At 37.6% G+C, this 72,089-nt stretch overlaps 2 long non-coding RNA genes across 2 annotated transcripts; one reads left to right on the top strand and one right to left on the bottom strand.

The window, feature by feature from the left end:
* Nucleotides 1-49,790: 49,790 nt before the first annotated feature.
* Nucleotides 49,791-54,215, top strand: LOC127100878 (uncharacterized). Its single transcript, XR_007794524.1, has 3 exons — nt 49,791-50,687; nt 53,391-53,535; nt 53,631-54,215. It is a non-coding gene; the product is annotated as an uncharacterized LOC127100878 (long non-coding RNA).
* On the bottom strand, nt 51,963-53,641 carry LOC127100879 (uncharacterized). The gene is made up of 2 exons (XR_007794525.1): nt 53,493-53,641; nt 51,963-52,724 (listed from the first exon to the last, which is right to left on the bottom strand). It is a non-coding gene; the product is annotated as an uncharacterized LOC127100879 (long non-coding RNA).
* Nucleotides 54,216-72,089: the final 17,874 nt, after the last annotated feature.

The following is a 72,089-nucleotide window of genomic DNA, read 5'->3' as shown; positions in this document are numbered from 1 at the left end:
AAACACACAAGCAGGCAAACATGGAACCCGAATGTCAATCGCTGGACTTACATCAGCTTCCGAACCAAACAAACCCACACTGGAAACCAGATGCCACTTGAAGGACTTATACCGGACTCCAAGCACACAACAAGAGGATACGGAATGCCAATCGCTGGGCTTACATCCGTCTCCTAACATACACAAGAAGAATAACAAACAACAAGTTACTAAGGAGTCGAGAACTCGAGCCTAACAACTATCAAGCAAACACGCACACAAAAAAGGAAAAGGGTGAACACACAGACTAACAGGGAGTCGGGAACTTGAGCCTGATAGCTGTCAAGCACAACACACTCAAAAAAAGAAACGGGTGAACACACAAACTAACAGGGAGTCGGGAACTCGAGCCTGATAGCTGTCAAGCACAACACACTCAAAAAAAAGAAAAGGGTGAACACACAGACTAACAGGGAGTCGGGAACTTGAGCCTGATAGCTGTCAAGCACAACACACTCAAAAAAAGAAAAGGGTGAACACACAGACTAACAGGGAGTCGGGAACTCGAGCCTGATAGCTGTCAAGCACAACACACTCAAAAAAAAGAAAAGGGTGAACACGCAGACTAACAGGGAGTCGGGAACTTGAGCCTGATAGCTGTCAAGCACAACACACTCAAAAAAAAGAAAAGGGTGCCCGGAGAGATCTCGTGCGACCTCCTGCCTATGTACCTCATCTGGTATGAGGATCAGGGCAATGTAGTTCCCCTGAACAGGGGAGAAACTTTCTCCTAACCAGAGACCGGGAAATGACCAACTAGAAGGGAGACTGACTCGAGCCTAATAGTTATCATGTATTCCACAATGGTCCTAGGTTGAGTTTTCTATCTACTTGCACAGGCTGCAAGCTAATCTTAACCAGGCAAAGCAAAGCATGCAAGCATAATCAAAACACAGCAAACATTCACAATTAGCACACACTATATACAGACAAAGTGGGCTCACACAAGGGTTAGGCTGCAAAAGCAAGCCAACTGTAGTAGGTGATGTTAGCTCTTAACCCTAACATTGAGAGTTAGGGTGAAGCAGATGAAATAGGAAGTGAGGGGTGTGCCTCACAGCTCTTATCCCTGGCCAGGGAGAGCTTCAGACAAAGGAAGTGTGGGTTCAGAAAGTGGGAACCCTTCTACACTTATGACTCTGACTCAACTGTACAACTGTACAAGGATCTTGGGTTAATATCCACAATGCATCAACACCAGTTGTGTGAGCAAAGGGATGACTCAACAAGAATAGCAGGAGATGGATTACACATCTCTTGTATCTGCCAATTGCCTTATCAAAGGTCTTTTCCTGCTTGGGGACAAAAATAAACAATCACAGGCATTGCCTCTTAAGGAGGACTTCAGACAGGTGCCTGGCCAAGTAACAGGCCAGGTCTTCCAGACTACATGGAGTTAGAGACATTATACCTCAGTGCTCAAGCTAGCAAACAAAGCTAAAGCAAGTTCACAAGGGAACTATAGCAACTAAAGTACCTGAAATCAATCTAACATAATCAGTACACAGCTTAAACAGTCAAACAGACAATTACAAGTCAACAATTAACTGTACACAAGCAGACAAACAAACAAAGCAATGCACAAAGGTGCAATCCACAAGGCCTAAGTACAAGTCCCAAAGCCTACAAAACAAGCTCAAGGTTAGTCATAAACAAGCAATGGACCAACTCCAATTGAGTGCACATCATCAAGTATAAGCAATTGTGCTCTTTGACCTGAAACAAAAGCTCAAACATTAAGCACTAACCACTAGGACAAGGCCTAGGGTCAAAATGGGAGCAATAAACCAAAACAGAACATGAAAATTATCAAAAACAAAGATCAATCAAATGAGAATCAAATCCAAGTGGTCTCATATTCATATCATCAACCAATATCATTTCATAAAGCATTTAGTGCAAAGCATGCAATTTAGAACTTCATAGGACCAAACAGAAAGATCCAATTAAAATCAACTCACAAACATTTCAATAAATCCCCAAAAAGTTCATGGTTAAACAGCATTCATAACACGATCTACACACCAAATTTCAAGTCATTTGGACCAAGGGAAGCAAGTTAATCAAAATCCATAAATCAAAGCATGTTCAAACAAGCTCATACATGGCACCAAATCATGCATCAACTTCAAGCAAGCATAAAACAGAGTAGGAACATGATAAATGCATCCAACCAAAGCCATGGCACACTTCAAGATGTCTAGAATACATGTGTAAAATTTCAAGTCCATCCAATACATATCAAGAATTTCACAAATCATTTAAGATCATGACTCATAAAACGTCCACAATTGGTCAAACAGAATAGAAATTCTCAAACAAATTGGAAATGCATCCAAAAATTCCACAAAAATTCACAAGTGAACCTAACATCCAGATGTATCATCATGCAAAAATTCACATCAATTCAAGTTCATATGGCATGTTAAAGAAAATCCACAAGTTGGACACGAAATGGTGTGACACACATTGTCACACCTAGATTGATCATCTCATATCTCACAAACCAGAAATGATAAAATCACAAACTCAAAGCCAAAATGTCCCTTAAGATCTCTAGTTTGTGCATGTAAAATTTCAAGAATTTTGGATCAAGCATCATTATTACACAATCAAAATGGTAAGCAAGGTGCAAGAATACATAAGCATGAGCAAACCCTAGGTCATTCAAAAAATCACACGTGCACAATTTTTTCAAAAATATTCATTAAATTTTAGAGATCATGATGAGAACAACAAAAAAAACCACAACTCAATTGGATTAATAATCATGGAGATATGATTTTTGGAATGGAAGGGAAAAATAAAAAAGGACATGAAAGCTTGTGTGAACATGGCATGGATTAAGGGAATAAAATGCCAAAGGCCAAAATGATTATGCCTAAACTCGGAATCGAACCGAGTGCACTTTTGAAAACCAGCGCGCGCTCAAATGTACCTGGACACGTGGTCCAGTGCATGGTGTTATAACACCCAAACGCATGCAGCATGGCGCAAAGTGGATCAAAACGCGTTCTGGAGAAGAAATTTCAAACATTCATCCATGTTCATCACAAACCCTAGACTCAAGAACATTTTGTCACGAAAATTAACAAACCGCATACCATTGGAACCGTCTTTCCAAGCACATCATGAATCTAAACTTATTTTATGCTAATTCTTCCTAAATCAAAAGATTCGATCCAAAACATATTTGTGCATCAATCTTAAAATCCACATAACTTTCTTGTTTCTCAACGAAATTCAATGGAACAAAGCGCAGATTACTCCACATCCAAAGATCTATCTAAAGCATGCATCAATTTCATGAATTATACAAGTCGAAAACTGACCTTGTTGGAATTGCAGTTATGAATTTGAGGTTTTCTGGCCTTGTGGTGCTGAAACAGATGATCTTCAAGGCTTGTATGAGTGAATGAAGCAAGGCTTTGATGTTAATTGTGCACGATCTTGTTCAATTCCACATTTGCCATTGATGAAGCTCACTTTGACAGTTCCAAATTCAGCTTGAAAACCTTGTGATCTTGCTTCCAACAGCCTCAATAATGCACATGGATGAAGGATTGATGAAGATCTTGGCAAGGTTTATGAAGAAAATTGCAGAAAAAGTGAGAGAGAAAAGATGAAAAGTTTTGGATCTAGATCTCAATTTCCAAATTCTGTTATGATTAGCAATGAAACAGTTATGATTTAGCTTTTATATGTGTTGTTAAACATGTTGCTAATCATGTTTAGTGTAATTGCAAAGGTTTAAGGGAAATCAAGTTTTATGCTAAATTGCAAATTGGCCAATTCACCCTTACATGTGCAAACCAATGTAACAGTGCCAAATTCACTTGGAGCAAGTTTAAAAACTTGTTTTAAGGCCAAGGCAATTGGAATTAAGTGAATGCCATGCTTATTTTTCAAATTCACCTTTTTCCCTCCAAATTCAAATTAAGTTCAAGTGAAAAATGCACTTTTTGTGTGATGAGTATTAATGAAATGTGATGCATGAATTGAATAGAGGGGATCAAAAGAAAATTGCTCCAAAAAGAACCACATGATTTGGCCATTTGGTTCAAAAGTTATGCACTTTTGAAATTCAACTTTTCTTGACAATGATTGATCCATAACTTGCCAACCACAAATGAGAAATTCATGTTCTTGGACTTTTGGGAAAGGTGAGAGCAAGATATACAACTTTCATGTTGGACAAAATTTCATTTGAAGCATTTTTGGACATGTAATTTTGAGGAGAAAACCTTTCCATTTTTGGCAATTTTGAATTACAAGTCACTTTCTATTTTTGGAAAGTTTTCATCTGACTTTATTTTCTTCATTCTTGATGTTTGAAATGTCAAATGAAACTTGTTTGGACATGAATGAAGTGTCTCTAACCCTCTCCCACCTCCAAATCCAACAGTTGACCTTTGGTTGACTTTTGTTGACTGATAGATGAACTGGCCATGCATTGATGAACTTGAGCTTCAAACTCCTGATGAAATGGCTCAAACATGAAACCCTAGCTTCCATAAGCTCAATATAACTATATGATGATCTCCCATCTCAATGAAGACCTCATCTCCTTAACAAGCCCTGATTGGCACAATGCAGATGATTAGGGTTGACCAGAGGTCAAAACCCTAATCTCAAGGAACTGATCATGAACAATGAATCTCTTGGTGATGACAAGACCATGATGATGATGTACCACTTCAACCAAGATAATGATCCACCTCCTTGAGGAACCAAGAAACCCTAATTTGAAGCACAAACCCTCAGATGGTTAGTGATCCATTCATAAAACCCTCAGGCTTGAATATGTTAACCTCTTTATCTTCTGATCAAGACCTAGGAGGATGGCTTGCTTGGTGTGGCCATATGATGTGCAAATATGCAATGCCTAATGACCTAAAAATGAAATGCAATATGCTAAGCTAGTCCCAAGAGAGGAGGGCAAATTTTGAGGTGTTACAAAACCTCAATGCAAAGAGATCAATAAATATATGGTTCACATTGGTTCTAGAGATCATATATGGGTCCTCATGAGCTTCATTTATCATTTCGATCAAGAATTCATCAAGACTTTGAAGCTTGTTTGCCTTGGAAGCCCTAATTCATCTGGGTATCTTGTGTGACTTCCTCAGTAAGTTTCTTCCAAATTTGATCAAGTATATCAATGGATACTTCATTATGCATCATATTATGCATATATGACCCTCCATGAGTTCAAAAGATCAAGATAACTTCAAGTTTGCAAGTTGGTTCATGGTGGTTGACCAGAGAAAGTCAACTAGTCAAAACTGGGGTTCACTAGACCCTATCTCCTACAAATTTTGTCATATGAAAATGATTCCAAGCGAAACTTTACTCTTTATGACATTCCAAACAAATTTCATGATGAGTTAAAGAGATAGTTTTTCTTGTAAAGTCATTTCTTATGGTAAATGATTATAGGTCATTTTGTCTATGCCCTAGTTAGGAGGTTAACTACCAAGGACCATAACTTGCTCAATTATTATGATATGAAGGCCATCCAAGTTTCATGATCAATTTCAAGATTTCCTTTCCAACTTTTATTCTTTGAGAAACTTCAAATTCAACATTCAAGGCCATGCGCCAAGAGGAAACATTATAGGTCATTTTGGGCCATTACCATTGAACAAACAATTTTCTTCAATTTCTAAAATGCATAACTCCCTCATGCCAAATCCAAATGAGGTCAAATGTGTGACCAAATTGAATAGGATTTAAAGAGATACAACTTTTGTGAAGGAAATTTTTCCATTTGAAGCTCATGGCAAAATTTATTCAAGGTGGAAGAAGTGAACATTTGACTTGGTACTTAGAAATATTTCAATTATGTTTGATTTTCCAAACTTCAACCTCAAAATTCATCATGATCCATGCTTCAAATGGAAAAGTGTTAAACATGAAAGTTGTTCCCCTTGATGTCATATTTCCAAAAAGTCCAAAATCACTTCATTCATCCAAGGTTTGAATGACTTGCGCATGGTTATTCTTCATGGTTCCATTTGGATGAATCTCATTACCACTTTTCAATTTCAAATGCTTGGCTTCATGTTTCACTTTCAGCATTGCTCACGATCATTTTTGGACTAAATTACATCATCTCATAGGCCTATCACACGCCCATGCAAGCATGCATCTCACCTTTCCAATTTTGGCCAATTTTTGAAGTGTGCAAAAAGTAATGAGCAAGCCAATAAATACAAGTGCCTTGAGCTCAGAAATGGATCCCTATTGCCCAAGCTTCATCCCCATTCTCTCCCAAACCCCATTTAAAGGATAATCTTGAAGTTTTCTTGAGAAACCGAGTTTCAATTTTCATTCTATTTTTGAATTGAAACTCTAAGAGTCCAAGCTTTTTAACCATCCAAATCATCTTCTGCAAGCTTTTAGAGTCATGCCAAGCCAAATTGGAAGCAAGATCAAGCCAATTTGAAGCTCCTCGAAGGTGAAGTTTCAGAAACTTTTCTTCGTCGATTCTCTCTTATTTCTCATCCATTTTGATTGATTGTTAGTTTGCTGAAGTCAGACCAATGTAGTCAGACCAATGTAGGCAATAAGATTGAGTTGCTTTGAGGTCAAATCGAAGCAACTCAGATCATGAACCTTAAAATTCAAATCCATGTATCTTTTAATATACTTGGAATTGGAAGAAATGGAGGTCAGATTCGTGCTCTTGAGCATTTTTCCTTCAAAAACATGTACTCACTTTCAATTATTCATTTGGTTGAGGGTGGACCAGTCCGGTGAGGTCCACTGGAGAAGATGACTAGAGCTAGGGCTCCAGTGGCGCGTTGGCAAGGTCCAAGCCATCTGATCATGTATCCACGTTTTAATCTCAGTCTTCCATCTTGATTACCACTTGTGTTGCGCGTTTGACTCAGGTGTTTGGTGCACTCTAGCGCGTGGCCATCAGATTTTCCACCTCAATTAATGAGGGAGATCTGATGGCCCTTGTTTTTTTGAATTTCTTTTTATTTTCTGATTTTTTATTTAATCCCTTTATTTTGTTTAATTCATATTAATTTCATTTTTAATCCAAAAAATATAGGACTTTCACCAAAAATCTTTAAATATTTTTCTCTTCCATATTCGTAATTAAAATCAATTTTTGAATTAATTTTGATATTTTTCATGAATTAAATGTTTTTATGCATATTTTTAATTGTTTAAAAATACTGCTGACTTTTCAAAAATAGTGATTTTTTTTCTAAGGTCCTTTGACTTAGGATAAATCCCTTGGCCATTTATTTGGTGTTTTGAAGGGATTTTAGGTTTTGACCAAATTAAAATGTATTTTAATTCATTTTAAAATTGTTTTTTAATTGATTAAATGCTTGAAAATATTGTTGAGACATTTTTAGGGCCTTGTGATGTTTGACTTTCTGTTTGGGCATTGGTCAAGGTTGATTTGATTTTTTTTTGGATCAAAACCATTGGATTTAGGGGATTGATGAAATGTACATTTCATCTCCCAAAATGAATGGATGGTTTTTATTTGATGAAAGTCCTCCCATGATCAATTTGTGTTTCTATCTTCCCCTCCCTCTTCCTCTTCATCCCTATTCTTCCCCCATTCCATCATTTGAAAAATGAAATCTCTAATGTCTAATGGCTAATTGATTCATCAATGACCTTGTGTCAGATGAATCAATATAAGTATGACTGAGATAGGTCACTCCCTCTTGACTGTTCTTTTAGTATGTGGTATGTTTTAGGAGGTTGGTTCTTCATACCAAATCTTTAACAGGCATAACATCCTTCATGGTATTGTGTGGAAACTTGACCTTTTTTCCTTACTATGGAAGATGTCTTGGTTTAAGGATCCATGCTTGTGAATGGATGGTTGAGTGTTCTCCAAAGAATGACTTAATCAATTAAAAAATCAAAACACTACTAATATTCAGTTAATCTTGACTAACATTTGACTAACTATTGTTAATATTGTTTTACTTTCAAGTCATTTACTTTATGCAATTTAATTTTTAGTCATTTATCATTCATTGACATTTTACATTTCATTTAACTTGTTTATGTTTATGTCATTTTCACTTTGCTCATTTGAGCCATATCTTGTGATTGCATATATATTTTGTTTATGTATTTTGATTTTGTTTGTGGTCTTAGGACCTTAAAACACCTAATAAACAACAAAAACCCTAAAAAATGTTTGGTGGATTGTTGATCTTAATATGAACTTCTGGACTTAGAACTAGGCAACATTCTCTATGCAAAAAGGACTTGGCCAATGCCAACATTCTGAAATCAAGTTATTGTGAACTGAGCCTTCATCTGATGCAAGTCTTAGGATGTGTTTGAGTTCATATGCTACATTGTTTGGTGCAAACTGTTATTTTGATCTTATGTCTAATGTTTTATTCTGAGATGATCAAGGAGTATTGCTTGATTCAAAGTCCAAAGGGAAAGTGGGTTTTCTATATGACATTCTTGTCTGTTGGATCGCATCCGATTAGCCAACCCTTTTTAATTCTTAAATTTTAATTTTATGCTTAGGATTAGTCCCTTCATCTCCTCCCACTTCTTAAATTTCAAAATCTCTCCCCCTTTTCAAAAACTTTATTTTCTTGTGATTTCAAACATAGACCTTATTTCAAATAGAAACTCTGGCCTTATGCCATTGAATTTTTGAACTTCTTTTTCTTAAATAAAACTTGTAAATAAACCTAATCATATTGACTTAAAATTTCAAAAGACAAAAAGAACTAATAAAGCCATTCAAACCTTTGACCCCTTTATACCATTCTCAGTTAAATGTTTGTTAAAAGCAATTCACCAACTTTGAAATTTTTACCACGAACTACGAGGTTTTGGTCCCTCATTTTTATGTTGGTACGTAGTGTCATACCCCAAATTTTGTCCTGTTCAAATTACACCACATTCATTTGCATTCATATAACCATTTCATCTAATAATGTTTTTGACCTTCATACATTCGGTCTTTGGTCTAACCTATGGTCTTGATCCCGACATACGTTTAAATCAAAACTCCGTTTGTGCTTCATTATCACATGACCACTTCGTTTGGTCATGAACCCTCACAAGATATACATTTGGCCAATGTGGTAGAAGGCTAAGGAAAGTCAAATTGGTTTGTTATTTGATTTAGTCAAAGCATGCATCCGAATATTAAGATATGTGCTAACTCATCCATATATATTTCGCTCATCTCATCCGATTTCATCATCCCGTTTTCTACCCAATAAGATCCATGTGAGTTGTTTTTTATTCTCCTTAGAAAATGAAGTTTGTTTAAAGTTTTTTATAAGAAGTTAAACCATGTATTAGAGTTTCCCATTCCAAGGTACAAATGCATTTAATTATGGGATTGGGTTTCATTTTAATAGAGTCTTTTTATTAATTTTGTTTTATTTTACAGTATTAAGCGTGCTTCTTCTTGTGACTATAGAGCTTCGTTTTACTTAGGGAGTGGTCCTGAAATTTAAACAGTTCATTTAATCCAATTCCAAAGAGAATATTGGTGCTCAAATTTGCTTTTAAAGGTACGTTGAACATCACTTGGAAAACAAAATAAAAATACAAAGAAACTATCATTGGGTGTACGAATACAATTGGTACATTTTTAAGACATTTCCCTCATTATGACGTCAACATATCCCTAATCTGTAGCATTTCGTTTACCCTTGATTAAAACTCCATTTTTTCAAAGCTCCCCATATTAAGCCATCTTCTCGCTTGGACAATCCTTGCCATCACGACCTGTTAAGAAAAAGATGAGTTAATCCAAAGCATCACCAAATGAGCCCTATTACACAGCGTTTCTAGTCTACGACAATCAAAGGCAAAAGGAGAACTAGAGTCAATAGCATCCATATGATAAAAACTTGCCATAGCATCCCAAAATAAATTCAGAGTTAAGATAGAGAATTTTAATAAAAAGAGATAAATTCAATTCAGTATAAAATACATTTGGGACCACAAATGCGATTTTACACAAAATATCCTTCCATCGAAAAGTGATGGCAACGCCTCTCAGGATGATCCCCACAAAATCAGGGATGCACCAATAATTCCCAATGGATTGATCCTAACAGAAAATACCAGCTCATCAAAATCCATATGTATCTCACCCCAATTTAATCTAAAAGGCTTTCCTATAAAAGGGTTGGAGGATACGATTCAAAGGAGTTTTTTTGGCTTCGTTCATACTACTGTTACGCTGTCAAAATACATTGGTAACCTCTACCCAAAAAGCAAGCGTAAGAACAACTCAGAGTTTCTCAGTGAAACTCCAAGCAAGTTAAATTTAACACACAACAAGAAGAAGTAAGGCGCGCAAAAAGGAGAAGAAGGAGAAGGACGTCGTAAAGCAAACAAGAAGAGAAATAGACTTATCTGAGGGTTGCCAGAGAGAACGTCACCGGACTAGCTCCGGTCATGTAGGTTTCTTTAAGATTTGATCCAAATTGTTGTGCCTTCGTGTTTGCCATGATTAACTGAGTAGAAACCCTCTATGTACTGATTGAATCGGTTGAAAATAATGAGCTAATTTTGGTTTTTAAGGATTCTAGGGTTTTTACTGTAGATTGCGCTGTTTTGTTTTTGAATGGTTATTTGTGAATGTCATGGTTGCATTTGGATTTAGGAAAGTTTGTTTGGGTAGGTGTAAGATCCTAATTTTGACCCTAAGATCCCTCATGGCATCATATCATTGCTCATTGCATTGCCTCAAGGATCATAGCATGTGTAGCTCCTTAAACCTAGGGTTGGGACTTGTGTGAGTTGGTTTGAGACCACCAAGCATGCTTGTGTAGCGGGGTATTCGTTACCTTTAGATTTATTGACTAAATCAAAAGTAAATCATACAATTCGAGTCGCCGCCGCACTTCTATTTATCCAAAGGATAGGTTAGAAAGCGAACAAAAACCGAGAAGTTTTATCAAATCAAAAACTAATAAAAATGTCAGAGATCTGGGTAAGGGGGTTGGTTATGCAATGGGAAGGTTTTAAGCACCCAAAACATCCTTAGTACTCTAAGGGAGCCCTTTTTGCAAAGTGCATTGTAGGTTGGTATTTTGTGAAAAATATTTGTGCAAACATGATTGGGGAGATGAGAAAAGATTATGCATATTTACAATTTTGTTGTTTGAATGGATAAACCCATTTCCTACGTACCATCACAAAGGTAGGATCAAAACCTCGTAGTTCGGGGTAAAAATCTCAAAATAAGTTGGTGAATTGATTTGTCAAAAGCCTTAAGGTCTTTTGTTATCAAAGGGAGAAAACTCAACCTAAACCACAATCCACTATGTGAGGAGAGCTTCAACATACTAGTGAGGGATCCACCCTATAATAAGTATGGAAGACTTATAGTCCAATCACTAAGGATAAGGTGAGGTTTACATCAACCACTATGATAACTCAAACCTATGGCTAATAATTATGAAAAGTTTTAACAAAGGTGGCCATTGGAACCACAAAAAAACAATTTGAGTGAGTTGTATTTACAAATTAGAAGTATTCACAGAATAAAGTCAAAGTTGACTTAAGGTTCAATTCAAAATAAGTATTATGAAAAGAGTTTGGAAAATCAGAGGCATAATGCCTAGGTTTCTTGTTTTGAAAATAATGTCAATGTTTGCACAAAATGAGTTTGGCTTGGGTTAGAGTGGAGAGAAGAAGAGAAGAGCTAGTCTTAAACATGAAAAGATGAGGGAAGAGAATAAAACCCTTAGAGTTTCTTTCTTGAGATCATAAAGATGATTCAAGTTGCTCCTTTCCTTTGGACTTAGCAATTAATTCAAGCAATCAAACAAATATTCAATCAAGCTCCTAGGATCTTCCAATTGGACTTGTTTCTCTCAAGCTGGACGCTCATGACAATGGTCCTTTTAACTATCTCAAGTTTGGAATCGCTATCACACAAGATCAAACAATCAAAAAGTTCACAATGCAATAAGATGAATGGACAAAGAGAGAGTTTAGATTAGGGGTCCTTTCAATTCAACTTCAAGATTTAAGCATTCTAAAGGTATGAGGCCTAGTTGCTCTTCATTCAATTTTAGCATTCTAAAGGCATGAGGCCTAGTTTCTCTTGAACTCCATTAAGCATAGGTGAGGTCCTAATTCTAAGTCCTTTCTCCTTTTGGATTGGGTTCACACAAACAAAGACAAAACAAACACAAAGCAACAATATATATTTACACAATAATGTGCTCAAGTGAGCAAATGGCAAATGGCATAAACATAAACATGAGCTAAAGTGAGCAAAAGGAAAAGACAATATGAATAAATGAGCAAGAAATTAAATTGCATTAAAGTAAATTGCAAGAATTAAATGCTTGAATTAAAAGTTAGTAATTAGTAGTTAGTGTTAGTGTGCGATAAGGCAATTTAGCGCTATGTTAAGCAATCGTAAGTGGACAAATGTAGTAGTCACACCTATCTGAGGCCGGTCAATAAAACTATAGGCAAATAAACACAAGTTAGAGATCATGACTAGTAAGCCAAGCTCCTACACCTTGTCATGCCGAAAGAAAAGAAGAATGACCTTGTATGGATTTTAGGTTTTTTGCTTGACCAAGAAGCAACCTATCTTGGACACAAAGCAATTCACTTGATCTTTGATCAAGTTGAATTTGATTTGGATCAAAGAAGGTTAAGTCTCTCATATGTCAAGGCTAACCACAAATCATTAACTCATTGGTCAAAAGAAAAAGAAGAAGAGAGAGAGATGAAGATGAAATGTAGAAAATGAAAATTCAAATGACATAACCAAAACACATTGATCAAACATGAATGGAATCAACATCAATCAATGGTAAACAGAAGTGAAATGAAGATTGGAAGTCAAGAAAGATCAAACAAATTTTTGGTATTTTTTGGAATTAAAATAATACATAAAATAAAATGAACAAAGTGAGGTCAAACATCAAATCCAATTCAAATCAACTTGGATAAGTCCAATTGGATCATCATAAGTCTAACATGGTCAAACAAGGTTTGACAAATTTTCTCAACATTTTTTGAAAACAGAAACTAGATTTAAACAATTAAAAATGAAGAAAAATAACACAAATGGACTAAAATCTCAAATCAATTAAGAAATTGATGAGAATATTTTTCATAGACTTATCATCATCCATATGTATTAAGAAAACATTTTTGGCATTTTTGAATATCTAAAAGTATTTAAAATGAATTAAAAACAATCAAAAACAAAATAGTTCACAAAAAATATTAAATGGAATCACAAAAATAATTAAAAAAACGAAATTATGAAACTAGAATTTAAGAGAAAAAATTTGCAATTCGTCCCATATTTTTGAGATTCCAAATAAAAGAATTATGAATTTTTGAAAATAAATAGATTTAAAGAAAATAAAACAGAAATTAGAAAAATAGAAAAATCAGGAAGCGTTGGATCCACATTCATTAATTGACGTGGCCAATCCAAGGGACATGAGGCGTGCACACATGGTGATCATGAGTCAACAGCATCACACCACGAATTAAAAAGAGTCAAACAAAAGCATGGCCAGGATTAGATCGTGGGAGCCTCATCCATGGGTTCAGGATCAACCACGTGGGGACGGTTGTGGAAACCACCGTTTTCTCCGGTGAGTTAACTAAATCCGTCTACCAGTTGCAGGTTTTGCAACCTCAACCAAATCAAACGATCTTTATATCAAATTAAAGCTGGGGTGATGTACATCACCCCTGTAACCTTGGATTGTTCTCTAGATTTCTATGGAAGGAGAAATCAGAGATGGAAAATCCAGGTACTTGATCTGCAGTGCATCATTTCATGAAATTAAAGCCACCGTTGGCTTGCCTCTCACACGAGGACTTCAGAAAACCAAGCAAACACAAGCAAAGCACAATGTATAGTGAGATTCGAAACAAAACAGTTGAGATGGAAACCTTTGAAGTGCAGCTTTGATGAGCACGATCCAACCAATCTCTTGCTTGCAGCTTTATCTTGAGGTATGGTATGAGTGCAAGGCTTAGGAATTAGTGTTGAAAATCAACTGATGTTGTTGAAAATCAAACTTGAAAAGTGAAATGAAAATGCAAAATTCCTTTGGTGTAAGGTTGGGATTCAATTCCAGCAGAGTTTTAGGCGCCTTCAGGTTGAGAATTGAATGAAGTAATGCATCTATTTATAGCTGAAGCTACAAGGAGAGTGAATGGAACTTGTGTGCATGATCATTGGGTCCTCCATGCATGGGCCTGTACATGCGCATGTGAGTCCCAAAACCAATTGGAAATGCAAGCTGAAATGATTTGGAGAAGGTTTGGACGTGCAGATTGAATGGCATTTTCTTGTGTAAGAAGATTCAACATGAAATGCATAATTGATCATAAATGTTCCTCTCTTCGAAAGTCCCATATGGAAAATCCAAACACAGGCATGTGAGTAATGGTTGGAAAGGTTTTGACATAAGGAACAAAAGCTATGTTGAACAAAAATCCATTTGGAGTTTGGAAAATTGTGAAAACTAGCCATGAAGTTTGATGCACAAAACATGTCTTTGAAAATTTTGCCAAAAGTGACCAACTTCAAGCCCTTCTGTTTCAATTATGTAAGCCTCAAATGGACAAACCTTCAACATCAAAGTTGTATATCGTTTCAAGATAATCAATTTGGACTTAAATTTTGAATCATTTGGATTTTTTATGAGAAAGTTATGGGCACCTGAAGTTGGAGTTTTTCAAGATTCAATGGCTTTGGTCCAAAGTGACCTATAATGTTTTGTATTATCACATGTGTTTCTTTTAGGATTATGAAATTTTTTCCAACATAACATTTTAATTATACATCTTAAAATTTCCAATTAATTTTGTCTCACCTCAAAATCATAAAAAATGAAGGAGTTAGGTACTTGGGAAGTTTACCCAAAAATAGGGTTTCAGTCAAAATGACCTATAATGTTTTGAAATGAATGATGACCTTACAAGTTTCAAATGGATTTTTGATAAACATGAAAGTTGTTCATATTGTTCTTAAGAACGTTTTGTATCTTGGGGTAATCAACATTTGACAAACACATCAAAAGTTAGGTCTCAGTGGGTTTCAAAATAGTCAGATGATTTGACTGGTCAACTTCTCAAGTCCAAACTTCAAATCTTAATGAATGAATGATTTGGGATACTCACATAGGCTCATATTTGCATAAAATGTTGAATTAAAGAACTTAACTTGATTGGATTTGATCATAGGTTGAGGTTGCTTCATGAGCAAGGCACAGTCAATGCACAGCTGAATTAGGGTTTCCTTGGGAAACAAGCCTCAAGCCTTTGGTTTATCTTGATCAAATTGACAAATTGAGATATTTGGGAGACATATATGATGTTTGAGAGCTTTGGGAACCATTTTCATGCTTGTTTTTATCTTCCTTTGGCCACTTCTTTGAGCATAGGAGCCTCCTAGGAGCCTTGGATCACATGACTGCTTAAGCTTCAAAACAAAACAAGTTAGTGACATACTTTTATGCTTTTGGTTAGTAAACAAAATAAGGAAAACAATAATATACAATTCAAGCATGCTTGGGGGTCTCAAACCAACTCACACAAGTCCCAACCCAGGGGTAAAGGAGCCAAGATGCTATGGTCCTTGAGGCAAATACAATGAGCAATGATATGATGCCATGAGGGATCTTAGGGTCAAAATTAGGGTCTTACATATTTCCCTATTTAAGGTCATTCTAGCCGGAGATATGAAGGTTAAAATCTTTGTCTCGACGAGGTAGAATGGGCTTAAATAATAACAAAGAGACGAATTTTGGTCCCTAAGAGACCTCATGATGCAGATGTATGCATGCAAAAGTTAATACTCTGTGGGGAAATATGGCCACAAAGGAAAAAGAAATCAGGAGAAACTGAAAGTCCGTGGGAGTATAGTACATTCCATACGGAAAACTCATTGGGAGACAGAGACTCCGAGGGGATGAAGGGAGTAAAATGCGTGAGCAGGTCACGACTTGAAAACTTGCTGGGAGACACGAGGGGATTCCATGAAAATAAATCAATGGAAAGACTCGAGCTGACACAAAGATGCATGTATTGGGGAATATGCCAATACAGCAAAACTATCCATAAAGGATACTTCGGATAAAAATCCGGACTCAGGTGGGGATGTCCATTAAGGACTCAGTTGAGGATGAAACGAATGAGGTATTACCAGTTACTGGGTAATAAAACTCAAAAAGAGACATGTGATCCAAACACCGGTATAAGGGTGAAAGAGCAACACGCTCATGGAAAAAGAATATCTAAGACCGGTATAAGGGTGAGAGATATCAATTATCCAAAACATCTGAGGAAAACCTAAAAGTAGGGCTGGAAATGAACCAAACCAACTCGAAAATAGTTCGAGACTCGATTCGATAATTAATTCGTTGGACTTGTTTCATGAACCAAATGAGTCGAACTTGAGCTCAAAACTAAGTTCGTAAAATAAATGAGCTGAACTTGAGCTATGTATAGTTCAACTCGTTAGATTCATTAGTCGACTCGGTTAAATCATATATCTCAATAGTATCATTTAAAAAAATAATATATAGATTTTAACCTTTTAACTTATCAAATTAAATATTTAAAAAAATACTTGTGACATTTTTTTATATAAAGTAAAATACTTCTAACTCAAAAAAAAAACATAATGCACCGTGACTTTTAATTTTAAAGTGCCATTTTAAACTACTTCTAAATTTGTTTTTTAAACTACCACTTTAAAAATAACGTTTTTTTAAATATTGTACCATTTATATGATTTAATTTGTGTTGCTATTCTGATATATGAATTTAATTAGCTTAAAAGTTATCCTCTTCCATCTTGCAGGTTATCCTTTCCTTACTAGCTATGACAGTAAATCAGTTGACAGTTGGTGTAATGAAGATTGAAGTTGAATAATCATTTTGTGATGGGAATGTATCAATTTCTAATAGTTTTTGTTGTACTATTTTATTATATTTGTAATAGTTTTTGAGACAAACTTAAACTCAAAAAGAATAGTTTTTGAATTAGACTTTTAAATTTATCTCTTGAAAGCTTTATTTTGTTTTAATAGTTTCCCTTTAAAAAGAATAATTTAAAATGTCAACTCAGGAAAATCTGACTCCACAGGGGACAAAAAGTCAGGGCTAAAAGGTATAATTCACAGAAGGAAGGAACACCAGGGATACCAGCTACTTGGTATATATAATAGGTGACCAACCAGACGTGAATTGGGAACATATCCAAGACACTCATCATCCGAAAAGGAGGGCTAAAAAAGCAAACTTAATTTACAGGATGGGCATTCGATTCCAGAAGGAAATACGAATCTTACTCAACTGGGGAAGAAAAAGGCTTCGACTGAAGAGCGCATGAGATATATTATCTATTACCGTCAGAACGTAGATAACATACTCGCATGGAAGATTATCAACAACTGCTTACTGGGTTAAGAAAGGATAGATCGACTGAAAAGAAAGGACATCGGGATGCCGACTACTGGGTATAAAATGATGACCAATCAAGGGAGGAACCATCATTACCGAACAAGGGTAAATGAAAGATGACTCGCTGGGGATGCATTGACAAGAGCAATGATCCCAAAGATATATCACCGGTTACTGGGTGGTATACTAAAAAAATGAAGGACTATCAATACCGAATATTGGATAAAGATAACCAACAAAGAGGGGATTACATCTACCGGTTACTGGGTAGAAAACCACAGAAATAGGACTTACAACTACCGGTTACTGGGTAGAAGGCCACATATATAGGACTTACAACTACCGGTTACTGGATAGAAGGCCACACATATAGGACTTACAACTACCGATTACTGGGTAGAAGGCCACAAATATAGGACTTACAACTACCGGTTACTGGGTAGAAGGCCACAGAGTTCACTGGGGAAAGGATGAACAATTACTAGTTACTGAGCAATTGAACAACTAAACCACAGGGAACTGCAGGGGAAATAACAAGACAGGAGTCAATCTAGGAACAAGCTAGAAATACACAATCAAACAAAACTCAACCCAATGAGGATATAACTCAGGGGAGTAATTCCATCCAGATACACAACTGGAGGAAACTGAAACAACAAAAAAACATCCACGAGGACATAACTCAGTGGGGAATAAAGAAGGAAAGATAGACACTTTCTGCCTATAGGGTTGGCTCTTATATGGAGAGATCAGACACAAACATCTGCTAGGGGAAGAATATTTTACCACTAGCAGGAGATAACAAGCAAAGATATATGGCAAAGAATGCCTCATGAATATCTGAATGCTAAAATTATGCATGTATATGCATGGTTTATGTATGATTGATGCTGACAAACAGACATATCTAACACAAACAGGTCCAAGAATCAATTGATAGACATCTGGTATAACATCTCAAAGAGAAAAGTCAGGCCCACAGGAGGAAATCCACTGGTGGGAAGCATCATATACCAGGAAACACCAATCACTGCTGGGGATCAACGACCGCTGTTGGGGATAAGCAAAGGTCACAGTTATCAACTGCCGGGTATCTTCCAACATGAGGTGATGTGAAATTCTGTGGGGAACAATCACCAAACAAAAACACATCAATCAAGTATTCTCTTCTAACCGCTGAGGAAACATCTCTACCACCGGGAGAAGAAACGAACCGCTCCGCTGGGGAAAGCTATAGAGTCACCGCCAAGGATTTACTGCCAAACAGACAAAAGATCCGATGTTGAGGAGACTCTAATGGAGAGCTCAACACGGATAAGATTCCATCATAGAAGAAACTCTATTGGGGAACTCATCAAGGCATGGTATGAAACTCTGTGGGGCACAACCACCAAACAGAACTTCCAATAATCAGCACCTTCCTCCTTATCTGTCGGAGAGACATATTTGTTAGGAGGAAAGAGAACCACTGCTCCGCTATGGAAGGAAATAAACATCTTCAACACCAGCTCTGCTAAGGAGAAATTATCCAATAAGGAGGGAAAAACAAATATCAGGCTCTGATCAGGCAACTCCATGGGGGAGGACTGAAGGCAATCCCACCGAGGAAAGTCTACTGTGAGCAACCTTACTGGGGACAAGTTGTAAGCAAGCCCGCTGGGGAAAAACCACAAGCCAAACTGTTGAGGATAACTGACCAACCTGCTGAGGAGTTCCACTCAAGCTGGGAATTTCTGCTCACTCTGCGGGAGATTTCCATTCATGCTAAGGGAAAGATCAACTTCCTCAAAATAGATAGCATATCAATTTTTATCCATCTATAATGGATTTTAGGTCAATCCACACACGGGATGACAACCCTATAATTGATAAAATACATATGCTAGACTCAAACTCACTGGGGAGTTGAGGTTAATAGAGGTATAAACATCTCTGAAAAGATCAAGGCTAAAACTCCAGACTTTCTGGGGACTTAATGATGTATCACCCTTCTCTGCGCTCGCTGAGGAGACTACCTGAAAGATAATGAAGAGGATACAAATATGCCAGAAATATGAACAAATGTCTTTCCCTTTTGGAGATCGTATTATCCTTGGGAGAGCACTGAAGACATTCCATTTACCCTTTCAATCATTGTGAATGTTCACTTTGTTTAAAAACAGTTTATAAAAACTTTATTTGTTTAAAACGGTGATACTTATCAATTAAAACATGAAAAGATTTGTTAAACAGAAACAAATAAGAGTGCAAAGAATTGGATAAAGGCTCAAATTTATTTGATGGAATGGTAGTCTGCAAATGGCGAGACTCCATGGATCTTTACAAATTTGAAATTGGTGATATATATTGGAAAAAAGGCTATATTGAACATAATGACCGTTTCTCCACCAACTCTGAATCCGATGTACTCGAAGCTTCAGTTGACGATGACTGAGCGAGAATCTTTGACAGAAGACGGCTTGTAGAACAAAGTCTTATCAGGATACAGTTACTTGCCGAATCCCTAATTTTTGCCTAGATTTCCCCAGGGTGAGGTACTCAATCTAAGGGATATATATATTCATTTTTTTTATGTCTCTAACTTTTGCCTGGACCTCCCTTTCGGGTTTTCAATCCACTGAGACGCTCATTTTTTGCCTAAGCCGCCCTTTCGGGTTTTCAACTTAGCGAGCTATTCTGTTTTTATTTTAGGCGAAGTATTTCTTGACTACATATGAATTCACAGGACGAGTGAAATCCTCCCCATCCATAGTTGTAAGCAACAAAGCACCGCCTAAAAAGGCTCTCTTAACAACATATAGACCTTCATAGTTTGGAGTCCACTTGCCCCTAGAATCGGGCGCGAAAAACAAAACTTTCTTGAGTACGAGGTCACCTTTTCGGAACACACGAGGCTTGACCTTTTTATCAAAGGCTTTCTTCATCCTTTGCTGATATAACTGACCGTGGCACATGGCAGTTAATCGCTTCTCTTCAATTAAATTCAGCTGGTCATAACGACTCTGAACCCATTCAGCCTCAGTCAACTTGGCTTCCATCAAGACTCTCATTGATGGGACCTCAACCTCCACGGGGAGCACAACCTCCATTCCATATACAAGAGAGAAAGGGGTTGCCCCTGTTGAAATGCGGACAGATGTACGATAGCCATGCAAAGAAAATGGCAACATCTCATGCCAATCTTTATACGTAACAACCATCTTCTGGATAATCTTCTTGATGTTCTTGTTAGCAGCTTCAACAGCCCCATTCATCTTGGGTCTGTAGGGAGAAGAATTATGATGTGCAATCTTGAACTCGCTACACAGCTCTTTCATCATCTTATTATTCAAGTTAGATCCATTATCAGTAATGATCTTGTATGGCACACCATAACGACATATGAGTTGATTCTTGATGAAATTCACGACCACCTGCCTGGTCACATTTGCATACGATGCCGCTTCAACCCACTTGGTGAAGTAATCAATAGCTACGAGAATAAAATGGTGATCGTTCGACGCCTTTGGCTCTATCATGCCAATCATGTCAATTCCCTACATGGTGAAAGGCCATGGTGATGAAATAACATTCAGAAGCGTCGGGGGAATGTGAATCCTATCCGCATAAATCTGACACTTATGGCATTTCTTCACATATTTGCAGCAATCAGACTCCATTGTCAGCCAATAGTAGCCTGCTCTCAACATCTTCTTTGCCATGGCATGTCCATTGGAATGAGTACCAAATGAACCCTCATGGACTTCAGTCATTAACAGGTCTGCTTCGTGTTTATCCACACATCTGAGCAGAACCATGTCAAAATTCCTTTTGTAAAGCACATCACCATTAAGGTAGAAACTTCTTGATAATCTCCTCAAAGTCTTCTTATCTTCAACAGATGCCCCTGGCGGGTAAATCTGTCTTTGGAGAAAGCACTCGATGTCATAATACCATGGCTTATCATCTTTCACTTCTTCAACTGCAAATACATGAGTTGGTCTATCCAAGCGCATCATAGTAATGTTGGGGACTTCATTCCAGAATTTCACCATAATCATCGAAGCAAGTGTAGCAAGAGCATCTGCCATCCGATTCTCATCTCGAGGAATATGATGGAAGTCAACTTCTGTAAAGAACGTTGAAATCCTCCACGCATAATCTCTGTACGGAATGAGACCAGGTTGATTCGTCTCCCATTCATCCTTGATCTGATTAACAACAAGGGGCGAATCACCATAAACATCAAGATGTTTGATCCTAAGATCAATACATTCTTCCAAACCCATAATACAAGCCTCATACTCCGCCATATTATTCGTGCATTTGAAAGTTAGCCTTGTTGTAAAAGGAAAATGTGTGCCCTGAGGAGTAATAATCACTGCCCCAATACCATTTCCATATTGATTAACAATGCCATTGAATACCATACCCCATCGGTAACCAGGCTCTGGCCCTTCATCGAGCGTAGGCTCATCGCAATCTTTCATCTTCAAATATAGAATCTCCTCATCCGGGAAGTCATACTGAACAGACTGATAATCCTCAATTGGTTGATGTGCCAAGTGGTCAGCCAAGATACTACCTTTAATAGCTTTCTGAGCTCGATACTCAATGTCATACTCAGATAACAACATTTGCCAACAAGCAATCCTCCCAGTTAAAGCAAGCTTCTCAAAGATATACTTGATTGGATCCATTTTGGATATCAACCAAGTCGTATGATTCAATATATACTGGCGTAAACGCTTAGCGGCCCAAGCCAAAGCATAACATGTCTTCTCAAGCATTGAGTATCAAGACTCACAATCAATGAACTTCTTACTCAGATAGTATATAGCATACTCTTTCTTCCCTAATTCATCTTGCTGACCCAATACACAACCCATAGAGTCATCAAGCACTGTCAAGTACATAATCAATGGTCTCCCTTCAACAGGCGGGGACAGAATCGGAGGCTCAGACAGATACTCTTTAATACTGTCAAAAGCTTTCTGGCAATCCTCGGTTCAATCATGACGCTGATCTTTCTGGAGGAGCTTGAATATTGGCGCACATGTGGCAGTCATGTGGGATATAAATCTGGAAATATAATTCAAGCGGCCAAGAAAACCTCGAACTTGCTTCTCAGTTTTGGGCGCAGGCATCTCTTTTATTTCTTTGACCTTGGCGGGATCAACTTCAATACCTCTTTCACTGACAATAAATCCCAATAACTTGCCGGAACAGACTCCAAATGTACACTTGTTCGGATTCAGGCGGAGTTTGTACTTCCTCAAACGCTGAAAAAGCTTCAACAAATGCTCTACATGTTCAACTTACGTTCTCGACTTCGCAATCATATCATCAACATATACCTCGATCTCCTTGTGCATCATATCGTGAAACAAGGTAGTCATAGTTCGTTGGTACGTGGCTCCGGCGTTCTTCAAACCGAAGGGCGTCACTCGATAACAGAGTGTTCCCCAAGGTGTGATGAATGTTGTCTTCTCCATATCCTCGGGTGCCATTTTAATCTGGTTATAATCGGAAAATCCGTCAATGAATGAGAAGACATTGAATTTAGTTGTATTATCTACCAGCATATCGATATGTGGTAGAGGAAAATCATCTTTTGGACTAGCTTTATTCAAGTCTCGATAGTCCACACACATTCGGACTTTTCCATCTTTCTTAGGTACGGGCACAATATTGGCCACCCATTGAGGATATGTGGAAGTCACCAGAAACCCCGTATCAATTTGCTTCTGAACTTCTTCTTTAATCTTCACTTCCATGTCAGGATGAGTTCTTCTGAGCTTTTGCTTCACAGGCACGCACTCAGGCTTTAATGGCAAGAAATGTTGCACGATATCAGTATCTAGACCAGGCATGTCTTCATACGACCAGGCAAAGACGTCGACATATTCTCGTAGAAACTCAATCAACCCCTTCTTGACAGACTCTTCAAGGAGTGCCCCAATCTTCAATTCGCGAACACAATCTTCAGACCCCAAGTTGACTGTTTCCAAATTCTCAAGATGTGGCTGAATGATCTTCTCCTCGTGCTCAAGCATACGGGTAATCTCATCAGGAATCTCTTCAACATCATCTTCCTCAGCCTCAAATACAGGGAATTCAAAGTTGGGAGATGGTGTTGGATCATTATGTTCAATGGGTTTGATCAACTTGCATAATGATTTTGAGATATAAAAGAGATTTCAGATTTCAAACAAGGAAAATCATTATGCAGATGAAAAGAGTGATTTTATTCTCTGTTTAGGGTTTTTTAGTGATCACCAATTTCATGCAAAAAGCAAAAAGGGAAAATAATTTGGAAAAACAAACATTTAACATGTAATTATTAAATGAATATCATTGTATTAATGTGCCAACAATGTCATCACTTCTCCTTTTTGCATGGGAGAAAGGTTTTTAAACAAAAGTGAACACATTACGTGGACTTATGGACAACTGTTGGAACATCAATAGCGACCCAATTATTGCAGACTCCTCCAGGGATGACAAAGTTGTCCAGATCTTCCTCTGCATCATCTTCCACTATATCAGCAGCCTCTTGGTCTTCAACAGTGTGGATGAAACCACCACTCTGAAACAGCCCACGCTCGTTGAAAGTGCTTGAAGAATACCCTATGTCAGCCTGGGATTTATTGTCTTCCAGCTTAATCTTTTGTCCTAAACCAGTAGTTGCGCGATGCTCAATGGCCAACTTTACATCATTGTAGGAAGCAAACGAAGAAGGTCCTTTCCTTGAAGGCTCAGCAATAGACAAGGCTTGGAACGGAGTCCCAACCTCATCTTCAGCATCTATGTAGGAAAAGGAAGACAAATGGCTAACCAAGAGAGCCTTCTCTCCCCCTATCACCACCAACTTCTTATTCTTAACGAATTTTAACTTTTGGTGTAGGGTGGATGTCACGGTGACTGCCTCCTGAATCCATGGTCTGTCAAGCAAGAAGCTATATGATGGGTGAATATCTATGACCTGGAAAGTGCTCTGGAAATCACTAGGTCCGATCTTGATTAGGAGTTCAACTTCGCCAATCACAGTTTTTCTGGATCCATCAAAAGCCTTGACTACCACTCCACTCTGCCTCATGGGAGGCCCCTAATAAGAAAGTTTCGCCAGAGTGGATTTTGGCAACACATTTAGCGATGATCCTTTGTCTACCAGCACATTAGATAAGGCATCATCCTTGTAGTTCATTGAAGTGTGTAGCGCCAAATTGTGGTCTTTTCCCTCCTCGGGAAGATCAACATCACAAAAGCTCAAATTGTTACAAGCAGTTATGTTTGCAACAATGTTATCAAACTGTTCAATTGTGACATCATGATCCACGTATGGCACATCCAACACCCTCTGCAAAGCTTCACGGTGTGGCTCAGAATTCATCAGCAAAGATAGGACAAATATCTTTGACGGAGTTTGAAGCAGCTGATCAACAACGTTATACTCGCTACTCTTGATGAGCCTCAATATCTCATCACAATCCTCTTTCAATATGCCATTCGGGTCAACAGGGACAGGAGCTTTAGTAGATTTATCAACAACAAGTGTCGGATTCGGAGAAGAAGAAGTACCCATAGAGGTGGCAGAATTATCAACAGTACCTCTTCTCATGTCGTCTTGGGGTTTCGGCGGCGCCGAGAAAACACGACCATTGCGGGTCACACCATTGACATCATATATACTCACAACAGAAGTGGAGGGCAACGACACCTCCTTCCCATCTTCTAACGCAACTGCCTTATATCGGTAGGGAACAACTTTGTCCGAAGAGTAGGGGACAGAGCCCGCTGGCTTAATGATAAGAGATAGAGAAACCTTCTTCTTGCTGCCATCATATCTGACAACAACAGGTTCTGGTATTCTGAAAACAGGGGATATAACATTCACTTCATCCTCATCACGATTCTGAAGTATCTCGATCACACCTTGATCCAGCATCTCTTGGATGTCCTTCCGGACTTGGTGACATCCTCTCTCGTTGACAGTGCATACTCGGCATTTGTCATGGTCATGCTCATAATGACTGTATCCACATAACAGCCTATGCATCTCGACCAACGACTTCCTGATATGACTGACATACCGAACTTTGTACTTGCCAGGGCAACCCTGGACCATGTTCATAGCAGATTTCCCATGCTCGGGCAATGGGTTCTTCTTCACGTTCGGACCTACGTCCTCGAAAAACAAGATCCCACTTCTAACAAGGTCTTGCACCTTGGTCTTCAGAGGATAACAGTTCTCCACATCATGTCCGGTAGCACCGAATGATATACATAATGAAGCTCAGGCTTATACCACCATTGAGGGTTGGTTGGTACAGCGGGTGGATCGCGTGGAGTAATCAGCTTCCTTTCGATCAATGAAGGATAGAGTTCAGCATAGGTCATTGGAATTGTATCAAAAGTGACCCTCTTCCTATCGTAGCTGGTGCTGGTATTTTTGTTGTTTCGAGGCTGGTAGGCCTGCTGTTGCGGACGATGATGTTGTTGTTGATTTTGTTGATGTTGTTGTTGTTGTTGATAATGTTGAGTTTCCCTGAAGGCAGGTGCTATATGAGTCACCTGGTGCTGGTCCTTCGGAGGGAAAAGTGTTTGTCGCTCGAACTGGAGTTTTCCTAGAAAAGGATTTTAATTCCAAAGGAACCAGTGGGAGGAAAGTAGAGCTTGAAGAAATTCAAGAATCACAAAGCATCGATACACCTATGGAGGAATTAGAGCAGGAAACACAAGTAGTTGTGTAAGAGCAACCTGCTCAAGTAGAACAAGACCAGCGTATGTCACGCAGGATACGTCACCTACCTGAGATATATGGATATCTGATCAAGGTGATGTATTACTCATGGATCAAGATGAGCCTGTGACCTACTCATGGAATCTTCGCCTTGATGAAACAGTAAAACTGTATGGATTCATCAAGAACGAAGACGAGCCTTGTGTCTACAAGAAGGTTAGTGGGAGCATGATCATATTCCTGGTATTATATGTAGATGACATATTACTCCTACCCTGCAACAAGTAAAGTCTTGGTTGGGGAAATGCTTTTCTATGAAGGACCTGGGTGAAGCAGCCTATCAGAATCTATAGAGATAGATCATGAAATGATTGGCCTAAGTCAGAGTACATAGACAAAGTGCTGAGACGCTTTAATATGAATGATTCCAATCTGGTTATGTGTTTTTGCTTAAATGGTGGCACTGTGAGCTTGAAAAGTTCAATGCAAGATGCAGTTGCTGATTCTACAACTGAGACCGAGTATATTGCTGCCTTAAGTGCAGTAAAGGAAGCTGTTTGGATCAATAAACTTGGCATAGTCCCTAGCATTGTGGATCCCATTGGTCTCTATTATGATAACAATGGTGTTATCGCACAAGCTACGGAGCCTAGAACTCACCAACGATCCAAACACATACTTAGGTGTTGTGCGAAAATATGTAAAGTACCTACACTTGACAATGTTGCTGACCCACTGACAAAGCCTCTTGCACAGCAGAAGCATGATGGCCATACTAGATCAATGGGCATACGGGGTATGCCTGATTGGCTCTAGTGCTAGTGGGAGATTATTGGTGTAAGCCCTAGAGGCCAATACTTTTGGTACTTGTATCGAATTATTTAAAGGCATTTTCTTTATTATGGTTGATTAATAAAGTCCCTGGAATAGATAGTCCGTTTAATGTATTAAGTGTGACTTAATCATGAGAACACATTAAACATAAGGACACTATTCTTAAAGTATCCGTAGTCGAGCTTTAATGTGAAGTGGGATAACATTAAAGCATTAAGACTATTATGTTTGTAGACTGATGATCACATCTCATGGATCATGGATAAAGAGTTATCAAGTCTTAAACATAGGTATGAATATTAGGAGTAATATTTATACCGGATTGACCCGCTATGAGAATACTATATAGAAAGTTATGCAAAGTGTCATAAGTTATTCTCATGGTGATAATAGTGTATACCACTCTTCAACCTGAAACCACTATGGATCCTAGATGTAGAGTCGAGTGCTTTATTGCTGATCCAACGTTGTCCGTAACTGGATAACCATAAAGACAGTTGATGGGTACTCCATAAAGCATGCTGAGGGACATGAGTGTCCTAGATGGAATTTGCCCATCCTGCGTAACAGGATAAATGTTTATGGGCCCAATATTGAACTGGACAAGGATGACACGGTCTATACCTTGTGTTCAATATAGACATAAGGGAAAAGGGGTAATTATACACATAATTATTATCACAGGAGGTTTTGTCAGATCACATGACATTTTCGTGACTTGGGTAGCAGTGATGTGTTACTAGATACCGCTCACTGTTTATTATGTTAAATGCGTGATTTAATATAATTGCCAACACCGTGAAAACCTATAGGGTCACACACAAAGGACGGATTGATGAGAGATAGAGTAACTAAGGAACACCGTAAGGTACGGTGCACTTAAGTGGGAGACGAAATATGGTAAGGTACCAAATACTTAAGTGAGTTTGGGCATATTATAAGATATGGGCCAAAATACACTTAAGTGGGCTTTTTAGCTTGAAGCCCACACAAGTGGTTCTATAAATAGAACCCCTTGGGTAGAAGCATTGTCACTCCACTCCACTCAGACTGAAATTCAAGTAGAGACTTGGAATTTTGTTTCCCTTTTCTCTCACTCAAAGCCTTCATTCATAACAGCTAGCACTGCGATTGAAGGAATCCGTTTGTGTGGACTGAGTAGAGACGTTGTCATCGTTCAACTTTCGTGATCGCCCCGTGGATCTGTATCAAAGGTTTTGATCATTATCAGAGATCTGCACCAAAGGTTTGAATTGCCACAAGAGGTAACGATTCTATCACTAATCATGCCCATTCGTAAGGATCACTAAATGGAGAAATTTTTAAATTCCGCTGCGCCTTGGATGGTGTTAGATGCCCAAAAGTGCTTATTTGAGCTATCATATGTGGGCATCTTTCACTCTTTTTCCTTGCTAAAATTGTCAAAACCACATTTGTTTTACATGGAATGCATTACATTGATAAACAAGCTTGGTGCCTTTGATTTGTGTGTTATTATGCAGGAAAGACATGAACTAATTGGAAATAAAGACACAAGAAAATTGGCAAAGGAACCAAAGAATACAAGCATTTCATCAACCTGCTCGCTAGGCGAGGCTGTGGCGAAGCATTGGTTCGCTAGGCGAGCTACTGGCGAAAAGCTCCAGTAAATTGTCAAATTAATTCGCTAGGCGAGCTGAAGGCGAAGGTGGTAGCGAGTTCATTCTGTTTTGGTGAAAAACGCAGCTAGCACTCACTCGCTAGGCGAAGCTCTAGCGAGTCCCCAGCGAGCATTCCAGTAGCAAAACCTCTCAACCTCGCTGGGGCGAAGGTTGAAGCGTGCCCTTCGCTAGGCGAAGGTATGCTCGCTAGGCGAACATCACAGTTCAGCAGGCCCTGTTTTCTCTGGGCGCAGGGGCCTTTTGTGCCCATTTTAGACCCTCGCTAGGCGAGCCATTCTGCTCGCCTAGCGAACTTGACAGCCCAGCTGTGGTCTATAAGTAGCAGGTGCCACTTTTGAGCACCATACCTCATTTTTACCAACTTTTTCCACTTTTGTACTTTTTTTCTAGATATTTTTGCAGCATTGTTCTTGGGATTTTTATGCCCTAGTTTTCATTTCTCTTCATCTTAGAACCATCTTCTACAAAAAGAAGGTGGATTCCCATCCAACTTCGATTATCCGACTTGGATGTTGATCAACCTTCTTTCCTTACTTGCCGACCAAGCTACCATGAAAATGAGTAGCTAAGTCATCCATTTGTCAAGGTTAGATGTAGGTGATTACTAGCTTTGTGCGTAAATGTAAGGATCCTCATATGTAAACTCTTTAACGGTAAATATATGATGAAAACTTTGTTTCTATTTAAAACTCTTTGTGTTGGTTTATGATCGAGAGATGTTTACCGACTCTTGACCTAGGTTTTCATCCAAACTTGTTTGTTAGCTAGAGATAGTAACGAATGATTTTGTTCACCATAAGGTTGAACCAAAAGTTGTCATTTTGATAGATTGTGTTCGAGAGAAACAATGGATCAAAATGGCAAAACTCACAATATGTGTTCGAGAGAAACATATTGAGAGGACTTTGTGAAATGATTTATCATCTAAAGGAGTTTATAAGATTGTTGACCGAGCAAATACATGCAAAGTGATCATTGAAACCTAACTTTGACAATATTTCTCATATTAATCAAAACATAACTTTTACCGCAATTAATTACTTTTTATGCAAGATAACTTGATTAAAACCAAAACCCTATTGTTACATTGACCTAAGATTAATACAACCATCGAACGGCGGTGATATCTTACAATCCCTGTGGATACGATAACAAAAACCCGACACGAAATATACATTTCAACAAAATGGCGCCGTTGCCGGGGATTGTAAATTGATATTGCGAGCATCGCAATGGTTGTTTAAGTTTTAGCTTGTGAATTTTTGACTTGTGCTTGTAATTTGTTTGGTTTAGTGTGCAGCTTACGTTTTATGCGAGGGCAAATCCCTGTGGACGAACTTCTTTTTGATCCTGAGATCGAGAAAACCGCAAGGAGGCTCAATAGCAAAACGAGACGTAGGAGGCAACAGGCTAGACAACGCCAAGAGCAAGGAGAAAGTTCTTCAACCACAAATCCACACCCATTCATACCAAACATGGAGCCACAACCACCACCACCTATTTCTACTCCATGTATCAATAGTCCAAGGAACACCGCTCAGTTTTCCAACCAAACAGGAAGGCAAGCTGAGATGAAGACGGGAACTCTGAATTTATTATATGGGAGTCCATTCACCGGAATGGACCATGAAGACCCATTTGCTTTTCTCACAAAATTTTATGAGATAGCATTGGCTGCCGGAGTGGATCAGGCTCAGGAGCTTCCGTTGTTCAGACGATTATTTCCCCACGCTTTGCTCGGTAAAGCAAAGGATTGGTATCTCGATCAAACACCTGCCGTAATGACAGACTGGAACGTGTTAGAAGAGAAATTCATTGAAAGATTTTTCTCCCATAACCGATTCATGGAATCAAAGACGGCCATCTCGGTGTTTTCTCAAGGAACCAGTGAATCTTTGAATGAAGTGTGGGAGAGATTCAAGTCCATGCTTAGGAAATGTAAAGGGCATGGATTTGATGAATTAACTCAAATCCATATCTTCAGAAATGGACTTCAACCAAACTGCAAAACGTTGTTGGATGCCACCTCAGGTGGCTCGTTGATGTCAAAAAGTGCCGAAGAAGCCACCAACATTATCAACCGAATGGCTTTGAATGATCTTCAGAGTCAAAGTCGTGGAAATTCTTTGAAGAAGGCGGGAGTGCTTGAGTTAGGGACGAATGATGCCATCCTTGCCCAAAACAAGCTCATCTCACAACAAGTGGAACTCTTAACGCAACAAATCAAAGAGTTAAGGGAACCGTCAAAAGCTAAACAAATAGCTTGTTGTGAACTGTGTAAAGGTGAACATGACACCGGATTTTGTCCACCTCCCGGTTTTGACGAAGTAAACTACATGGCCAATCAACGGGACTATCAACCGAGACAACAACAACCTTATCAACCGCACCCTCAACAACAACAACAACAATTCCAAGGGAACCAAGGGTTCCAACCTAGAAGCAACTATTATCATAACCAAGGTTATGGGGTGGTTCTTCTAGCCGTCAAAACCCTCCCCAAAATCCGTATCAATCTCAACAACCGCCGGTCGTCAATTCTAAATTGGAAGAGACATTGACGCAATTCATGCAAATGTCAATGGCCAATCAAAAGAGTAATGACGCGGCCATAAAAAATCTTGAAACTCAAGTTGGGCAACTTGCCAAGCAACTCGCTGAACAACAAACCGGTCCTTCTTTTTCGGCTAATACGCAAACAAATCCTAAGGAGCATTGTAAGGCGATTATGACGAGAAGTGGGAGGGAGTTGGGTAGTGAGAATGAAAAAAGAGTTGAGAGTGAACAAAGAGAGAAAGAGAAAGAAATTGAGGAGGAAATAGTGGAGGAAAATGTTGATGGTGAAATAGGAGTGTGGAGTGATGAGGAAGTAGTTGAAAAGAATAAAAATAATGGTGAAGTTGAAAAAGAAAAAGGTGTGGAGATTGAGGAAAATAAAAGTGATGAGGTAATAAGGGAGGTAGTGAAGAAGCCTAGATGGAAAAGTGCTAGAATTGCAAAGGGAAAGGAGGTAGTGAGCGCTACTCCTATCCAAAACCTTCCTTATCCTCATGCTCCTTCCAAAAGGGAGAATGAACGGCATTACGCCCGGTTCATGGATATTTTTAAACAGTTGCAAATCAACATTCCGTTTGCTGAAGCCTTGGAACAAATGCCAAAGTATGCCAAATTCATGAAGGACATACTAACCAAAAAGCGGAGGTATACGGAACCGGAGACCATCGTCCTTGATGCGAGCTGTAGTGCCATAATTCAAAGGACGCTTCCTAAGAAAGAGGTTGATCCGGGAAGAGTTACATTGCCGGTTAAAATTGGTGACGTGTATGTCGGAAAGGGACTTATTGACTTGGGGTCGAGTATTAATCTTATACCTTTGTCAATTATCAAGAGGCTTGGCAACATCGAGATTAAGTCCATCCGAATGACATTGCAATTGGCGGATAAGTCGACGACCCATCCTCATGGCGTAGCCCAAGATGTGTTGGTGAAGGTCGACAAATTCTTTTTCCCGGTGGATTTTATTGTAATTGATATGGAGGAAGATGATGATGCTCCGCTCATATTGGGCCGACCATTCATGAAGACCGCAAGAATGATGATAGATGTTGATGACGGTTTAATGAAGGTGCGGGTTCAAAATGAGGAAGTCACATTTGATCTATTCGAGGCGATGAAGCATTCCAAGGATAGAAATGATAGCTTTCGCATCGATGTGATCGAAGACTCTATTATAGAGGTTTCAAAGCATATTCATGAGATATCTCCTATGGAGTTAGCTCTTGACGACTCATTGGAGGTTTTCACTGTTGAAGAGGAGCTAGCTCTTGAGGAATGCTTAAAGGAACTTGATAGTTTGGAAGACCTACAACCGTGGGAAGTAGAGGAAGAAAACTTGAAGAAGGAGGTCATTGACGAGAAAGCGCCAATTGAATTAAAAGAGTTACCTTCGACTTTGAAATATGTGTTTCTAGATGAGACCGAGGAAAAGCCGGTCATCATAAGCAACCTCTTGACAAAAGAAGAAGAAGCCCGTCTAATCATTGTGCTAAAAACCAATCAAGAAGCTATGGGTTGGACTCTTTCCGATCTAAAAGGAATTAGTCCATCCTATTGTATGCACAAGATTTTGATGGAGGAAGATTTTAAGCCGGTGGCTCAACCACAACGCCGCTTAAATCCTACGATGAAGGAGGTTGTAAGAAAGGAAGTGGTGAAGCTATTGGATGCGGGAATGATTTACCCGATCTCGGATAGTCCGTGGGTTAGTCCCGTGCACGTGGTTCCGAAGAAGGGTGGAACGACCGTAATTCGAAATGACAAAGACGAATTGATCCCGACTAAAGTTGCCACGGGGTGGAGAATGTGTATAGATTATAGACGGTTGAATACCGCGACTCGTAAGGACCATTTCCCACTCCCATTTATGGATCAAATGCTTGAAAGACTATCGGGCCAACAATACTATTGTTTTTTGGACGGCTACTCCGGGTACAACCAAATTGCGGTTGACCCGGTTGATCATGAGAAGACGGCTTTCACGTGTCCGTTTGGAGTGTTCGCATACAGAAAAATGCCCTTTGGGTTGTGCAATGCACCGGCGACCTTCCAACGATGTGTCCAAGCCATTTTTGCCAATTTAATAGAGAAAACAATGGAAGTCTTCATGGATGACTTCTCGGTATTTGGTGGGACGTTTAGTCTATGCTTGGCAAATTTGAAGACGGTGTTGGAAAGGTGTGTGAAGACCAATTTGGTGTTAAATTGGGAAAAGTGTCACTTCATGGTGACCGAGGGGATCGTGCTAGGCCACAAAGTCTCTAAAAGGGGGCTTGAAGTGGATAGAGCTAAGGTTGAAGTAATTGAAAAATTACCCCCTCCGGTGAATGTGAAGGGCATCCGTAGCTTTTTGGGGCACGCGGGGTTCTACCGGCGCTTCATCAAGGACTTCTCAAAGGTGGCTAAACCTTTGAGCAATTTGCTCGCCAAAGACCAGGTATTTCTCTTCACCGAAGATTGTTTGCAAGCTTTTGAGGTTTTAAAAGAAAAATTGGTTACCGCTCCAATAATAGTCGCTCCCGATTGGAATGAAAATTTTGAACTAATGTGTGACGCGAGTGACTATGCTGTTGGAGCGGTACTTGGCCAAAGAAAAGACAAAACTTTTCATGCGATACATTATGCGAGTAAGGTTCTTAACGAGGCTCAAATAAATTATGCCACAACGGAAAAAGAACTACTCGCAATAGTGTATGCGCTAGAAAAGTTTAGGTCCTATCTTATAGGGTCTAAAGTCGTTGTGTACACCGACCACGCGGCGATTAAATATCTGCTAACCAAGCCGGATTCGAAGCAAAGGCTCATCCGTTGGATCCTCTTGTTACAAGAATTCGATGTCGAAATCAAAGACAAGAAGGGGTCGGAAAACTTGGTAGCGGATCATTTATCCCGCTTAGTGAATGTCGAGGTTACCGCATCTGAAAAGGAAATCCGGGAAGAATTTCCTGATGAAAAACTGTTTAAGGTTCAAGTTAGGCCGTGGTTTGCAGACTTTGCAAACCACAAGGCTAGTGGTTTTGTGCCTGCCGACCTAACTTCGAACCAAAAGAGGAAGTTCCTTTCGGATGCGAAGTATTATGTTTGGGATGACCCATACTTATTTAAGTTGGGTAGCGATAACCTATTAAGAAGATGCGTAACTGGTGATGAAGCCCAGAGCATCCTTTGGCATTGTCACAACTCGCCTTATGGCGGACATTATAATGGGGTTAGAACGGCCACTAAAATTCTTCAATCGGGATTTTATTGGCCAACTATTTTCAAAGACGCACATATCCATGCGCAAAGTTGTGACAGCTGCCAAAGAAGCGGTGGGATAGGTAAGAGAGATGAGATGCCTCTCCAAAATATCCAAGAAGTGGAAGTGTTCGATTGTTGGGGCATAGATTTCGTAGGACCTTTCCCACCCTCTTATGGGAATGAGTACATGCTTGTTGCTGTTGATTATGTCTCTAAGTGGGTTGAGGCGATTGCCTCACCTCGGGCGGATGCCAAAACGGTGATAAATTTTTTAAAGAAAAACATATTTTCCCGTTTTGGAACCCCCCGAGTGTTGATAAGTGACGGAGGGTCACACTTTTGCAATGCACCTTTGGAAACAATTCTAAAGCATTATGGTGTATCGCATAGGGTGACAACTCCGTACCACCCTCAGGCTAACGGGCAAGCGGAGGTCTCTAATCGAGAGATTAAGAGAATCCTAGAAAAAACCGTGTCTAATTCTAAAAAAGAGTGGTCCCAAAAATTGGACGAAGCATTATGGGCCTATCGTACGGCCTTTAAAGCTCCAATTGGCCTAACTCCCTTTCAATTGGTATTTGGTAAAACTTGCCATTTGCCGGTTGAATTGGAGCACAAGGCCTTGTGGGCCCTAATGTTTTTAAATTTCGAAAATGAGTCGGCCGGTGAAAAAAGGAAAGTACAACTACTTGAGTTGGAGGAGATGCGCAATGCCGCATACCACTCAAGTTGGTTGTACAAGGAAAAAGCAAAGAAGTATCATGACAAGAAGATCCGTAACAAAGAATTTGTGCCCGGACAATTGGTCCTATTGTTCAACTCCCGGTTGAAGTTGTTTCCCGGGAAGTTGAAATCAAAATGGTCCGGGCCATTTCGGGTGAAAGAAGTAAAAGAGTATGGGGCCATTGTCATTGAAGACATGGACGAGAAAGATAGTTGGACCGTGAATGGCCAACGATTGAAAGTGTATCTCGGCGGTCATGTGGATCGCGAGAATTGTGCTCAGCCGCTCGATGCTCCTCTGTGAGCATCGCACCGTCGAGCTTAGCCGACGTTAAACAAGCGCTAGTTGGGAGGCACCCCAACATTGTAAGTATTTACTGTTTTATGTTTTATGTTGTATTGAGTACACTGTGCTAAACCCATGCTGGATGACTTGCAAGTGCTGCATTTGCCAATGCACTTGCTGTCATGCTCGCTTGCAGCTCGCTAGGCGAGGCAGTGGCGAGCATGCTCGCTAGCTGCTCGCTAGGCGAGGCAGCAGCGAGCGCTGCAGTACTGTTTACTATTTAAATCTCAGCAGGGCCATTTTTCCCCAAACCTTCAAAAAAAATTCTGAACGGCTCTGCTGAGGAATTTGTGCTACGCTTCTCAAACTCTCTCATTTGCATCTTTATCACCAACACTTGTTCGTTTCGGTCGATTGCAAACTCTTCTCACTTCACATTTCCGAATCCGTGTAACTAAGGTTTGCCCTACTACATTTGTCTTTTTGTTTTAACTCTTAATTTCCAAATGTGAATGGCAAATAGGATGAGTGTGGTATGGGAACATTGAGGTTGCATGTGGTATTTTGGAGTTTGCAAGTCTTGAAGATTTAGGTTTTCAAATTGGGGATTTAGTGTTACTTTAGGTTTTGCATGCAATTAGGCAATCCCCAATAGCATAGGACGATTAATTTTCATGAGAAATCATTAGGTTCTGATGTGGGAACCATTAGAGTACGGGTATTGGGGGAAACATCTTTGAAAATGCAGAAAACCCCAAAACCCGTAAGGTTCGCTAGCACTCGCTAGGCGAACCTGGGGCGAGCGTTCGCTGCCACTTCGCTAGGCGAAGCAGCAGCGAGCAAGACAGTATTTTAAATTATGCTTTGTTGGCTAATCTGTTGTTTGGTGTGTGTTGTTTCTTTGTATATTTTGCAGATGGAGTCTAGATCTGGAGCTGGTAAGAAAAGAAAGGGAGCATCTACATCTCAACGTGTGACTACAGTTTTGAGTGGATGGCGGCATCCCAGAGAGCTATGATTGATATGCACAACAGTATGCAGAGGTTGGAACTGCAAGGTAATGACCCCTCCGGTGCTCGAGCATTGTTGGCGCGTGAGCAGTTTATGCTTAACGCTAATTGGCCTGTGGACAGGCCAGTCTATGGTGAGGGGGTGGACGCTGATGCTGATGGTGCTGATGACGATGATGTTGATGATGAGGCTACCGGTTCTGAGGCTGGTAGCGAGGAGGAGTCCTGAGCCCTTAGTGGGTTAAGTTTTTATATTTTTTCAGTTTTTATGTTATTTTTATTTGTATCTTCGGATTTTGTATTTTGACCATGGTGTTGTACTATTGGGGTGTTTTGTCCCCCATGAACAAATTTATATTTTCAGTTAATGTTATTTATTTATGTTTTTTAATTTTGTGTGTTTAATAAATTTTTGGTTGATTGAGTGGCAAACCCTTCTAGATTGGTTGCTCCTCAAGAAGTACCCAATGAAGGTGCATCCGAGCTTGGATGGCAATGATAAGAATAAACAAGTGAATGAAGCTAAGGTACATGGTTACCGTCGGCTAGAATTTTAGAATGCATTAGGAACTTTACTCTTTTTGGTAAATTGAATATTGTCTTTTTGCAACATAATTGAATGAATGTTTCATCTAGAACTTAAAACCACAAATTGTGAGGAAACCTCCATTGTACACTTAAATGCTGGATTCTAATAAGTTTTGTTGATTCATGTGATTCATTCTTTGTCTTTTATTATTGTGAAATTGTGGAAGCAATTAGAAATGATCAAGGCACTTGTTTTCTTTCGAGCACAACTACATCCAAAAACAACTTACCTGTGAGCAGAGAGAGTATTTGTTAACCCCTTTGAGCCTAAACAGTTGAATCTCGGCTTGAAATAAAGCGAGATCTCAAAAATCTTTTTTTTACAACCCGAAAAATCTTGTTTATTGTTCTTTAGCCGTAAAAAGTTAAGAGCATTCACTTAGGGTGTGGAAGAAATAAGTTGGGGAGAACGAAAAAGAATTGGTAAGTACCACAACTCTTGAAAAAGAAAAGAAAAACCGAGCAAGCATAGAAAAATATATGTATAGAAAATATAGAAAAGAAACATCTGTTTTGTATATAGGGTGTGAAAGAAAAGAACAAAAATAGAAAAATGAAAATGAGTGCTTGCTTGGAAGAAAAATAGTGAAAAATAAAAATTGAGTTGTGGAATATGTGTTGTGAAGGTTTCAAATAAGAAACAAATGAAACAAAGTCGAGTAGTGTGAATAATACTGTGAATGTCTCTTTTGCATCGGCACTTTCGTTTCAATGGCCTTAGAAATGACCCTTGTTTGTTAACCTAACCAAGCTTCAACCGAAAAGCCCTTAGTGATCTTTATGCTTCCACAGTACCATTTTTAATTGTTAGACATTGTATGAATCTATTTGATTTCTTCATTATTTGTTAGAGAGTGAGATTAGTCCCGCGGTTGCAAACGCGCAAAATCTTCATTCCTTATTCGAAGAGGAGAGATAGGATGATTCATTCAGAATAGTATTGTTGTAGATAGATAAATATTTTGCATTGCTATTTAAGTTTTAGTTCTTATGTATTATTTTATTCGAACCGTTGGGAACTTGTGTTTGCTGATTTCGCTTGTGTTTGAGCCGTTTATCCAACTTCGGAGAAACCAGTTTCTTAAAGCAAATCCTCTTGTCCTTCAAGAGGCATACTTTGCTTGAGGACAAGTAAGAATCTAGTTGGGGAGAGTTGTTAGATGCCCAAAAGTACTTATTTGAGCTATCATATGTGGGCATCTTTCACTCTTTTTCCTTGCTAAAATTGTCAAAACCACATTTGTTTTACATGGAATGCATTACATTGATAAACAAGCTTGGTGCCTTTGATTTGTGTGTTATTGTGCAGGAAAGACATGAACTAATTGGAAATAAAGACACAAGAAAATTGGCAAAGGAACCAAAGAATACAAGCATTTCATCAACCTGCTCGCTAGGCGAGGCTGTGGCGAAGCATTGGTTCGCTAGGCGAGCTACTGGCGAAAAGCTCCAGTAAATTGTCAAATTAATTCGCTAGGCGAGCTGAAGGCGAAGGTGGTAGCGAGTTCATTCTGTTTTGGTGAAAAACGCAGCTAGCACTCACTCGCTAGGCGAAGCTCTAGCGAGTCCCCAGCGAGCATTCCAGTAGCAAAACCTCTCAACCTCGCTGGGGCGAAGGTTGAAGCGTGCCCTTCGCTAGGCGAAGGTATGCTCGCTAGGCGAACATCACAGTTCAGCAGGCCCTGTTTTCTCTGGGCGCAAGGGCCTTTTGTGCCCATTTTAGACCCTCGCTAGGCGAGCCATTCTGCTCGCCTAGCGAACTTGACAGCCCAGCTGTGGTCTATAAGTAGCAGGTGCCACTTTTGAGCACCATACCTCATTTTTACCAACTTTTTCCACTTTTGTACTTTTTTTCTAGATATTTTTGCAGCATTGTTCTTGGGATTTTTATGCCCTAGTTTTCATTTCTCTTCATCTTAGAACCATCTTCTACAAAAAGAAGGTGGATTCCCATCCAACTTCGATTATCCGACTTGGATGTTGATCAACCTTCTTTCCTTACTTGCCGACCAAGCTACCATGAAAATGAGTAGCTAAGTCATCCATTTGTCAAGGTTAGATGTAGGTGATTACTAGCTTTGTGTGTAAATGTAAGGATCCTCATATGTAAACTCTTTAACGGTAAATATATGATGAAAACTTTGTTTCTATTTAAAACTCTTTGTGTTGGTTTATGATCGAGAGATGTTTACCGACTCTTGACCTAGGTTTTCATCCAAACTTGTTTGTTAGCTAGAGATAGTAACGAATGATTTTGTTCACCATAAGGTTGAACCAAAAGTTGTCATTTTGATAGATTGTGTTCGAGAGAAACAATGGATCAAAATGGCAAAACTCACAATATGTGTTCGAGAGAAACATATTGAGAGGACTTTGTGAAATGATTTATCATCTAAAGGAGTTTATAAGATTGTTGACCGAGCAAATACATGCAAAGTGATCATTGAAACCTAACTTTGACAATATTTCTCATATTAATCAAAACATAACTTTTACCGCAATTAATTACTTTTTATGCAAGATAACTTGATTAAAACCAAAACCCTATTGTTACATTGACCTAAGATTAATACAACCATCGAACGGCGGTGATATCTTACAATCCCTGTGGATACGATAACAAAAACCCGACACGAAATATACATTTCAACAGATGGCAATTCTCCAACAGAATGTCCCTCTGTCCGAGTATATTATCTTACTGCCAAGTAACCGGTAGTGGATAATATATCTCTTTAGTCCTGTGTTGAAGTTTTTATTCCCCAGTTGAGTTTGGTTTCGTATTTCTTTGTGAAATCGAATTCCCTTTTGCGTTTGAGTATTTCAGCCTCACTCTGATTTATACATTTCCCCGACAGGTGTTTCTTGCTATATTGGTGTTATCCCAATATATGAAGATTCCTTCTCCCAGTCCGAGTCTTTCCACTAATTTATTTTCATGGAAAATTACCTCGTGTTTCCAACAGTTTTTAAGTCATAGCCCGGCCTACGCATAACTTTTATCCCTAGAGTCTTTATCTCCCCAATAAGTTTTCCTTATGGAATGTATTATGCTCATGTGGACTTTTAGTCTCTCCTGGTTCTTTTCCTTTGTGGCAATATATTCTCTGCAAAGATTATCTTTACATTCATATCATATGCATCATGAGGTCTTTTAGGGACCAAAATTTGTTTCTTGATGTTGTTATTTAAGTCCATTCTACTAAGTTGATGCGAAGATTTTAACCTTCACATCCGCAGCTGTAAGACCCCAATTTCGAACCTAAGATCCATCATGTTATCTCATCATTTGCATTGGCTTCGGGATCACACCTTGGCATCCTCCTCACCCCTTATTCATTGGGTTTGTGTTGGGAGAGATCACCAAGCACTTTTGATTGTATCATAATTTATTTTCTTTATTTACTAACCAAAATACCAAAAATATGTTTAGTATAGTTTCATTTCTTTTGTAGGTAGTGTGTGTATCCACTTGTGCCTCACCAAGCTCATATCTAGGGTTTGAGACCCTCATTGTAAGAGATCAATCAAGGAAAGGATCACAATGTTCCTAAGCACCATATATGGATCCACATGTTCTTTATTCATCATTTTTTATCAAGAATTCATCAATACTTTGAAGTTTGTTTGCCTTGGAAGCCCTAATTCATTTGGGTATCTTGTGTGACTTCCTCAGCAATTTTCTTCAACATTTGGTGAAGGATCTCAAGAAGATACTTAATTGAACATCATCTGAAGCACATATGATTATCCATGAGCCCCAAAGATCAAAGGAACTTCAAGTTTGCAAGTTGGTTCAAAGAAGTTGACCAGAGAAAGTCAACTAGTCAAATCTAGGGTTCCCTAGACCTTATCTCCTATAATTATTGTCATATGAAAATTCTTCCAAGATAAAAGTTACTATTTATGACATTTCAAACAACTTTCATGTTGGCATCAAGAGCTAAGTTTTCTTGGAAAGTAATTTTTTATGGTGAAAGATTATAGGTCATTTTGTTTGTGCCCTAGATGGAAGGTCAAGTTCCAAGAACCATACCTTTCTCAATTTTTAAGATATTAAGGCCATACAAGTTTAATGATTAATTTCAATATGTCTTCTCCAACTTTTCTTATTTGAGAAATGTTAAATTCTACTTGCAAGGGAATGTGCCAAGAGGAATCATTATAGGTCATTTTGGACCATTACCATTGAACAAGCATTTTTCCTCAACTTCTAAAATCCATAACTCCCTCATGCAATATTCAAATGATGTCAAATTTGTAACTAAATTGAATAGCAATGAAATAGATACAACTTTTAAGAAGGAACCATTTCCATTTGGAGCTCATAGCCAAAGTTATTCAAGGTGGAAAAAGTGATCATTTGACTTTATACATAGAAAGTTTTCAACTATGTTTGATTTCTCCAACTTCCACCTTAAAATTCATCATGATCCAAGTTCCAAATGGAAAAGTGTTCAACAAGAAAAGTTGTTCCCCTTCATGTTATCTTTCCAAAGAGTCCAAGATCATGGCATTTGGAGCATTTTTGAAGGATCTGCGCATGGTTGCATTGTACGGTCCCATTTGGATGATTTTCATGGCCAATTTTTAAATACATATGCATGGTCTCATGTTAAGCATTCAGCATCACACATGCACAATTTTGGATCTTTTCCAATCATTTTATGGGCCTATCACACGCCCATGCAAGCATGCTCATGAGAATTACTATTTTTTCCATTTGGATGGAAGTGTGTGGAAATCAACTGTCAAGCCTATAAGTGCAACTCATCCTTCTCAAAATCAAGGAGACCTTGCCCAATCTTTGCTCCTGCAACATTCCCACCCTCCATTGATAGGAAATTTTGAAGATTTCATTAGAAATCGAGTTTCAATTTCACTTATGTTTTGAGGTTGAAACTCCAAGAGTCCAAACCATTTGAGCATCCATTTCATCTCTTGCAAGCTAGTGGAAGCAAGCCCAATCAAATTGAGATCCAGGTCGAGCTTCATCACTGCAAATAGAAGGTGAATTTTGTGAAACTTTCCTTCTTCGATTCTCTCTCAATTATCCATCATTTCACTTGGTTTTTGGTTGGATGAAGTCCTACCAATGTAGGCAACAAGATTGAGTTACTTTGAGGTCAAATTGAAACAACTCAGATCATACTCCTCAATTTTCTAATCCATGTATCTTTCAATATACTTGGAATTGGAGAAATTTGAGGTCAGATTTGGACTCTTGAGGATTTTTCCTTCAAAATAGTGTATTCAGTTTTCATTTTTATGGAAGTTGGTGGTGGACTAGTCCGGTGAGGTCCACCAGAGAAGATGATTGGAGCTAGGGCTCTGGTGGTGTGTTGTCTTCATCCCTTCCATCTGATCATGTTTAAATGTTTTAATCTTAGCCCTTGGTTTGAATGATAATGTTTGTAACGTGTTGACTGAAGCGCATGGTAGATTGCACACGCGTGGCCATCAGATCTGCCACCTCATTTAATGAGGGAGATCTGGTGGCCCTTATTTTTTCGCTTTTTATTTTATTTTCTGATTTTTCTTTTAATCCACTTATTTTGATTAATTCATAATAAATTCATTTTTAATCCAAAAAATATGGGACTTTCACCAAAAATCTTTAAATATTTTCCTCTTCCATATTTTAAACTAAAATATTTTTTTGGATTAATTTTGGTAGTTTTTGTGAATTAATTGATTTTGGACTTGTTTTTAAATATTTTAAAATACTTCTGACTTTCCAAAAATTGTGAATTGTTTTGTCTAAGGTCCTTTGACCTTGTTTGACCTAGGATAAATCCCTTGGCCATTTATTTGGTGATTTGAAGGGATTTGAGGTTTTGTCCATTTTAAAATGCATTTTAATTCATTTTTAAATTGATTTTTTAATTGTTTAATTGTCTAAAAATATTGTTGAGCCACTTGATTGACTTTGTGATGTTTGACTTTCTGTTTGGCCTTGATCATGGTTGATTTGAACTTCCATTTGATCAATATTATTGGATTTAGGGGGTTGATGAAATGTACATTTCATCCCCCTAAATGAATGGATAGTATTGATCAGATGAAATTCCTCTTATGATCAATTTGGGTTTCTATTTCCCCTTCCCTCTTTATCTTCATCCTTATTCTTCCCCAATGCATCATTGACCAATGAACTCTCTTCATGTCTAATGCTAGTTAATTCATCAATGACCTTGTGTCAGATGAATCAACATGAGCCTGACTGAGATAGGTCCCTCCCACTTTATTTTCAGTGTCTGGTATGTTTTAGGAGTTTGGTTCTTCATACCAAATCTCTAACATGCATTAACACCCATATTTTTATTGCCCGGACTAAGATGGTTGTGACTTCTACATAAGTCCAATTACGATTGCTTAACATATAGCTAAATTTGTCCCAAAAGGCATAGCACTCTTATAAGTGAGATTGTAAGTCTCCCATTCTTCATGGGATTGTGTGAAAACTTGACCTCTTTTCCATTCATGAGAGCTAGTGGCATACTTGTTGATTTATCCAAGTTGGAGTCTTTCTCATGAATGATAACTTGGTTCATGTATTCATACTTTTGAATGAATGATTGAGTGTTCTCCAAAAAATGAATTAAACAATTAAAACTCTCCACTAACATTGACTAACTTCTTATTAATATTGCTTTACTTGCAAGTCATTTACTTAATGCAATTTAAATTTCAGTACCTTTATTATTCATTGCCACTTACCTTTCATGCAAGATGTTTATGTTTCAGACCTTTTCACTTTGCTCACTTGAGCCATATCTTGTGATTGTATATATTATGTGTTTTTGATTTTGTTCTGTTTGTGGTTTTAGGACCTTAAAATACCTAATAACAACAAAAAACCCTAAAAAATATCTTTGTGGACTATTGAACTTGATCTGAACATTTGGCCTTAGGATAGGCAACTTCCCTGTGCTTTGAGGAGTTGGCCAATGCCACTATCTGAGACTGAGCTATCTTTGATTGTGCCTTTCATCAGATACAAACCTTGAGTGCTTATGGTTCATCTGTCACTTTGTCTCTGTGCTTGATTGTTATACTGTTATTATTGTTTATGTCTGATAATTGTTTCTGAGAATTTGCCAAGGAATATTTTCATCTGATATGATGGAAGACATTGAAGACTGCTAGCTATTGGAATGCTTGCTTGGATGTTATGGCTATCTTTATTTGATGCATTGGTATTCATATGATTGCTTGGATATTGCTTATGCTTATTGTCTGCTCAAAAGTCCAAAGGAAATGGATTTCTATCTGATATTCTTGTCTTCTGGATTATATCCCATTGGACAGATCTTTTCAACTCTTAACTTTTAATTTTTGTCTAGGATAATCTCTTCATCTCCTCTCACTTCTTTAATTTTAAAATCTCTCCCTTTTTTTAAAATCTTCTTTGCTTGTGTTTTCAAACTTAGACATGTTTTAATAATTAGAAACTTTGGCCTTATGCTATTGAATTTTGAAACACTTTTCTTAAATCAAACTTGTGAATAAACTTAACCATATTGACTTTAATTTCAAAAAGACAAAAAGAACTAACAACCCCATTTAATTCTTTGGCCTTTTCTTTCAAAAATTTTGATTAAAACCAATTCACCAACTTCTTTGAAATTTTTACCATGGACTACGAGGTTTTGATCCCTCATTTTTATATTGGTACATAGGCATAAGACCGAAGGTCTTGCCAAACACAAAAATATAATTAATGAATTATTTTCTCATCCCCCCACTCTATATTTTTATCAAACATCATTTTGACCAATACACTTGCACACAAAAAAGGGCTCCCTAGGAGTACCTAGGACACTTTGGGTGCTAATACCTTCCCTCTGTGTAACCAACCCCCTTACTTGTAATCTCTGACATTTTATTAGTTTTGATTTGAAAACTTCTTATCTTTGGGGTTTGTTCATACTTTTTCCCTTTTCCTTTGGAAACAATAAAAGCGTGGTGGCGACTCTAGTTTTATTGACGTCAAGTTTATCCATAGCTTAATGGTCATGGATTTACCGCTACCACATTGTCTTGGCCTTTCTCAATGTGGGAATCAACATGATTGGTGCTATAGAGCTTAAAGCTTCCAATGGTCATCGCTTCATCCTAGTTGTCATTGATTACTTTACTAAATGGGTAGAGGTTACTTCCTACACCAATGTGACAAGACAAGTGGTTGCCCGCTTCATCAAGAAGGATATCATCTGCCTCTATGGAGTCCCAAGCAAGATCATCACCGACAATGGTTCAAACTTGAACAACAAGACAATGACAAAATTAGGTGAGTGTTTCAATATTGACCACCATAGTTCCTCTCCATATCGTTCCAAGATGAATGGTGGTGTTGAAGCTGCCAACAAAAATATTAAGAAGATCCTGCAAAAGATGGTGAAAAACTACATAGACTGATGTGAGATGCTACCCTTTGCATTGCATGGATATAGGACCTTAGTCCGCACTTCAACAGGGGAAAACCATTTCTCCTTGGTCTATGGGATTGAAGCAGTTCTTCCAGTCGAACTAGAGATACCCTTAATGAGAATCTTAATGGAGGCCAAGCTAGACGAAGCTGAATGGATCCAGAACAGTTATGATCAACTTAACCTCATTGATGAGAAGCGTGTGACCTCTCTGTGCCATGGATAATTGTACCAACAACGGGTCAAGAAATTGTTTGATAAGAAGGTCCGTCCTCGAGATTTCAAGGAAGGGGATCTCGTGCTCAAGAAGATATTGTCGATACACAAAGATTCACGTGGAAAATGGACTCTCAATTATGAAGGCTCATACATTGTAAAGAGAGCATACTCTGGAGGTGCTCTGTTTCTCACAACTATGGATGGCCAAGAGCTCACTCACCCTGTGAACTCTGATGCAGTCAAAAGATACTATGTCTGACAAAAAAAAACCACTAAGTCGAAAACCCAAAAGGGCGACTTTGGAAAAAGTAAGGAATGATAAATAAATAAATAAATAAATGGTAGCTCTCTAAGTTGAAAACCCGAAAGGGCGATCCAGGCAAAAAAGAGCGTCCTGGTGGATTGAAAACCCGAAAGGGAGATCCAGGAAAAAATTAGGGACAAAAGGCATAGACTGCATCAGTTTGTCACTAATCGACACAGAAGAGCCAAAGACGGAAGATCAATCTAGCTGCTCCCTTCAGAAGCAAGATTTTATGGAGTCACTGTTATTAGGGATATTAGTAGTCATTGTGATTCAATGTAAACCTTTTACCTATTGCCATTTTCAAATTTGTAACAATCCATGGAGCTACACCATTTGTGTGCTACCGTTCTTGAATAAATACAAGTTTACCCATCAATTGCTATCATTTTCTATTTTTCTCTGATTTTTCTTTATTATGCAAAATGTCATTTATTTATTGATAATGAATTTTTTAACTAAAAATGAATTTTCAACATATTGAGAAACACAACTTTTTCTTTGACATATGGAAATTTTGAAGGGAAATCTTATGTTTTCCCCCACAAGTCTCAAGTTGCAAGACTTCTCCTGGATGATCAACATAAATCTCCATGGAGCATAATCCATCACCCCTGAAAGGATTATTATGCCAGTTGTAATTGTCCAGCTTGATAGATCCTCCTTGATACATCTATCATCTTCTTTGGTTAAGTTGTTGGTGTTGAGGATTGAGTACCTCCATAAAGCCTCTTCAAACTCCCAGTCTGCATAGTATCAGCATTTGCATATCGTGATCATTCATATATCATTCATAGAAGCAAAATAAAATCATGCATTGCCCAAAGTGTACTTCTTACTCATTTGCATAATATCGGGTATCGTTGTTGATCGTTATCCCTTAACCTATAAGTCCACTTGTCACTGACATCGTTTGTTGATTCTGATTGTTCTCAGCATATGTCTTTCAAATCCAATTGTAACTGGTACCTCTTTAAAAGTATGGTCGTCACATCTTTTGTCAAGTCCGGTTATAACTGGCATCCTGTTTTCAAATCCAATTTTAATTGGTACCTTTATGTTTGGTTATAACCAACATTTTGTTTGCAAGTCCAATTGTTATTGGCATTACCTTTCAAGTCTGATTGTAATTGGCATTTAGCTTTTAATATCCAATTGTAATTGGTATCTTAAGTCCAATTGTAATTGGCACTATATTAAAATCCATTTGTAAATGGTACCTTAAGTCTGGTTGTCACCAACATGGTTTGCAAGTCCAATGTTTATTAGCACTCTCGAACTCCAGTTGTAATTGTCACCAATCTGTTTGAAGCTGGTTGTAACCCATGTTTACGGTCTAAGTCCAAATGTTGTTGGCACATACAGAGAGTTTTTATACCCTGTTAGCTCTAGTGTTTCCTAGAAATTCGTCGGTTCGACTCTTTCATTGATAGGAATTTCGATAATTTTTGATCGGATGATTTTCTTGTGAGAGATCTCTAGATTTGTCAAGAACATTCTAAAGTATTGTTAGGTCATGTATGAACCTGTTTATTTTACTCTCTTTGAATCTTCTAATGTTGTCCGGTCATGTTTGAACCTGTTGTTGGAACTTTATTTATATCCCCCAGCATTATCAGGTCATGTATGAATCTGTTGCTAAAACTTTCTTTATTTTCCTTCCAGTATTAACAAGTCATGTTTGAACTTGTTGATGGAAATTTTTATTCTAATGTCTCCAGGTCATGTATGAACTTATTGACTAAACTTCTTTGATTGTTCAGATGTTGTTGGGTCATGTATGAACCTGTTTGATCAAACTCTCTATGTTTTCCAGTATTAACAAGTCATGTTTGAACATATTGATGGAATCCTTTAAATATTCCAAATTTGTCAGGTCATGTATGAACCTGTTGCTGAACTTTTTCTCCAAGTGTTATCAGGTCATGTATGAACTTGTGGATAAAATTTTCTTTGAATATTCCCTGAAGTTGTTAGGTCATGTATGAACTTATTGCTAAACTTCTTTAAATTTCCCAAGTATTATCAGGTCATGTCTGAACCTGTGGTTGGAAATTTTATTTGAATGCTCCATTGTTGAGGTAATGTGTGAATCTATTGATGGGATTATTTGGGTTTTCCAGTTGTCGTCAGGTCATGTTTGAACTTGATTTTGAACTTCCTTTTGCTTACCATCATTGTCAGGTCATGTATGAACCTGTTGGTTAAGCTATCAAATCCAATTCTAAGGTGTAGTCAGGTCATGTCTGAACCTGTTTGTCGAACCTTTTCTTTGAATATTTCACTGTAGTCAGGTCATGTCTGAACCTGTTGCTGAATTTTTCTTTGAAACCTCCAAAATTGTCAGGTCATGTATGAACCTAATGATTAAATTCTCCTTGATATTCCAGTGTTTCTAGGTCATGTATGAACCTTTTGTTGGGAATTTCTTAAAATATTCAAGTTATCATCAAGTCATGTGTGAACTTGTTGATGAAATATCTTGTCTTCTAAAGTGTCATTTGTCAACTTTCACTTTGAGTACTCCCCAGTGTGTGTCTGACTCTCCAGTAGGATTTTTATCCCTAACGAGTTGTTTTACCCTTTTGTTTGTTTCCCTGTGGGCCACCAATATTCCCCATAGATTTGTCTATCTCGCATAACAACTTTTGTTATGATTCATCATATCCCTAAGATATATATATATATATATATATATATATATATATATATATATATATATATATATATATATATATATATATATATATATATATATATATATATATATATATATATATAAAGAGAAAATGAAGAAAAAAGAGAGTCTCACATCCAAGCATATCATATCATGCCATATCATTTGCATTTTAGGATCAAAATCCGGGTCTTCTTGGTATTTAATCATCTCCCACTATGATCATATGAAGAGTGTCCTCCTTCATATTCTCTGGTTGAAAATACTTAAATAGGGGCAACTGTCACACCCTGATTTTGACCCTGAATCGCCGATTCAATACATTCATCATAGTTGTTGCATCTCTGCATAGCATAACATGCATTCCATACCGCATAATACCTAGAATATCAGTCGAAATAATTTTTCGGATCTACAGGCAAACTGGTTGAATCAATTGTCAATTGTGTGCCAAAATAGCGGGCAAATATTTTTCTAAATTAAGCTTGCAGACATCAGTTTTATTAATCTACTTTTTGCGTAGTTTAATTTGGTGCGCTTGATTTATTTTTTCGGCTAATTTTTCAGTCGCTTTTTGATTCGTCTGAGTGTTTTAACTGCGAGTTTTCCATTTCAAAATTTGACAAAAACTTGTATGTTTCTGAGTCGTTTATTTCGCGTTGATCATCATGGCGCAATCATTTTATTTTTTTAGGCATTTTTTAGCTCGATTTTTATTCGTTTTTGATCCGTTTATTTCTGTTTTTTTAGTAAAAAAAATGGGACAATTATTTATAATTAATTATGTTTTCTGTTTGAATTTTGTTTATGTCATTTATTTTTATTTAAATTTTGAAGTTGTGCTTATTAATTTAAAATGTTTCTAAATAAAAAAATATAATATTAAGAAGTGAAATTGAAACAAAGATGGGAAGCTTTGGATCCCATTTGTTGTGATAGAGAAAACTTGGCCAGTTGTGATTATTGGGTTTTCCATTCTCGTTGGCATCATATGAGCACGTCAATACGACACACATGTTCCACTCAACGGGAAATACTTTTTTTCTAAAAACAAAACCAATGTTCTCTGTTGCCTCTATCATGGTGACAAAAAAAATAAGCTTGGACCTACCCAAACATGACACATGGCTACGTAAGATGAAGTTTTTATTCCCTTTGCCCACTACAACCAAAATCGATGCAGAGACTCTCTGAAAAAAAGAATACTCTCCTCTCTCAAAAAAAAAAACAAAGACCTCATAGTCTCTGCATTCTTACCTTCATCATATATACTTATTTTCATCTTCTTATAACTATCGTCACACACTCATGCCTCCATAGCATTTCCACACACTCAACCTTTTTAAAAAAACACCATTCACCAACATTGTGCCTCTATCTCCTCCACATTTATCATCGTCAGTGACAACCACCCAACCTCCATCAACAACCATAAAACCACCCAAACTCCATCTTCTATCTTCTTCTTTCCGAAAAACTTCAAAACCCACCTTACAACACTCCACTCTCTGCCTTACAACCCATAAATCGGAGATCGCATACCAACAACCGTCAAACCTCCGTTCCAGATCCGACAAGCTTCCCTTCCTCTTTTAACTTCAAGCAACCCTCAATCTCCTCACATCCATAACTTCTCATTCCATACTGTGAAACTCCAACAAAACCTCCACCCATCGAACAACATGACCCTTCGAACCACACGCCACACGCCACCTTTTAGCTCCGCTGACAATGATTATACGACAACACGTACAATCTTGCACAAATCAGCGCTCTTTCCTTTTCGCTTCGAACATCGAATGTAGCAAGCAACCATCATCATTGTATTCTTCTCCGGTGAAACAGAACAACAACAACAACAACTCAGTTGCTTGCATCACCCACATAACTTTTCCATTTCAGCAGCACAACAATAATCGACGCCATCAAGCTCCGATTCAATAAACAATTCAACTTCGTGGTAATGATTGAAACGATTTCCATTGTGTGAATGTTGTGTTGCTGTGTTTTGTTTTATTTCGATTGCGTTTTTTCTTGATCCTTTTAGTTTGATTTTGTTGGGGTTTGAAACATTCATATTGATTTTTGTTGGTTTTCATTTTGATTATTGAATTATGCTAGTGTTGATGTAAGTTTTGCCATGTGTTTGTTTGTGTTAAGTTGTTGTTGATATCTGGTGTATCCTAAAATTTGCCCTCCCCTTTTCACTTTTCATCTGACCCATGACTTAAAATTCATCTACATCATGCATTCATGTTAATACAATCTCATAGATTTAAAGCTTGGGGTTAATTAAAACTTTTATTAATGGTTCAGGTGGTTGACCTCATAAAGCTTTCATGTATGCATCCAAAACCCTAATTAGATAGGCTCAATATTCAGTTTGTTTATGGATTCTGGCTTAACTGAAACTTAGTTGTTGATTCATACCCATTTTTGGGCCTTTGTGTTAAGCTTGATCAGAGGGCATTATTGTTTGGTTTCTGACCTTTGATTAGGTGTTTGGCACTTTAACCTTTAGGTTGGTTTGAAGCCCTAACTATGGACGCCTAACTTTTGTCAATGAGTTTGATCTTATGACTGTTCATGAAGCCCTAGTTCTCTATCCACTGTTGACTTTTGGTCAACTGATTGACCAAAGTCAACCATTATTCAGGAGTTATCACCAAACTTGTGCTCATTTCATGGTTTAACACGCCGAGTCATTCCATCTTTTGTTGCTAACTTTTGAACCTAACTTGCCTTAATTTCCCGTTTTCATATTATCTTTCACTAACCCAGTCAATTGCGAACTATTCTCTTTTTAAATCATTTTAAATTGTTTCACGAATTAATACTAGGGAACGATTTGTAAGATGACGGTTGATTCATCTTAACCTTCTCTTTAAACCATTTAAATTTATTTCAAACCCATTAACCCTTAAAAGCATTTTACAAAACTATTCCAAAATCATCTGCAAAGTCATTTCAAATTTGTGTTTATCGGCATTGAAATCCATGATTAATTTCAAAACCTTTCATTAATTCGATTTGGTCATAATTCGTTGACTTGCCATACAATTCTATTCCTAGTTCAATTCCAACCAATCTTTGGTTCTTTTCCATTTAAACTATGATTAATTCATATTCATTCATTCTTTCTTAACTTTATATTCAACAATGTTCAAATTTCATAAATTTTCAAATTTCCATTATTAATTTCAAGTCCATTCAATTTAAATTAATGCATTCAATATATTCAATACACATTCAAATACATTTCCATAACTTTCCAAATATCCATTACACAACTCAACCTTCACAAACTAATCCATGTTCACTTTTTTAAGTTACAACATTTCCAAACCATTTGCAATTACAAAAGCCGCATCCTAATTAACATTGCCAACAATAGTCAAGAACTTCTACAATCACCTATTTACATCGATACTGCTAGCAGGGCACTTCCATTTGAATTAAGACACAAACAGTTAACTACTACAATACAAACTTTCAGTGTATTTCAATTTGTGACAATCCAACAATTCAACATCAAAGCCATACATATTTAACCCCATTTACAATAAGACTCACCATCGGTTTCTCCAACATCATTGTCGATTCCGTCTACAGCTTTGCCTCCAGCAGCAGTGTCTACGACATTAGGCACTGCTATGACTAGTTCACATCTTCGGCATCAAATTCTCTTCACCTATCTAACTAGATCCCTAAACAAACATTATCCCCGCTACATATTCCCTTTTCGTTGAACTCAGCATTGGAGTCACCTAAATCGGAGATGTGACTAGCTGCTGATCTGATTGGGGCCGGTATTGGTGTATGGCAACACTGTCAATCTGAAAACAGCTGAACAGGCACCATTGTCCGCGTTGTGTACAGCAAGACTATCTCATGAGATTGGACTTCCTCCTGGTGTGTTGAATATAGTATTTGACTTTGGTTCAACTGCAGGTGCTTTATGTGAAGATGACGACATAGACTGTTGACCTGCATAATTCTTTACAAGACAGAATCATCAGAACACAAAGTGGCAAACCACTCAAAACATATAGCAGGTCATGACGGAAAATCCAAAATGCTCATTTTACTAACGGTTTCCACTTGCACTTTCTTTCTGAAACGCATCACACATAATGAGATTATAGATAAATTCACACTAATTTTGTTTCCGACTCATCTAAATTGCATTTTATAGTTTAATTTGATCTTCTAAGCACCTAACAGAATTGTTAACAGAGGTCATGATAGTTAACTGGGTTAACAGATTCATTAGCAGAACAAAAAAAAGAGTTCACAACATTTTCATTGATAACCAACAACCAACAAGTTCAGGTGTAACTAACTCAAAAGTCCAACTGGCATAACTAACAAATTAACTTCTAACCGATTTCCTAATTTCAAGCCCATTTAAGTTGAATTTCAATGACATTTGGGAAGAGTTTATAATAGAATTCAGAAGAGAGAAATCTATAAATAACCAAGCATCACATTCATTCAGATTTTTTCATTTCAAAGCATCACATTCATTCAGTTTTTTCATTCAGATTTTTCATTTCAAAGCATCACATTCATTCAGGTTTTCCATTCATATTTTTCACATTTCAAAGCATCACATTCAGGAATTCGAATTCAACAAAATTCATCAAATTCTCATATTCAACAGAATCGAGCACCAGAATAACAACAACACAAGACAATCGCATCGAGTTTACAGAGAAGAAGATAAAGTGAAGTAGAAGAGCAGAGGAAGCAAGGAATTCATTACCTGGTGATCTTCCGGAGATTCACTGCATCGGAGTTCAAAAGCGGTGAGTTCTCTTCTTTATTAAATCGTAGTTTGCGAGTCGATTCCCCTTGATACACCATTTGAGATTCGTTGTCAATTGATCTTAATTCTATGAAGATGACGCCTTGTTGAAGTTGCGTTGTGAATGTGAGCCTTGTGCGAATCTAAGAAGAGGAGACATGGAAACGCGATGAGAAACTTGGAGTGTGACGCCATCCAATCCGAATCGCAAGCGCGATACCGACAAACACGATGAGGACGACGCAATACACGACATCCACGGCGCAGATGGCTCTCGAAAGCAATGATTCTGGCGCAGGCGATGAACTGGATGAAGAACGCGACCTCTTGACGTGCATAAGCGTTTCTTTCATCGCTCCTTGTTGTTTCATCTTTTTTCATTTAAGCGGATTATAACACTTTGACCTGATCCACTTTGATGGTTGGACGCGGATTTGGATCCGGTTTCTTGGAACATGCCACCTTCTTCATCTATCCACACACCCTGGTCTATTTCAACACCCTTGCTCCTTTATTAATCACTCCATTTATTTTCTTTTTAGGAGGTTAGTTAGGGATTTTTATAGGATTGATTAGGGTTCTTATTAGGTTAATAGAGAAATTAGGATTTGGAACTTAATTATGTTGATTATGTGATTTAGAACTTAATTAGTATTAGTGACTTTTAAGTCAATTAGTTAATTATGATTTAATTAATTAATGATGATTAACCCATCGATAAAAACTTCAGAAATTTTTGGTTTTGTTAAATACCCTAATTCCATTTTTATCATGTAACCATGTTTTATTGATTAGTCGATTTTAATAAAATAATAATCTTGATTATATTTTTCATTTAGTCAAATCGTACATATTGACCATTTTGCCCTTAGGATTTAAGATTCCTGATGTTTGCATGATGCCCTAGCTTAGGTTTACCTAGAACCATTTGATTCAATTAACTGATTAATCATTAGATTGTTATACATAGCCTAGCTAATTTTTCGATCTCTCTGATTATTGTTGACCAAAGGTCACTTTGGTCAACCAAATCCTTTGTAATTGTGATGTAAGCCCCAAGCCTATTCAAGTGATCAAAAGACCCTTGATCACTTGATATGGAAAGTTCATTACGCTCAAGCTATTATGGATATGATGAATCTCAAGAGCTCAAGACCTCAAGGATCAAAGGCAAGATTAAGACTTCAAGTCAACATCAATCAAGCATAGCTAGCAAAGTGGACTACTTCTCAAGCACTACAAGGGTATCAACGCTTGACGATCATAATTCAGAGTGCGTGGCACGAGCCTTAAGCAATAGAAAAGGGATGAGAGTGGAGAATTTCTATCCTCATTCTGAATATTTTTTGGTACGAGACGCTTGACCAATTTCCTCATTGTATTCACCTATATTCATAGACTTTAGCACAATTTGGATTACGTGATTATCAAGTCTTGTTTTACAACAAGTAACACAACATCAATAAGATTAACACACATGATCTCCTGTCAGCAACTTGTTAATTCTGATTCGAGTTGCACGCTATGAGCCTTAAGAAACAAAGAATGATGAGAGTGGATAATTTCTATCCTTGTCTAGGATATCCTTAGGTACGGGACACTTGACCCAGTGCTCAAGGTATTCTTCTTTGTTCATAGACTTTAGTACAATTTGAATCACATAATTGACAAGTCTTCTTCTTCAAACAAGTATCAAGTTTTCAACATTTCAATGATGGAGCACATTTGTTATTTGTGGTTGTACACCCTCTTTCATTCAATATTTTGCCTTGAAAGGTGGTAAACCTTGGCACTTACCTAGGAAGGTGATAAACCTTGACACTTTTTCTTTGCCTTGAGAGGTGTTAAACCTTGGCTATCCAATTCAGTTCTTTTCCTTGAGAGTCATAAACTCTGGCATATGTTTCTCTTTGCCTTGAGAGGTGTAAGACCTTGGTTATTCAATTTAGTTCTTTGCCCCGAGAGTCATGGACTCTGGCACTTGTTCCTCACCCTATAAGGTGATAAACCTTAGCATTGTTCCTTGCCTTGAGAGATGATCAACCTTGGCTATTCGATTCGGTTATTTGCCTTGAGAGTCATGGACTCTGGCATATGTTTCTCTTTTCCCTGAGAGGTGTTAGACATTGGCTATTCAATTCAGTTCTTTGCCCTGAGATTCATGGACTCTGGCATCTGTTTCTCTTCACGATGTAAGGTGATAAACCTTGGCAGTTCAGTTCCTTGACACCATCAGTCATAAACTCTGGTATAGATATCTTTCCTAGAATATTGTGAACCTTGACACTCCTTTTTTCAGCCTTGAAGGGTAGTGTATCCTGGCAAATCAATATTGTTCCCTTTTGTTTCAGCCGTAGTGGGTTGAACTATGATTGCTCTGACTTTCTCATTGAACGATGAGAATACGTAGGCACGAGGGTTTGAATCATCCGCGAGCGTACTTATTTATTCCTCCTCCCGCCTTAGGGCATCATTCATATCTTTCACGGTCCATTATCTACCGTCAATCATAAATCGTTCACCTTAGTGACATATTGTTTCTTTGAAACCAGATACCAGTTTCCTTTGGATACCCATATACACCTTTTTAGGACCATATAATGGTAAATCCTCATTTGTACCTAGAGTTGTTTGGCTCGTACCCAGACATTTAATTCCTTCTTTTTTTGGCTAAGACGTTGTTTCCCTATATGGTACAAATTCCATTTTTCTATGGGTTCCAATATACACCTTTACCTTTGGTTTTAAGTCTTACCTCTTCAGTCACTTGTTACCAAATATTCAATTATGTGACTTTGGTCATTCATTCCATTCATCTCCATGTGGCATCCATACTCTACCTTCATTCACTTCATGTAATATATCAGTTGCCTTTGAGCTAAATATAGTATTTCTTTGAGCTCCATCTTGCATCTCTTTGTTAACCAAGAGTTGTTTATGCTATGAAACCAAACACTTAGGGCTTGTTTGAAAGACTTTTAATTTTTAGTTCTTAAAATCTGTTTTGTATATCTGTTTTAAAAAATTATTTTAAAAATGAAAATGAGAAAAAAAAAGTTGCTTGGTAATCAATTACTTGAAATCTGTTTTTAGGAGTGGAAAAATATATTTGATTATTTAATTTTTTAAATCGGTTTTAAAAATAATAAGATGATAAAATTCTTTGATAATTTAATTTTTAAATTTGATTATATTAAATAACAAAAAATCAGAAGTAATTTTATGATCATTTAGTTTCTAACGAATAATTTTTTGTTTATAAAGTAGAGTTAAAGAGAAATTTATATCTAATCAAACATGTTTATATAGTTAAATATTTTTAATAATATAGACTGATTGATAATATAAAAAATATTTACATTAAAGTTATTTATAAATTTAATCAATTATAAAATATTTAACATAATGAGTTAATTTGTAATATATTATACAACAAAAAGAAGTTAAAAAATGTACAATCTTATAAATCAGTAAATAATTAAAATTAATCTATAATATATATATATATATATATATATATATATATATATATATATATATATATATATATATATATATATATATATATATATATATATATATATATATATATATATATATATATATATATACTCACTGATGGTTGATAGTAAAGAAAATGTACAATAGAATTTATACAAATTTTTTATATAATTATATTTGTCCATTAATAAAAAGTGACACTTTTTTCGTGTTTTTTTTTATCATTCTTAAAAATAAAACTGAAAAATGAAAAGCAAAAACATATTTATATTGTTTTGGTTTTTCAGTTTTGAAAACTAAAAAATTAAAAATAGTTTTGCAAAAGCGTTTTTTAAAACAAGTCATTCAAACAGATTTTTTATTTTTAAGTTTTTAAAAATTAAAAAACAGTTTTTAAAAACTAATTCAAACAGGCCCTTAATTCCTTCTTTTTTGGTTATTCAAATAGAGTGACACCATGTCTTAGGTCCCTCACTTGTTGGTTTATACCAATTTACTCCTGGGTTCACATTTCACCCCTTGTTGGAGTTCAAACAACATTATCCTTTAGTTTAGACCATACTTTAATCATACTTCTTTTCATCTCCCACCACTAGTTCTTTGAACTACAGAGCTATGAATTTCTTATTGCACTATGAGGATACGTAGGCATGAGGTCCCCAATCCTCACCGAACACTTTATCTATTTCTTTTCTTTTCCCATATTCTTTCGCGAGCAATCTTTAGATATAACACTCATTCGAGCAAGAACAATCAAAACAGTTTCCATGGAGTGTCATGGATGTAAGGGGTGCTAATACTTTCCCCTTGCATAACCGACTTCCTTACCCAGTATATCTCTTTCCCCGGGATTTTATCGATGTTTTCCCTTTCCTTCGGGAATAAATAAAGTTCGGTGGCGATTCTGTTGTATGTTCGAGCATGTGATACGTTCGGATATATTTCCGCTAGCTTCAATATCGTGCCTGATTTCTGAATGTTTTTAGTTGATAAATAGTGGATATAATAAGTTTCTAAATTCCAAGTCTTCTTTTCACCTGCTTTGACCTCATCTATGTTTAGTTGTATATGAGACTTAGAATTAAAAGTTAGGTAGCATTTGTTTCAATAAAAGTATCCTACTGATAATATTAATATTATAATATGGTTTGTGGATATATTATGAATAATTTGGATCTAACTTTTGGTATTATGTTTTTCTCTATCGGTAAAGGTATCAGTAAAGGTTGGTTTGTGTTAGAAAGTGGGAATCCATTCCATTGAGTAGAAGCTACACGTACATGAGGGAGTTATAACTTTTATTATTGTTACTTTTATCTTATTTTTAGTGAATGCTTATTTTTAGAAACAAAAAGTTTTTTAACAAGCCTAAAGAGACTTCTTTCATCCATTTTAATTATTTATTTATCACCATTTTTGTGCTATAAGTTAATTAGGATTTTAGTGTTTTATCGGTTTGGGTCTCTGATAAGTTGATGTATGTTTTATTTGCACCCTTTATATGTTGTAATCAATTTGGTAATTTTGTAAATAAATCGACTAGTTTACGTTGTTTCTATTTATTTCCATTGCAATAAATTGGATTTTTAATCTCTGGATTCGGTAATTTCATACCGTTACGCCGCCAAAATTTCATTATATTGATGTAAAATTTCGCCGCGCTTTGATTCATCGCATATGACGTTTCAAATGTTGTCAATATGAGCAAACCGACTTTGAGAATATAACCTAGGGTTCTTGTTTGCTTCTCAATTTCATCTTGTCTTGCTCGTCCTTGCGTTATGTGACATTGATTCTCATCATCGCATCCCGATTTTAATTCGTGCACGTCCCAATTTTATTTCTTTTGATTTAATTTTTGAGTGTGTTATAAATATAACTTGTTATGTTTGTTATTTTCTTCACATGACTTACTCTTGGACCTTATTACAAAGAGATCATCCTCTTGCACCTACACTCATGCATTGCTTGTTCGTTGATTGTACCCGAGTTAATTGTTTCATTATCTTGAATTCCCATTCGGCAAAATGTACCCACATTCCCATGATGTGTAATAATTTTACCATTTTTATTTCTTTATTTGCTTGATTGTTTAGTTAGTACTAACACAAGAATAAAATCAACTTATTTTCAAAAAGATCAAAAATAAAAACTCGATCCAACGTCGAGTATTTTCCCAATAAACAAATCAATCCATTTATATCCTTTCTTTTTCTTTCAAACCATTTCATTCAAATCTTTCTCAATCGTTCATCAAATTCTTGATCCAAAGTTAAGTCATTTTCATAATAAAACTCAAAAATACTTAGTGCTTATCAAACTTTTTTTTAATAAAGATGGAAACGAAATGGGGTGGATACCACAAGCTCATAAGACTAAGATTCAAGATGGATATCTCGCCCATCTTAGCCCTCTTCATCATTCAAAACTATCAATGCGGTTTCGTCAAGCTCTTTTCTTAATCGAATCTCAAATACACATAAAAATATCAAACCCATTTGCAAATAAGATGGAAACGGAACATGGTGGATACCACGCACTCCTGATATGGATATCTCGCCCATCCAGGTTCTCGCCATTACTCAAAACACATTCAAACCAATCAAAGTCTTTTCTCTTCTCCATGCAATTGATCCCTTAAACCCTTTTCTCAAACGAAATGTATTTTGTTTCAAGACGATGCAAAACAATGTTTCGTCCACTTGAACGTGTGAGCAAGCTTGCGACGTTGCCCACAAATGTTGATTTGTAAATCCATTTGTCCATGGTGCAAACGTCCTCTTCTCCACTTGTTTTGGGTAGTCCAACAATGTTTTCGTTGATTGACACAAAGTAGTTTTCGCTAAAATCGTCCAACAAACAAACTTTTTCTACCAAGAACTACGTAATCCTTGAGTTCTCTATTGCTCCCGAAGATACGTATGAGCAAGATTTGTAAATCTTGTCAGGCCCATTAATAAAAAACTTAGGTTTAGTCCCCTTCGTTAAAAATCCAAAAACATTTTCTCTTTTTCTTGTCCTCTTTCCCACCAAATAACTCAAAAATCCTAACATTTCAAGTTAACACTGATGCGCACAACTAACCTCATGGTTCCCCTTGTGTAATCGACTCCTGAACCCTGATATTGGTTGCGATGAGAATAATCATTGTCGTTCTTTCTTGGGTTATATCATATTTCCCTTTTTATTTTTAGGAATAAATAAAGTTTGGTGGCGACTCTGTTCAGTCCAACATTGCGAGCATGAGATTACGCTTCGCCAGATCGTGTTCTCATTTTTTCGAGGTGCGACAACTGGCTTCAGAAGATCACCACGTCAAAGATCCAACCCTGTAAGGTCTATCTCTCCATACTTTTCCATTCATCTGTGTAGAATAATTTGTGATGTCTCTACGCCTTTCTTGAGTCACCTTGGCAATGCAAATCAACGTCACATTTTCCAAATTTTCGAAGAGGATTTCGAAGACTGAGATGAACAAGGTTGCAGAGATAATGATGGGAGCTTCAAGCCTTGAATGGATGTATGACTTCGTCTCGTCGTAGGGGTTCCGTGAGAGGCTGCAAGAACACGATGTTCATGATCTTCACTGGAGATTTGAAATGCAGTAGCGGCGCGCCTACAAAGATGAAGTTTTGCTTTGATTTGTGGCGTTGGACCCTGTTTCGAGCCATCGAAGCCTAGGCCCAGTTGAATTTTTATTCTCCACCCTCACCAAGTTCCATACACCCTCACTGCACTGACTTCTTTGGTGGGCCTAGAGTTGGGCCTTCACCTCTAGAGTTTTAGTAAATTCACCCTATTCAGGGCCTACACCCCTTTTACTAGCCCACTCTCCTTTTTGTTTGTTAATCTTTTTTATATACATTTTTTCCTTGATTAATCTAATTAATTAGGTTAATTAGAATATTAATCTTGATTAACATTTTTAGAATTAATTAGAGTATTATAAATTTTAGAACTAATTGATTTTTTATGTAGAATTAATTAGTTTTTTTTGTTATTATTAGGTTAATTAGATATAATTAAAATAATTGTTTTTCTAAATAGATTTTAATTAATTTCCATTATTTTTTCCATGAGATTTGACCATTTTAACTCTATGATTTTATTAGTAAAAATCATGTTCCCTTAGGATTAAAAATTGGTTTAGAAAATAATTGTCTTTTAATCATTGATTTTCATGTGATACTTGATAATTTATGGTTAATTTGATCTTAACCTTTGCATGATCCCTTAGTTAGAATTTTGTACATATTCTTAACCTCTAGATTAGGTTAACCGTTATTCTTAATTTAATTCAAATCCTTAGATTTAAGTTGATCAAAATAATTTTGATTAACTAAATCCTTTGATTCACGTATAATCTCACAGTCTAGTCAAGTGATCAAAAGCTCCTTGATCACTTGATGAGACTATTTTTATAAGTTGTGGATCTCGAGGCCTCAAATTCAGACTTTCATGCAAGGCATCCCAAACAAATCAAGCAGTGGACTATATAAAGCATATCAAAGGTGTTTCTTCAAGAGCTTGTCAGTCAAGATTCAAATTGTGTGCTACGAGCCTTAAGTAACAAAGAATGATGAGAGTGGAGAATTCATATCCTTGTCTAGGGTATCCTTGGGTATGGGACGAATGATCCAGTTGCTCAAGGCATTCGCCTTTGTTCATATACTTTAGTGCAATTCGAATCAAATGATTGTCAAGTCTCCTTTCACAAAGCAGTGGTGCAACAAGCAGAAGACTCTATCAGCATCTTATCAATCATGAATCAAGTTGTATGCCATGAGCCTTAAGTAATAAAGAATGATGAGATTGGAGAATTCATATCCATGTATAGGATATCCTTGGGTACGGGAAGAATGACTCAGTTGCTCAAGGTATTCACATTTGTTCATAGACTTTAATGCAATTTGAATCGAATGATTGATAAGGTCTTCTTCATCATGAGGAGCAGCAAGGATTCTTCTTTAACAACTTGAAATTTATGATGCATATCAAATGCCACGAGCCTTAAGTAACAAATAATGATTAGAGTGGAGAATTCCTATCCTTGTCTAAGGTATCCTTGGGTACAGGACTAATGGCCTAATTGCTCAAGGTATTCGCCTTTGTTTATAGACTTTAGTGTGCTTCATATTAAATGATTGTCAAGTCTTCTTCATCTTCCACTATCATATCATTCCTCTTGCCTCAGTCTCTTGCTGTCATCCGTAGTGGGTTGAACTACGAAAGCTCTGACTTTCTCATTGCACGGTGAGAATACGTATGCACGAGGATTCAAATTCTCTGCGAGCTACCTTATTTATTTCTACTCCATTTATAATTCTTCATCAATCAATACCATCTTTTTGAGACCAAATACTTTATCCCTTTGGATTCCATAACCAATGCCTTCCTTTGAACTAAGAGATGTTTGCTTTGGAATCAAACACTTAATTCTCTTCTTTTTTTTTCGAGTTATGACAATAGAGTGGGCATGCCTAGTTTCCTCCACATCTTAGTCTATACCTCTTTTACTCTTTGGTTCAGAGTTTATTCCTTCATGGATCCAATATAAAATTCTTATTTAGTTTCAAATTATTTGTTCCCGATAGTGATATACAATTCCTTATACCAATCATTATTCTCCTTTGGGTCCCATACCTACCCATTTAGGACATTTGTCCATCTTGTGAACCAAGAGATATTTGCTTTGGAATCAAACACGTAATTCTCTTTGTTTTATGGTTATGACAATAGAGTGGGTATGCCTAGTTTCCACCATATCTTAGTCTGTACCTCTTTACTCTTGGGTTCAGAGTCAGTTTGCCTTTATGGGTTCCCATGTTACCATTCTGTTGGTGCATGTTATATTGTTCATCACTGCAATTGTACCCTTGAAGTTGTTTGTCTTGTTAGTCCTAGTTACTTAGGCAAACACTTCCTTATCTCCTCTTTGTTTTTGTGGTTCTATGAACTACGAATGCTCTGACTTTCTCATTGCATGATGAGAATACGTAGGCACGAGGATACAAATCATTCACGAGCACATTACTATTTATTCCTTCCTCTGCCTTAGGGCACCATCCATACCTCTCATGATCCGTGATCGACCTTAAATCATCAAACCATTCACCCCAGTGACATACCGTTTCATTGAATCCAAATACCATTTTCTTTGGAATTCCATATACACCCTTTTAGGACACTTGTCCACCTTTGTGCCAAGAGATGTTTGTGCTATTGAAACCAAACAACTAATTCATTCTTTTTGGTCATGACAATATAGTAAGTATGCTTAGTTTCCTCTACATCTTAGTCGTGTCACCTTTACTCTTGGATTGCAAATACCATATACCCCTATGGATTCCAATATACCATTACCTTTGGTTCTAAACCATACCCTTTAGTCACTTTCACCAAATCCTCAATTTCGTGACTTTGGTTACTTTTATCTATCATTGCATTCATCTCCATGATTCATTCATGATCTACCTTCATTCACTTCATATGATATATTGTTATCTTTGAGCCAAATACAATATCTCTTTGAGCTTCATCTTGTGTCTGCTTGTAAACCAAGAGATGTTTGCTTTGGAACCAAACATTTAATTCATTGTTTTCGGTTATGACAATACAATAGGTATGCCTTGTTTCCTCCACGTCTTAGTCTATACCAGTTTTACTCTTGGGTTCAGTTTTCATCCTTTTTTGGAGCCAAACAACACAATCCTTTGGTTCAGACCATACCTTTATCATAACTTCTTTTCACCTCCCACCATTAGTTTTATGAACTACGGAGCTCTGGATCCTTATTGCACTATAAGGATACGTAGGCATGAGGGGCCTAATCCTCACCGAGCAATTTATCTATTCTATTGTTTTTCATTTATTCTTTCGCGAGTAATCTTTAGATATAACACTCGTTCAAGCGTAGAACAATCAAAATGATTTCCATTAAGTATAATGGATGTTAGGGGTGGTAATACCTTCCCCTTGCATAACCGACTTCCTTGCCCAGTTATCTCTTTCCCCCGGGTTTTATTGATGTTTCCTCTTTCCTTCGAGAATAAATAAAGTTCGATGGTGACTCTGTTGTATGTTTGAGTGTTCGATGTGTTCGGGTATATTTCTGCTAACTTCATCTGGCGACTCTACTGTGGATTCCTTGTTTAGACATGTATGAGTCAAGCCTAGTTTTGATTGCTTCTCCGTTTGTTTGGATGTTTACCTTTATGTTTTACTCGCTTTATTTATCTTATTCTTTATTGCTTTAAATATTCATTATATGTTGGATATCTGTGATAGTCTATGTTGGGTTGAGGTTATGCTACATGAGAGAAGCTCTACACCCGAGCTAAGTACATACACATGATATACTCGTATACACATGCGTTTCGCATGTTGGGTTGTCACGAGAGCCACACCCAGACTAGATTCACTTGGAAGTACTTTTGTCCTGCGGGAATTTGTTACGGCAAGGTATTTTCATTTCGAGTCGATGACTCTCGGGGACCTTCTAGGAACTACCTTTTGAAGACTAGAACCTACCTGTGAGGGGGATATGGATTTTTCTGCCGGAAACTATAGACTCTACATACCTTCATTCTCATGGACGTCGGACATTTGATCCTGCATTGTGCAGTATACGCGGATTATCTGGATTATTTATGTTGTTAACCTATGTTATTGCATACCATTTTTTCATTTTTGCGTGTGCGCCGTAGTTTTAAACTTGGGTTATGACACCAACAATGCTTTGAATCTATGGATGTTGCATAATTATTTGCATTCCATCCCTAACATATGTATTCATTCATTTACATCTCAACGAAAAAAACCCCACCTTATCCATTCCTCTGTCAGAAATACAATGATTCACCGACACCTATCATCAAAGAGTAGTTCCTAGAAGCTATTATTGGATAGAATGACAACGGACTTCCCAAATCAGGTTATGGTTGATGAACGAGCTGAAGACAGTCTAAAGAAAGGTAACATGCAAAAGGTGGTTGCAGGAATTTTTCCACTTCCTTCTCAAGAACATCGTTTACTACCACATCAGATGCCTGCTCAAAGCAGCCATAAATCGAAGCAGAACCAAACCAGCAAGAAGAACAACAATTAGGAAGGGAGATATCCTTATAATGATTCAATTCCTATGACTTATGTGAAGGAGAATTGCGATCCAAAACGCAGCAGAAATTAAAATTTTCTCCTTTAGAGATCCTTACGAATGGTCATGATCAGTGATAGAATATTTACCTCTTGTGACGATTGAAAGCTTTCGTGCAGATCTCTTGTGACGATCAAAACATTTGATGCAGATCCACGGAGCGATCACGAACGTTGAACGATGACAACGTCTCTACTCAGTCCACACGAACGGATTCCTTCAATCTCAGTGCTATCTGGTACGAATGAAGGTTTTGAGTGAGAGAGAGAGAGAGAGAAAACGAAAAATAATGCAACCGCAATCAATGCTTCTGCACAAGGGTTCTATTTATAGAACCACTTGTGTGGGCTTCAATCTAAAAAGCCCACTTAAGTGTATTTTGGCCCATATCTTATAATATGCCCAAAATCACTTAAGCCCATGGTACCTTACCATATTTCGTATTCTACTCAAATACACCGTACCTTACGATGTTCTATAATTCACTTAAGGGCACCGTACCTTACGGTATTCCTTAGTAACTCTATCTCTCATCAATTCGTCCTTTGTGTGTGACCCTGTAGGTTTTCGTGACGTTGGCAATTATATTAAATCACGCATTTAACATAACAAACAGTGAGCGGTATCTAGCAACACATCACTGCTACCCAAGACACGAAAATGTCATGTGATCTGACAAAACCTTCTGTGATAGTACTTATGTGTATAATTACCCTTTTGCCCTTATGTCTATATTGAACACAAGGCATAGACCGTGTCATCCTTGTCCAGTTCAATATTGGGCCCATAGACATTTATCCTGTTATGCAGGATGGGCAAATTCCATCTAGGTCACTCATGTCCCTCAGCATGCTTCGTGGAGTACTCATCAACTGTCTTTATGGTTATCTAGTTACGGACAACGTTGGATCAACAATAAAGCACTCGACTCTACATCTAAGATCCATAGTGGTTTCAGGTCGAAGAGTGGTATACACTATTATCACCATGAGAATAACTTATGACACTTTGCATAACTTTCTATATAGTATTCTCATAGAGGGTCAATCCGGTATAAATATTACTCCTAATATTCATACCTATGTTTAAGACTTGATAACTCCTTATCCATGATCCATGAGATGTGATCATCAGTCTACAAATATAATAGTCTTAATGCTTTAATGTTATCCCACTTCACACTAAAGCTCGACTACGGATACTTTAAGAATAATGTCCTTATGTTTAATGTGATCTCATGATTAAGTCATACTTGATACATTAAACGGACTATCTATTCCATGGACTTTATTAATCAACCATAATAAAGAAAATGCCTTTTATTATTAATAAATAATTCGATACAAGTACCAAAAAGTATTGGCCTCTAGGGCTTACACCAACAATCTCCCACTAGCACTAGAGCCAATCAGGCATACCCCGTATGCCCATTGATCTAGTATGGCCATCATGCTTCTGCTGCGCAAGAGGCTTTGTCAGTGGGTCAGCTATATTGTCAAGTGTAGGTACTTTACATATTTTCACATCTCCTCTATCTATTATCTCTCGAATGAGATGATAACGCCTAAGTATGTGTTTGGATCGTCGGTGAGATCTAGGCTCCTTAGCTTGTGCGATAGCACCATTGTTATCATAATAGAGACCAATGGGATCCACAATGCTAGGGACTATGCCAAGTTCACTAATGAACTTTTTGATCCAAACACCTCCTTTTTCTGCATTTGAGGCAGCAATATACTCGGCCTCGGTTGTAGAATCAACAACTGTATCTTGCTTTTAACTTTTCAAGCTCACAGCGCCACCATTTTAGCGAAACACATAACCATTGGAATCATTCATATTAAAGCGTCTTAGCACCTTGTCTATGTACTCTGACTTAGGCCAAGCATTTTTTGATCTATCTCTATAGATTCTGATTCCTAATATATAGGCTGCTTCACCTAGGTCCTTCGTAGAAAATCATTTCCCCAACCAAGACTTTACTTGTCGCAGGGTAGGGACATCGTTTCCAATGAGTAATATGTCATCTACATATAATACCAGGAATACGATCATGCTCCCACTAACCTTCTTGTAGACACAAGGCTCATCTTCGTTCTTGATGAATCCATATTGTTTTACTGTTTCATCAAAACGAAGATTCCATGAGTAGGTCACAGGCTCATCTTGATCCATGAGCAATACATCACCTTGATCCATATATCTCAGGTAGGTGACGTATCCTGCCTGACCTACGCTGGTCTTGTTCTACTTGAGCAGATTGCTCTTACACAACTACTTGTGTTTCCTGCTCCAATTCCTCCATAGGTGTGTCGATGCTTTGTGATTCTTGAATTTCTTCAAGCTCTACTTTCCTCCCACTGGTTCCTTTGGAAATAAAATCCTTTTCTAGGAAAACTCCAGTTCGAGCGACAAACACTTTGCCCTTAGAAGGATTGTAGAAGTAATACCCTCTTGTTTCTTTATGATACCCCACAAATAAGCATTTGTCAGATTTGGGCTCACGCTTAGTTGAAATTTGTCGTTTCACATAAACCTCGCAACTCCAAATCTTTATGTAAGATATATGTGGTTTCTTACCACTCCATATCTCATATGGCGTCTTCTCAACCTTTTTGAATGGAACACGGTTAAGTGTGTAAGCTGCTGTCAATAGTGCATGTCCCCAAAAGGAGTTTGGAAGATCGGCGTGACTCATCATGGATCGAACCATGTCTAACAGGGTTCGATTTCTTCTCTCAGATACACCATTCCATTGGGGTGTTCCAGGAGGAGTAAGTTGGGATAGGATCCCACACTCTTTCAGATGGTCATCAAACTCTAGGCTTAAATACTCACCACCTCGATCTGATCGAAGAGTTTTAATATTCTTACCTAGTTGGTTTTGTACTTCATTCTTGAATTCCTTGAACTTTTCAAAGGACTCTGATTTGTGTTTCATTAAATACACATAACCATATCTACTGAAATCATCAGTGAATGTGATGAAGTACTGAAAACCTCCTCTGGCTGGTATGTTCAGTGGTCCACATACATCAGTATGTATGAGGGCCAAAAGATCATTAGCTCTTTCACCTTTTCCTGTGAATGTAGACTTTGTCATCTTTCCAATTAAACAAGATCTGCATGTCTCATATGATTCATAATCAAAAGAGTCCAAGAGTCCATCTTTATGGAGTTTGGAAATGCGTTTCTCATTTATGTGGCCTAATCGACAATGCCAAAGGTAAGTTGGATTTAACTCGTTAGGTTTCATCCTTTTAGTATTAATGTTATATATATGCATTTCGAGATCAAGGACATACAGTCCATTGCTCATTTGTGCAGTAGCATAGAATATATCATTCAAATAAATTGAGAAACAATTGTTCTTTATTATAAATGAAAAACCAAACTTGTTCAGACAAGAAATGGAAATAATATTCCTGCTAATTGCAGGTACATAATAACAGTTCTCTAACTAAATTATAAAACCACTAGGTAAAGTCAATACATAAGATCCTACGGCTAAAGTAGCAACCTTTGCTCCATTGCCAACTCGTAGGTCAACTTCACCTTTTGCCAAATCTCTACTCCCTTTCAGCCCCTGCATATTTGTACAAATGTGAGAACCGCATCCAGTATCTAATACCCATGATGCAGAAGTAGATAAGTTAATAACAAAAATACCTGAAGTTGAAGTCTCTACTCCATTCTTCTTATCTTCCAGGTACTTTGGGCAGTTCCTCTTCCAGTGTCCGGTCTTACCGCAATGGAAGCAGGTGCCTTCTTTTGCTATGCCTCCACTAGGCTTTAAAGCAGCAACGGTGGGTTTGGGTTTGGCAACTTCCTTGCCTTTCCCTTTATCACCCTGCTTAGTGGGCCTTTTGTTCTGTCTCTTTCCATTTCCGATCATCAGAATGGACTTCCCTTTTGACTTCAGATTCTGCTCGGAAGTTCTTAACATGGCGAGCAGTTCAGGAAGAGATTTGTCCATATCAATCATATTGAAATTTAGGACGAATTGACTGAAACTATCTGGCAACGATTGCAAGATCAAATCAGTCGCAAGTTCCTTTTCGAGGGGAAAACCCAATCTCTCAAGGTTTTCCACATACCCAATCATCTTGAGTACATGGGGACCTACAGGGGCTCCCTCAGCTAAATTGCTTTGAAAAAGGGCTTTTGAAACTTCAAACCTCTCATGCCTTGCTTGCTCTTGATAGAGCATCTTCAAGTGTTCGATCATATCGAACGCTGACATGTTCTCATGTTGCTTTTGCAATTCTGAGTTCATGGTAGCCAGCATGAGACAAGCAGTTTCATTGGCATCATCGACATGCTTTTTATAAGCATCTCTTTCTGCCTTAGGTGCAGAACTAGGAGGTTCCTCTTCAGGAACAGGTGTCTCCAAGACATACAGCTTTTTATCATGTTTGAGGACAATCCTCAGGTTTCGGTGCCAATCCAGAAAATTTGTCCCAGACAATTTTTCCTTGTCAAGGATTGATCGCAAGATGTTGTTAGAGGTGTTTGTTGTCATGGTAATCTACATAATGATTAAGAAAATATAAGTATCATTGACATATTTAATTAGGCCTTTAATCAAATATGCTCCCACTATTTTACTCAAAACAAATGACCCTCATCATTTGATTCGGAAAATCCCGTTGGAAGATTTTCTAGTGGGTCGAGATCCATATTTCACTTCGTTCTAAGTCCGCGTAGGCGGATTACACAAAACTAGGTTATTTAGGTAGGAACTCCTTCCAGTTGTATCTCATACAACTCTCGAAAATTTCAGTTGGGTGAATAACTCCTTATTCCAATCCATCATATGGATTATTCCCAACTCTTGCTTCTAAACATATATAATAAAATTATAATTAAGTTTGACTCCTCGTTTTAGCAGTTGGATATTACAACTATCCCATCGCACCTTAACTAATACAAAACATGCACCTCGCGTAGGCGAAACCTACATTATTCGATACCAGTCTTGATGAGTGCTAAAACTTAGAAAGCAAACATATATAATATTATTATAATTTGTTTAGTTAAGTTTTACCCATTGTCTTAGCAGTTGGATATTACAATTATCCCATCGCACCTTACTAATAGAACATGCACCTCGCGTAGGCGAAACCTACATTATCCGATACTAGTCTTGATGAGTGCTAAAACTTGAAAAGCATAAACTTAATATTTAATTTGAGGGAATTGCAATTGTTCTGATCTCACCGGCTTATTTATCATATAAATCGTCTCTCACATGCATCAATATATATTCACATGCATCAACATACATACACATGCATCAACATACATAATGAAACAGTTATGGCCCCTAGCGCAATTGTTCTCCCAAGCCAATGAGAGAACCTAAGCTAACCTAATAACGATCTAAGCTTCTCCAAGCAAGATCTTCAAGGTTGTCCTCCATTGATATTGAATTCTTCTCCTTCTTCATAACTTTGTCCTCCTTTGATATTGAATTCTTCTCTTTCTTCATATCATTACATTACAGAAGAAACTCGTTTTACATACGAGGGATTGAGATGAGAAAAGAAGTTACACTAAGAGATTAAAAGGAGAGGCACGACACGCAGGTCGTATTTTAAAAAACCCAAAACAAAATAAAGGAAGACTAAGGCCATAACTGATCACCACAAGGCAATAATAACAAACACATTATTATTATTATTAATTTTTAATTCCTTTAATTTATTAAAACCAAATTAAATTTCGGCGACAGATCACAAGGCAAAATTTTTAATGAACAATTCATTTGAAATGGACATTGTTTTGCATCAACACAACTCTTGCGTAGTCACAAAACTGAAAACCCCAAGAATTCTGACCCCGTGAGTCTGACGACCGTCACAGACATGTTACGATCGTCACAGGCATGTTACGACCGTCAAAGGCATGTTACGACCGTCACGCGGCCAGAAACAGAAATGCCTAAAATTTGGATCTGTGAGTGTGACGACCGTCACAAGGCATGTGACGACCGTCACGTCCAGCTTGTTACGAGCGTCACAAGCTCGTGACGAACGTCACGCGGCCAAAATAATAAAACTTTGAAACAGTCAACAGACGTGTTCCAAAAAGCCCTAAATTCACAATTCCTTGACGGCACAACCCTTGCACCGTCACCAACCCTAATGCGCCAATTTCAGACCGTCAAACACACCTCGATTGTTGATTCAGTATGATTGATCAACAAGTCATTGCTTCACCATACTAATGTCGGATTCCGAAGCAAATGACCATTGATCGCTCAAAGGAAAACAACCACTTAGTGTTTGAATGAACGAAACAGAAACAGTATTATCACATATACCGTACTTTGCATTAGGATTACTTATATCATATATAAGTTGATCGGTCTCAATTGCGTAACCTATGGACGATCGATGTATCGCTGCTTCACCATACTAATGTCGGTTCCGAAGCATAGTCAACATCAATCATCCAACTCGTACACGCATGATGCCAAATTTAATTACTCGTTTAATTAATTGATTCATTCTGTCTTTTAATCATATTAATACAGAAAATAAACAGCTATCCGAGTCATGGTTTCGTAAGTGGCTCTGATACCACTGAAGGAGAATTGCGATCCAAAACGCAGCAGAAATTAAAATTTTCTCCTTTAGAGATCCTTACGAATGGTCATGATCAGTGATAGAATATTTACCTCTTGTGACGATTGAAAGCTTTCGTGCAGATCTCTTGTGACGATCAAAACCTTTGATGCAGATCCACGGAGCGATCACGAACGTTGAACGATGACAACGTCTCTCCTCAGTCCACACGAACAGATTCCTTCAATCTCAGTGCTAGCTGGTACGAATGAAGGCTTTGAGTGAGAGAGAGAGAGAAAACGAAAATAATACAACCGCAATCAATGCTTC

Source organism: Lathyrus oleraceus, chromosome 7, assembly GCF_024323335.1.
Source record: "Lathyrus oleraceus cultivar Zhongwan6 chromosome 7, CAAS_Psat_ZW6_1.0, whole genome shotgun sequence".
In the NCBI taxonomy this organism is placed as follows: Eukaryota; Viridiplantae; Streptophyta; class Magnoliopsida; order Fabales; family Fabaceae; genus Lathyrus; species Lathyrus oleraceus.
This window is presented reverse-complemented; position numbering and strand designations above follow the sequence as displayed.